A 72,089-nucleotide genomic window follows, 5' to 3' on the forward strand; every position below is an offset into this window, starting at 1 on the left:
TGGGCCCCTAGTAAGTTGTGCTTATATGCACCGTCTTTCATGCATATTTGGAAGTGAACTTGAAATAGTTAGAATTGCATTTGTCATGTTTGAAATCAATTTAAAACACACATTTAATCATTAAAAAATATTTAAATGTTTAATTTTATATTTGAAACACATATTTTATGTTGAAAAAACAGCTTGTAACCCTAGGGGTATTTTAGTAATTGTGTGTACCCTAGGGCTTCCCAGTAGTCTATTTATTTGGCCTATTCTCTTGTACTTTGTGTATTAGAATCAATAATAAAAATCAGTGTCTATCGTGGTTTTTCTCTCTGTCCTAGAGTTTTCCACGTAACTGTATTGTTATTATCTTCCCCACTCTTTTATTTTTAACATGGTATCAGAGACAAGTTACGAAACCCTAACCGTCATCGATGGAGCTCCGAGCGTTGACATGAAGGCAGCCATTCAGGCGGCTGTGAAGAAGTATCTCCAAGCCACCCTACCACAGCTAATCTCAACCACCACCCACGTCCAGCCACCGCCGGTAGAGGAGAGATTTAACCCTGCTGAGATGTTCCAGCCGCTACGTGAGGGAGGAACGCCCGGTTTTTTCCAGATTGAAGCTGCCTTCGACGATTAGAAACGCTCAATCGCTCCGTCCACATCGTTCCAGACCGAAACAACCTTCGTCAATCAGAGACGCTCAATCGGGGCGAGCCACGCCGGTGGGTTGCTATCGAGCCCTTCGTTCACGCCGATCGCGTCGCTCGTGCCGATCGTTTAAGCTCCTACCCAACAAATTTCGTGCACCGAGCCACTTCTATCTGTGAGTTATCGAGCTGATTCCGTGCGCTGACTGATCGTTCAAACTGTTTTTCGTGCACTAAGCCGAGCAGCAGAGCAGCCTCCGTCTATGAGTTACCCAGTCGGGGGATTGAGTCCAGCTTTCACGGCTGCTTCTGACTCTGTCCAGCAGTCCGTAGGAGCTTCTTTTCCAGTCGCGCCCAATCATGGTGGCTCGACACAATACCCAGATGAAAACTCGGTAAATTCTTTCCCTATTTTACCCACTACAAATATCCTGCATGGTTTTTCCTCAATTGACAGTACAACCAGCCTGAGTACAGTTGAAATCAGTACTATCACCCAGTCAGGAAATATATAGTCTTTTGGTCTTGTTAGTGTGAACGGTAAAAAACCTTGGATTGTTGACTCAGGGGCGACGGATTATCTTACTGGTACCTCTGATCAGTTTCTCTCATATTATTTAAGTGCTAGTAACGAACGAATTAAGATTGCAGATGGGTCGTTCGCACCTGTTGCAGGAAAAAGGGGATTTATCTCCGTTTGAGGGCTTGGTTTTGCGGGACGTTTTGCATGTTCCTAAAATTTCATATAATTTGTTATCCATCAGTAAGATTACAAGAGATCTGAATTGTTAGGCAGTTTTTCACCCGACTTTGTTTTATTTCAGGATCTACGCTCGGGGACAACAATTGGCACTGCCTGGCACGATGGGGGACTCTACTTCCTAACTGATGATGCTTCCTCTAGGAATGATTATAGGACTAGCCTTGTCTCCTTAAATTTTTCTACCTCTGAGAATGATTTTCTGTTATGGCATTACCGCTTATGGCATCCGAACTTTTAGTACATGAAATACTTATTTTTGCATTTATTTCACAATATTAATGTGTATTCTTTAAAGTGTGAAGTGTGTATCCGTGCCAAACAGAGTCGTGTCTCCTTCCACTCCTAGCCCTATAAACCATCCAAACCCTTCACCTTAGTCCACAGTGATGTTGGGGTCCCTCACCAACCACAACCTTCACAGGGAAATGCTGGTTTGTCACTTTTATAGACGACCACACTCGCTTACTTGGGTTTTTCTTCTCACTGATAAGTCCGAGGTGTTATCCGTATTTCAACAATTTTATGCCAAAGTGGAAATCCAATTTAATGTCAGGATTGGTATTTTGAGAAGTGACGATGGGTGGAAATTCTTTAACGCTTCCTTCTAGGAGTTTCTTGCATCCAAAGGGATTATCCACCAGAGTTTGTGTGCCTACACTCCCCAACAAAATGGGATAGTAGAGAGGAAACATCGTCATTTGGTGGAAGTTGCTAGGTCCTTAATGCTATCCATATCATTCCCGTCTTACATATGGGGTGATGCCATCCTTACTGCTGCTCACATAATCAACCGAATGCCTTCCCGAGTCCTCAATTTTCAAAATCCCTTAGACTGTTTAAAATATTCCTATCTGCGACTCGTTTAGTCTCCGATGTACCACTTCGAGTTTTTGGTTGTGTTGCCTCTGTTCACTCCCATGGTCCAAACCGCACGAAATTTACCCCCGTGCTAAAAAAATGTGTCTTTGTTGGGTATCCACTCCATCAGTACGGGTATAAATGTTACCACCCATCCTCTAAAAAATATTTTGTTTCCATGGATATCACCTTCCTTGAGGATCAGCCCTTCTTCCCTGTTAACCATCTTCAGAGGGAGACCTCTAGTGAATAGACTAACTGGTCCACATATATAGTTCCCTTGGAGTCTGCCCCTATTCCTGAACATGTTGGTCTTATCCTTCCTACCAATCAAGTCCCATGATAACATACTATAGGAAGAATCTCAGAAAGGAAGCAGCATCACCTGTTGCATCTCCGGCTCTGGTCCATGAGTCAAACCTGACATCAGGTACGTGTATTCCTGAAATTAATGAGATTGATACTTGTACTAACGAGTGCAAAGAGGAAAAAGGAGGAAAAGGTGTTGACAACACCACTATAGCAGATGGGAAAACGACATTGAATGACGAGTCAGACACGGCTCTAGAAAATGTGAGTGATACTAAAGATAATGGTGAAAAATGTGTGATTTCTGAAGACGAGAAACAGGACGAGGAGACGTGATCACAATGGAAATTCTGACAGTTTGAAGGAATATGATGCTTCTCTTGATCTTCCAATAGCCCTAAAAAAAGGTATTTGGTCATGTACAAGATACCCTATGCATAGTTACATGACTCACAGTAACCTGTCATCTGAATTTAGGGCCTTTACCACTAGTTTAGATGCAGGAGTGATACCAAGTAACATACAGGAAGCAATGGGAACTGAAGTTTGGAAGGCTGCTGTTATGGAGGAGATGAGAGCTCTGGAGAAAAATGGAACGTGGGACCAGATGATCCTACCTAAAGGGCACAAGACAGTTAGGTGCAAATGGGTTTTCACTACAAAGTACAAGTTAGATGGGACTGTTGATTGGTACAAGGCCAGGTTAATTATCAAAGGGTTTACTCAAACCTTTGGGGTAGATTACTCCGAGACATTCTCTCCCGTAGCTAAACTCAATACTATCCGAGTATTGCTATCAGTTGCAGTTAACAGAGATTGGCCTCTGCATCAACTGGATGTAAAGAATGCCTTTCTCAATGGAGAACTTGAGGAGGAAGTCTATATGATTCCTCCTCCCAGATTTGAAGATCAGTTCAAACAGCAAGTCTACCGGCTGAGAAAGTCGCTATATAGGTTGATAGTCTTCGAGAGCCTGGTTTGATAGATTTGCCACATTTGTCAAAGGAAAAGGGTATACCCAAGGGCACTCGGATCATACACTTTTTACAAAGAAGTCAACTTCAGGGAAGATAGTAGTTCTCATTGTGTACGTTGACGATATTGTGCTCTCCGGTGATAATGATGTTGAAATTGTGAAACTCAAAGCAAAGGTGGCCAAAGAGTTTGAAATTAAAGACCTTGGGAAGTTAAGATACTTTCTCGAAATGGAAGTAGCCTGGTATAGGGACGGAATCTCAGTGTCCCAACAGAAATACACAATTGATCTTCTAACGGGAACAAGAATGACTGGGTGCAAACCTGCTGACACTCCAGTTGAATATAATTCAAAGCTCAGCAATACTAGTAACAGTGTTCCGATCAATAAAGAAAGGTATCAACGGTTAGTTGGGAAATTCATATACTTATCTCACACGAGACCTGATATTTCATATGCAGTGAGTGTCGTCAGTCAGTTTATGCAGGCTCCTTGTGAAGAACACATGATAGTAGTTGAACGCATCCTTCGATATCTAAAAGGTACACCAGGTAAAAGGTTAATGTTCAAGAAGTCTGATAAACGTTTCATTGAAGCCTACACTGATTCTGATTGGGCAGGGTCTGTTGTTGATAGAAACTCAACATCAGAGTATTGCACATTTGTTTGGGGTAATCTTGTGACCTGAAGGAGCAAGAAACAATGAGTTGTGGCCAGAAGTAGTGCATAAGTTGAGTATCGGGCCACGAGTTTAGGGATATGTGAAAAATTTGGTTGATGAAAGTGTTGTCATATCTTCATCAAGACAATGAGCTCCCAATGAAACTGTTTTGTGACAATAAGGCAGTAATAAGTATTGCAAATAATCCTGTTCAGCATGACAAAACAAAACACGTTGAGATCGACCGATACTTCATCAAGGAAAGACTTGACAACGAAAGTATATGCATTCCTTATGTTCCCTCAAATTAGCAAATTGCAGATGTGCTCACAAAAGGATTATTGAGACAAAGCTTTGATTACTGTGTCAACAAGTTGGGTCTTATTGATATTTATGCCCCAACTTGAGGGGGAGTGTAAAAAAAAAAACAACTTGTAACCCTAGTGGAATTTTAGTAATTGTGTGTACCCTAGGGCTTCCCACTAGTTTATTTATTTGACATATTCTCTTGTACTTTGTGTATTAGAATCAATAATAAAAATCAGTGTCTATCGTGATTTTTCTCCTTATACTAGGGTTTCAACGTAACTGTATTGTTATTCTCTTCCCCACTCTTTTATTTTTAACATTTTATAGTATTAAACTCGATGTTGAATAAATTAAAATAATTTTCGGAGTGATTCTTAAAATGATAAAAGTGGTTTTAGATGTCTTAAAATCATATTATTAAATTTTCGTCAACATGTCAATATTTCTACATTTTGGTTTGACCTCGACATGATAAGTGAATCAATATTTCTATATGGAACATGAAAAATAAGCAACAAAATGTCATTAATACAAATATAATATGAATAATATAGATATATTAACTTGTTTAAAAATATCATAAATAGTTAGGATTATTTTCAAATATAGAAAAATGAATAAACTTATTTGCAAATATAGCAAAATTTCACTGTCAGTATAGTAGATAGTGATAGACACTTGTAAACATCTATTAATATAGTGTTAGTGTCTATCACTGACACTAATAAATATCTATCAGCATTTATCACTGTTTAAAATATTTTTCGCAGTTTTTTCATTTAAAACAATAACCCAAATATTTATTTACTAATTTAAGTTTTTTTAAAAGTTTTTTTTTGAATTTTTACATTAATATCCATCAAAACCGATAATTTATCAATATTCCATGAATTTTTTTCTAAACCTTACTTAAAATTATTGTAATAGTATGAATTGCTCTGAGGGAAAAAAATTTGTTGGGTATTTCGTAGACTATATTTTGTATGTAATAAATGTTTAAGACAAATAATTGAGAGGGGATGGTCTATTCCACCTGCCCTGCATGTGCATTGTCTTTTCGAAATATGTAATAACAATATCTATATATAAATAGATAGAAAACCCATAGATTTGTTTGACTGGAATCAACTACCATATGGAAATGTTTTTTAATTAAAATGAAAAGAAAAAGCTATACAATACATCTTTAAATAAATAAATAAATATAATCAATAAATTCGTTTGTTTGGGTTCAACTACCATATGAAAATGTTTTTTAATTAAAAAAAAAAAAGCTAGAACGTACCGTACATCTTGTTCTTAAACTCAATTAAACTAAATCACATCTAAAAAGTATAAGAATATATATATATATATACACACACTAGAGTAAAGTATTTTTATAGCCAAATTCAAAAGTTAAATCTCTAACCTCGCTCATGAGCTCTTTTTTTTGTTCGGAGTCCATGCAAATTCAATGTTAGATTTATCTAACTAGAATTTGCAAGTAATTATTAAAATCTAACTTTTAAAATTATTATATATTTGTCGAGCATGAATCAATTGACAAAAAGGTATGTATTGACAACTAAAAGGTACGTGGTTTGAATTTCTATGTTTTTTATTGTATTTTAAAGAGTTATGTAATGTTGATGTCAAAATTTGGATGAGTTAAATATGGATTCAACCTTTTCGTAGCAACAACTATAAATTTGTAATCCAGGAAGAACACGACAACCGATCCCTTGGGTTGCGACATGTATGAGTCATGCCTTTAACCGTTTTGTGAGGATCTGCCTCACCTCGGCCAAGGCTGAGCATACAGGTTTGGGCCAATGCCTAACTGACTCCATTTTTTCTAGGCCAATTTTGATAATAAGTTACCACTTTCGTCACAATCACGTTATCTTTTTTACATCTTTGTTTCTATTTTTTGCTACGTGTTGATTATGTCATTTGATCTTAAAACACCCATTATAAGGATGTCTAGATCCACGTTACAAATCAAATAATAATAGTAGGTTATAGGACCTATGGTTTTCCTTTCAAGGGAAAAAAAAGAAGGAAAAGGACTTTTCAGTTTATTATGAATATTATAATAATAAATAGACGCACATTGCTTAGTGTCCCAAAAATCATATGTCACCTTTCATGTTGTCCACGTGCCTTGTAATTTATTCATGCTTGGTGTTCATGTAAGTCCACATTCTATTTGTCACTTTGCCTATAAATAGCGTCATTTGGTGGATCTTAAAAATACACATACATTGGTGAGAATTCCACTTCCACTAATTTTCATATTATCAAATTTTATAATTTTAGTTATTTTATGTTTTTAGTTATTTTATATTATATTATATTATATATATTTAATATTATTATATATTTTTTCTCTATATCTGTATTCCCGTTGTGCTTCTCAAATGCACAGTACGTTATCAGCACGAGCTCTTGTCATTTTTTTTTATATTAACGACAATAATTATTTGTCATGAGTACTTGATGCTGAAATCCACTTGGATGCTATGAATCTTGGGGAGACTATTAAAGAAGAAAATACCACATCCAATCAGGACAAAGCAAAAGCTATGATTTTCCTTCGTCATCATTTTCACGAGAGATTGAAAATGAAGTATCTTACAATAAAAGATCATCGTATCTTGTGAAAAAATTTAAAAGAGAAGTATGATCATAAAAAAAAACAGTTATTCTTCCTAAAGCTCGTTATAAATGGATGCACTTGAGGTTACAAGATTTCAAATCAGTAAGTGATTACAACTTCACATTATTTAAAATCAGTTCAAAATTGTTATTATACGGAGAGAAAAATACTGATGCCGATATGTTAGAGAAGACATTTTACATTTTATGTCTCGAATATGCTCCTACAGCAACAATATCAAGAGAAGTTTTTTAACAGTATTCTGAATTAATTTTATGTATTCTCGTGGCCAAACAAAATAATGAGTTATTGATGAAAAATCATGAATCTCGACCAACCGGAATGACATCATTCCCTAAAGTAAATGTTGTGAATTTTAATAATAAACGTGGTCGAGATCATGGTCGCAGTTAAGGTTGTGACCGTGGCAGATGAAGAAATAATTTATTATTTTCTTGGTGGTCGTTTTAATCATTCAAATTTCAAAAGAACCACAAAAAATAATGATCACAAAGAAAAATTCCACAATATAAGAGTTCAAAAAGTATTGAAAATGAATGTTTCCAATGCGGAATGACTAGACATTGGTCACCTACCTATCTACGTTAAAACACTTAGTTGACTTCTATCAAGCCTCCCTGAAGGAAAAAAAGGAAAATGTGGAAACAAATTTTGCATACCAGTATAATGACATATTTAACCCATCCCATATGACAAAATTTGGATGTGGCGGACTTCTTTGAATCTCTTAAGGAGAAGATTAGCGCAGTTGATAGAACATCAAGTGTTTATTTTGATTTTGAGAATATTTAGACTTAATGTTATTGTTTTCTTTTATCTATCTTCATGTTTTTTTTTAGTAGCTACTGTATATTTTAAGTGTTGTTTTTTTTATTGTAATTATTTTCTTTTAATGAAGCAACATGAATCATTTCCATATATTGGGTGTTTAAAAAATAAGCAAAGAAAATCTATGTTTAGCAGATAGTGCAACTACATACACAATACTTGCAAATAAAAAATAATTTTTTAAATTGACAATGCTGAGAGCAAAAGTAAATATAATATCAAGTTTTGCATACTTGATCAAAGATTTTGGAAAATAAAATATTATTTTACCTAGAGGAACAAAATTTACAATTGACAATGCATTATTCTCTAGTCAATCAAAGAGAAATTTTATAAGTTTTAAAGATATAAGTTGCAATGGCTATCATATTGAGACTGGTAGTAAAAATATCGTGGAATATCTATATATCAAACCCACTGTTTCGAATGAAAAACGTATATTGGAGGAGTTGTCTATTTTATCTTCTGGATTGTATTATACTCATATACGAGTAATTGAAACATATGTATCAATGAACCTGAAGTTCATGAATTCAAACATATTTACAATTTGACATGATCGATTGGGTCATCCAGGATCTATAATGACAAGGAGAATTATTTAAAATTTAAATGGACATCCATTGAAGCACCAGAAGATTCTTCAATCTAATGAATGATCATGTGATGTTTGCTCTCAAGAAAAATTGATAATTAGACCATCACAAGCTAAAATGAGGACTGAATCACCTGCATTTTTAGAACGAATTCATGATGATATATATAGACCCATTAACCCACTAAGTAGACCATTTAGATATTTTATGGTATTAATAAATGATGGTCACACGTGTGCTTATTATCAAGTCGAAATCTTGCATTTGCAAGATTACTTGCTCAAATAATTAAGTTAAGAGCACAATTTCTTGATTATGCAATTAAAACCATTCGTTTTGATAATGCTGGTGAATTTACATCTCAAGCTTTTGATAATTATTGTATGTCAATTGAGATAAATGTTGAACATATTGTAGCTCATGTTCATACATAAAATGGTTTAGCAGAACCATTTATAAAACAATTGCAATTAATTACAAGACCATTATTTATGAGACCTAAGCTTCATCTGTATGGGGACATGTTATTTTGTTGTTGGGATTGGTGTCCTAAATCTCTTTGTAATCTCGTAGTTTGTAAACTTTGTATAAATATATTGTTGTTAATATAAGTGTTATTTTATAAACATATACTCAATCTAATAAACTAAGATCCGAGGTTATTTCATGTAATTTAAATAAATATGTAGAGACATACAAGTGGATCTAATTTAAATAATAACCTAAACGATATGTAGTAGATGGATAAGGATGGGTACCTTATCCTAGTGACACTACGAATACAACCCGTTTTATAGGTGTTACAAGTGTTGTAAAGTGCTACAAATAATCTGATCCTTATAATTCATGTAGAGACATGTGAGCGGGGTATTCTATACAAAGAGTTTGTATAAGATCGAACTACGAAATGATTAGTCTCTTTATATAACGTCGTTAATAATAGAAACTTACATTTCATTAGGATGACCATATGTGACATGACCTGAATCCTCAGTGAGTTATGAACTCCTGCTCATAAAGGCGGTCATTGATTTGTATGGGTGAGAGTGGTCAGATTGCCAACTTAATAAGCCTATCATTTTGAGGATTCGTCTAACTGGAGAGCCGGGAACACAACTACACGAGACGAAATTCACTCCTTCCTAGATGCAGGGGCAAGTAGATAAATTGCTCCCTTAAGGGCTGATTCCAGGTCTTGAACAATGTGGTCACACCTTCTCCTGACCCGAGAAGGACTTGGTCATAGTTAAACTATGACTTATTGTTCATTAGAGAGGTCAGTGGTACTTAAGGAGTTGGATGTAACTACAGGGAAAAACAGTATTTTTGGCCTAGCTTTACGAGCAATTTGTGAAGGGTCATTGCACTTTTGATTGGTTATATGCAATGAACACAAAAATTTATTTGTAGTGCAAAGAGTTGTCAGTCTTTAGTGGAATGACTGACAGTTAACGGATATTGAGTAATTTAATTAAAAAGTTTAATTAATTGTCTAAGTACCATTGGAGCTTCAATCTACAAGTCCATAAGGTTCCCTTTATAGCTCAACAAGGATTTAATTGAAAATTATTATTGAATTAATTTGAAGTGTTCAAATTAATTAGGGGAATTAATTATATATGAGATATAATTAATATATTGTATTTGATACATTATAAGATAAGGTAATATGAGAGGAATTTGAATATGATTAAAAAAAAACTAATTATATGAATGAGTATTCATGTAATTAAATTTAATATAAATATGATTTATATTGAGAGGAATTAAATATTTTGATATGATCCAAATATCAATTATATGAATGAGATTTATATAAGTGAATTTAATATAAATGTGATTTATATTAAATGTCATGTATGGTTGAGAGAAAATACATCTATAGGTTATATTGTATTTGATAAAATATATAACTATAGATTATGTGTTATATGATATATAACATATAGTTTATATACATATAATAAGGTTGTTATTATATGTATAATTATTATTAATTTAATCTTATTAAATTAATATTAATTTATTAAAGAGAGGGGTTTACAACTCCCTCCCCATAATTTATCTCAGCCAAGTACGTGGGGTGTTGAAAAAGGTTGTGGTTAGAGATTCATCTTCTTCCTTAGATCTCTCTGAAAAAATTTGCAGAGAAGAAAAGTTATTCTCTTCCCTCTCCTCCTCTCCATCTCTTTCCCTCTTCCAAGGATTCAAGCAAAGCCCACAATTCTTGTTTGAATCATTTGTCCTAAGAGAATACAGTGGGTTAGAGATTTGTGACTTGTCCGAGGGATTCTTGAAGAAACTGTTCTTCAAAGGTAAGGGTTTTTGAAACCTTAACTTTTCCTTTATTTAAAGCATGCTATAATTTATGTAAATGCACATCTTGTTCTTGTTTTACTGTAAAACTTAAATTCAATGAAAAATGGAAATTAGGTCGATCTTGCTTCCACTCAAGGATCTCTCAATTGCATGTAGTGTCACTTGTACGCATTAGGCCAATAGCTTATCATAAATACTCGCCATTACAGTTAGCTTATGGTCATGAGCCAAATAATTTCCATATGAGAATTTTTGGACGTACAACATATGTTCCAATTGTTCCATCACAATGTACTAAGATGGGTCCTCAAATTAGTTTAGGAATATATGTTGGATATGATTCCCATCAATTATTAAATATCTTGAGCCCCTGACGAGTGATGTATTTATTGCACGATTTGTTTATTGTCATTTTAATGAGACAAATTTTCCAATATTAGGGGGAGGAATTAAGAAGTTGGAAAAAGAAATTACATGGAATGCATCGTTATTGTCTCATTTAGATCCCCGTACAGATCAATGTGAACTTGAAGTTCAAAAAATAATTCTTTTGCAAAATATAGCAAATCAATTACCAGATGCATTTATAGATGCAAAGAAAGCAATTAAGTCACATATATCAGCTGCAAATGTTCCATAAAAAATTAATATCCCAACACAACAAGTTGTTATTAATGAGTATGGAATACGCCAGAAGCGTGGTAGACTAGTGGGTTCCAAAAATAAAAATTATCGAAAATAAAAAATAATTAATAGTGAAAAAGACTTGGTTGAGGATGTAAATACCCATAAAGAAATCCTCGACATGACTAGTGAGGAAGGTGAAATACCTAAAGATAATAATGAGATTTCAATAAATTATGTCATGACAGGAAAAAGATGGAATCGAACTAATGTAATTATTGACAACATTTTTGTGTATAATGTTGCTCTTGATATTATATCTGAAAATGAGGATTCTGAACCAAAATCTGTTGAAGAATGTCGACATAGAAAAGATTGGCTTCAGTGGAAAGAAGCAATCGCGGCTGGATTAAACTTACTTTCAAAACGTCAGGTTTTTGGACCAATAGTCCGTACACCTAAGGTATTGAGCCTGTGAGATACAAATGGGTATTTGTGAGGAAAAGAAATGAAAATAATGAGGTCACAAGATATAAAGCAAGACTAGTTGCACAAAGTTTTTCACAAAGACCTAATATTGATTTTGAGGAGACGTATTCTTCGGTGGTGGATGCAATTACATTAAGATATTTAATTGACTTTATTGTATATAAAAGTCTGAATATGCATCTTATGGATGCAGCCACAACATATTTATATGGATATCTTGATAATGATATTTATATGAGAATCCTAGAAGGATTTAAGTTACCTGAAACATATACATCAAATTTTCGGGAATGATATTTAATAAGGTTACAGATATCACTATATGGATTGAAACAATTAGGATGGATGTGGTACAATTGTCTGAGTGGATATTTATTGAAAGAAGGATATCAAAATGATCCAATATGTTCATGTGTTTTTATAAAGAAATCACAATAAGGATTTACTATTATAACTGTGTATATTGATGACTTGAATATAATCGGAACTCCTGAAGAGCTTTCAAAGGCAATAAATATCTTAAGAAAGAATTTGAGAAGAAATATCTCGAAAAAATAAAATTTTGCCTTGGTTTGCAAATCGAGCATTTAGCATATGAGATATTTATTCATCAATCACCTTATATAAGAAAACTTTTGAAAACTTTTTATATGGACAAAACATATCCATTAAATATTCTAATGGAAGTCTGTTCATTGATATAAAGAAAGATATATTTCGACCTAAAAAAGATAATGAATAACTTCTTGGTCATAAAGTACCATATTTTAGTGCAATTGGTGCACTTATGTATCTTGCTAATAATACAATACCAGATATTGCATTTTTAGTAAATTTATTATCTAGATATAGTTGTTCTCCTACAAAAAGACATTGGAACGAAATTAAGCATGGACTCCGTTATCTCCAAGGAACAATTGATATGAGTTTGTTTTATTCAAACAAAACAAATTTTGATCTAGTTGGTTATGCAAATTCTGGATATTTATTTGATCCACATAAAACTAGATCTCAAACAAGTTCTCTGTTCACATGTGGAGGAACTGTTATATTTTGACGATTAGTGAAACAGACTATAACGGTCACTTCCTCAAATCACGCTGAAATTCTTGCAATTCACGAGGCTAGTCGAAAATGTGTATGACTAGGGTCAATGACTCATCACATTCGTGAGACGTGTGATTGTCTTCTAATAAAAATCTTCCAACAATATTATATGAAGATGACACAGCTTGCATAGCCAAAATCAAAGGAGGATATATTAAAGGAAATAGAACAAAACATATTTCACCAAAACTTTTTTACACTCATGATCTTGAAGAACATAACGACATCATTAAATTTGTTCGAAGGATAACCTGGCAGATTTATTTACAAATATATTACCAACTGCAACTTTTGAAAAACTAGTGCACAATATTGGATTGCGGCGACTCATAGATCTTAAGTGATGTTTTCATGAGGGGAGTAAATATATTGTATTATTTTATGAGTATATATTATATGAAATATGTACTCTTTTTCCTTCGTAGAGTTATATATGGGCATTTAAGGGGTAGTATTGTGAATATTATAATAATAAATAGATGCACATGGCTTTTGGGACATGCACATTGCTTAGTGTCCCAAAAGCCATGTGTCACCCTATATGTTACCCATATGCCTTGTAATTAATCATGCTTGGTGTCCATGTAAGTCCACATCCTATTTGTCACTTTGCATATAAATAGTGACATTTGGTGGATCTTAAAAACATACATACATTGGTAAGAATTCCACTTCCACTAATTTTCATATTATCCAATTTTATAATTTTATGTTTGTAGTTATTTTATTTTATATATTTAATATTATTATATTATATTTACTCTATATCCTCGTTCCCGTTGTCTTCCTCAAATTCACAACACAGTTTAATATTTTATTGTTTAATGATTATGCCTTTGAATACTAGGATAGATAGCGCTAAATGCGAAGAAAATGACAACAATATAACATTTATTTTTAGATAATGATAATACAACAAATCATAGGTATGAAAGAGAGTTTCACAACCATTAGAAAAAGTCATAGAACTAGTCATACATATATAATTTTGAGATTTGTCTTATTTTTGGATGATTGAATTATGTTTTCTTTTTTTGGTCTTAACCCTTCTAAATATTAATTGCATTTTTTATTTTTTAAGATCATACCCATTTTGATCCATTTACTTTTGAATATCTATTTTTAATCCATGAATTTTCACTAAGTAATAGTTTATATTAGATATGTTCGAATGATCCGACAAACTCGACCAACTTAGACTACCCGACTTAAATTGTAAGAATTGAATTGGGTTAGTTTTAATTTTGGGTTGAGTTGGGTTAAAATAACCCAACAACCCAACCAAATATGAATTTCCTGAATTTTAAGGGTTAGGTTGGAGACCCGACCAAAATTATAAAGTACTCTCGGAATTTTTTGCTATAAAATATAAATATTTTTAAGATTTTTCTTTTTATAATAATTTCTCTAATTTTTTATCATTTAGAAATTCATAAATAAGACAAATATTTTGTACTAAAAAGAGAGATAAATATTTTATTTTAAGGTTGAAGTAGAATAAACCTAGAAATTTAGGTGAAAAAGGGGGACAGTGGAGCTCCAGCAGGGATGGGCCCCACGCACGTGGCAAGTTGAATTTTGCCGCTTGGATTCTTGTAAACGATATTCTTACTTTACTATCCTGTACGACAGATCGAATGAAAGCCAGAGGCGAATTCAATGACGTCCATTAGCGGCATACGACGTGTCGTCGATTTGGACCAAAACTCGATTGATTTGGGCCGAACCTAGAAGTACCAGTAGGAGGTTAATGGGCTGAAGGGTTCTGTTTTTTTGTCTTTTTTTTCCCATAATTATTTTTAATTAACTAATTGATTAATCGATTACTTTCTTTCTTTCTTTTTCTTTTGGAACAGATTACGAGATTAATGCTATGTTGGTTTTGGCCCTATGTTTAATTTGTAGTCTATAATTTTGTCGTGTTAACTTTCAAGGACATTGAAAAGAGTTTTTATGTTAGACCCGTGACATCCTGGGAGAGGGGTGAATAAGGTTTAATCAATTTTTTTTTTAAATACGCTTGATTTAAACTAATTAGATAATTTTTAAATTAAATTAACAAAACCCTAATTGATACTAAATAACAATTTTGATAAAAAAAAAGTATTTGATAATCTATTCAATAAATATTAAACAACAAGGGCAGACAATTAAAATTAAGTGAAAAAATAACTAGGAAAGAGTTAGAAAAGAAGGCAACATGATTTTTATAGTGGTTCAGTCAAATACGACCTACATCCACCTTCCCAAGCGCCTCTTGGGTCTTCGATTAAAAGGTCTTCTTTGGCTATTTCCACAGATGAGAGTCGAACCGCTACCTTGCTCCTTTTATGAGTTCAAGAGTAAACCCGATCCTTTCCACGGGTTAAGATCCAACTGTTACATCTTAAGTTTTAAATCACACAATAAAACTTTCTAAAACGAGTGAGTGTACAAGTTTGAGCTCACACACTTTAATCCTCACAGTACAATAGAAATTTCTCTAAAAAATAAGATGAAAAGAAAGAAAATTTGAAGCTTATAGAGAGAGTAACAATGGTGGTTTTTTTTTCTTTGTTAATTTTGAGGAACGAAAATGTGAAAAGTTGAAATAATTTTGGAGAAAATGAAGTATAAAAAGAGAGGGAAGTAGGGTAAAAAGTGAATTTAATTTGAGCCATTGGATTGTTCAAAAAGTTAAATTGAATGGTGAAGATTTAAACTCAACTAGCCGTTAGACACAAACAAAATATAATATAATAATATATATATTTTAAAATCATTTCTTTTAAAACCTAATAAAAAAACAAAAGTCAACAATTTGTCATAAACTAGCCACTAGATGTAAACATAAAATAATATTAAATTCACTTTTTTAATTCTTTTTTTTTCCCAAACAATCCAAAAACAAAAAACTCACCATGTGTCACTCTTCCATTCCTTCAACTGTCCTTTTCTAATTGGTCCACTTTAATGATTTGGCCACCACGTCACTATCTCAGGTATTTTTCCGCTTCTTTTTGCTATATCTTCTTCATCCGAACTTTGATTTGGGTGATTCAAGACGTGTCAGAATCATTGTTTCAAACTCTACGCTATAAATTATTCAAAATAATAAAATTATTATTAAAGAAAATCAAGTTTATTATTATCAAAATATTAATTAATTTGAGATTAAGAGTAAAAAAGCCAACAATCTCCCCTTTTTTTATAATGACAAATCATAGAAGAAAAATAACTTAAAATGCACATAACCATAGCAACACATGTGATTAACAAGTAATTTCAATATCCCCGCCCCCGTCCTTGCCATTTGAAGGCGGGGATTCTCCGTCAGGGGAAACGGGTCCCTATAGGGACCATTCCCCATCTTCCCTTTTGTTTTTCTATGGGGACTTTTTTTAAAATTTTTTTTCCTAAAATTCTATTTGGTTTGGGCTTAGACACTTTAGTTGGGTTTAAGTATACATATCACCACAAAAATCATGCTTGAAATTCATTCAAAATAATTTACTTCTTCCTTTTAATTAATTCTCTTCCTAAATAATACATCAAATAGAAACAATCATTTGACACAATCATAACACATTTTTCTTCTTCCTCTCTGGAATCATAAAAAAGAAAAATAAACATATAAGTGCTCCCCCTAAAAATACGAACACATTCAAAATTTTCGAATTCTTCCCCTATCGATATGCATTATATAATAATATCAAGTAAGATAGGAAATTAAGATGCATCACAACGGATGATACCAAGCTCAAGCCTATTTTTGCAAAACTCTCTTCATTCAAAGACTTGGTAAAAATATCCGCTAATTGATTATTAGAGCTTACAAATTCGAGAGTAATATTACCATTTTGCACATGTTCTCTAACAAATGATGCATAATATCAATATGATTAGTCCTAGAATGATGGATAGGATTTTTAGTCAAATTAATAGCACTAGTATTATCACAAAATATGGGCACACTATCAAACTTTAATCCAAAATCACAAAGAGTTTGTTTCATCCAAATAATTTGTGCACAACAACTAACAACCACAATATATTTTGCTTCAGTAGTGGATAAAGCAACTGAATTTTACTTTTACCATACCAAGATACTAAGGAACTACCAAGAAACTGGCAAGTTCCATTAGTACTCTTACGGTCAAGTAAACTACCGGCAAAATATGCATCGGAATATCCAACCAAATTAAATTTAACATTTCTAAAGTACCACAACCCTACATCAATAGTTCCAAGAAAATATTTAAATATTCTTTTAACGACATGCAAATGTGATTCCTTAGAACAAGATTGAAATGTGGCACATAAACATACACTAAACATGATATCGGGTCTACTAGCGGTCAAATAAAGTAAAGATCTTATCATACCTCGATAAGTCTTTATGTCCATACGTTTCTTTTTTCATATTTGTCAAGCTTAGTGGTAGTGTTCATATGAGTTTTTGCGATTTTACCTTCATTGAATTTGAACCTCTTAAGCAAATCCCTTGTGTATTTTTCTTGACTTATGAAGATACCATCTTTGAGTTGTTTGATTTGGAGTCCAAGGAAGAAACTAAGTTTTTCCATCGCACTCATCTCAAACTTACCATGCATACCTTTAGAAAATTTTTCACACAAAGATGGATTGGTAGAACAAAATATAATATCATCCACATATATTTGCATTATAAGCATATCAATATCCTTAACCTTAATAAAGAGAATAGTATCAATTTTTCCCATTTTAAAGCCATTATCAAATAAAAAGTTGCTAAGCCTATCATACCAAGCTCTTGGAACTTGTTTTAAGCCATAAAGAACCTTTCTAAACTAATAAACATGATTAGGCAAATCAAAACTTACAAAATCCAGAAGTTGTTCAATATAAACTTCCTTCACAATATAACCATTTAAAAAGGCACTATTCACATCCATTTGACACAAAATGAAATTCTTATAAGAGACAAAAGCAAGCAACATTCTAATAGCTTCTAATCTAGCAACCAGTGCAAAAGTTTCTTTATAATCTATATCTTCTTCTTGACAATAACCTTGAGCTATAAGTTTAGCTTTATTTCTAATGATATTTCCATTTTCATCCCTTTATTTCTAAATACCCATTTAGTTCCAATTATAGATGCATTAGAAGGCTCGGGGACTAATTTTCAAACTACGTTCCTTTCAAAATGATTTAACTCTTCTTGCATAGTTAAAACCCAAAACTCATCACATTTGGCATCTTTAAAACTTTTAGGTTCAATTTGAGAAACATGAGCAAGATTACTAAATAAACTAAGAGAAGAACGAGTTTTCACACCTTGTTTAGGATCACCAAGAATCAAATCCTTGGGATGGGATGGAGCATATCTCCACTCTTTAGGCACAGATGAAGAATCGTCTTCCTTATTTTCATTGATGCTCACTTCTTCCATACTTGAGACAATTTCTTTGCCTTTGTCACTAACAAGTAAATCATCAAGATATTTTTCTAAATCATCACTATGAATAGATTAATTAGAAAAATTATTACATGATTCATCAAACAGAATATGCATAGATTCCTCAATAACTAAATTTCTCTTATTGAAAAGTCTATAAGTTTTACTAGTAGAGAAATATCCTAGGAAAATACCAACATCCATCTTAGAATCAAAATTTCCAAGCTTTTTTTTTTTGTTATTCAAAATAAAACATTTGCATCCAAAAATTTTGAAATACCTAATATTTGGAATTTTTTCGTGCCAAAGCTCATAAGGAGTTTTATTTAAAGATGGTCTAATTAAAACTCTATTTAAAACATAGCAAGCGGTATTAACGACTTCTGCTAAAAAATATTTAGGTAGACCATACTCATTCAACATTGACTTGGAAAATTCTTGCAAAGTACGGTTTTTCCTTTCAACCACACCATTTTGTATAAGAGTTCTTGGAGACGAGAAATTATAAGAAAAACTATTTTCTTCACATTTTTTTTTTAAAAAACATCATTATCAAATTCTCCTCCATGATCACTCCTAATTTTAGAAATACAAAATCCATTTTCATTTTGAACTATTTTAGTAAACCTAATAAAAAATTTCAAAGCATCTTCCTTATGTTTCATCATCAAAACCTAAGTAAATCTAGAAAAATCATCAACTATCACAAATGCATAATAATTTCCTCCATAGCTAGTTGAAGGATCCCTTTGAAGAGAAATGCAGCGGAAGTGGGATTGTCTTGATTTTTCAAAAATTTCAGAACACATAATTTTACAGAGAACAATACAAAAAATATGATGAAAAAAGTTGTGTGCCAGACGTTTTAGCGAACGGAGCTCATTTGGAGCCCTAAATAGCTATCAGGCCCGGCGAGGCTGCCTCGGGGCCAAATTTTTGTGCGCGAACTTTCTGACGGACGAAAACGCGAAAATGGACTCAAGGGTTAAGAACAATGAAAAAAAGCTATGTGCCAGATGGTTTTGCGAACGGAACTCATCTGGTGCCCCAAATAGCTATTGGGCCCGACGGGGCTGCCTCGGCTCCCAAATTTTGGGCGCGAACTTTCCGGCGGGCGAAAACGCAAAAACAGACTCAGGGGTTAAGAACGATGAAAAAAGTGTGCGCCAGACAGTTTTACGAACGGAGCATATTTGGTATCTCAAATGGCTATCGGGCCCGGTGGGGTTGCCCCGGGGCCCAACTTTTGTGTGTGAACTTTCCGGTGGGCAAAAATGTGAAAATGGACCCAGGGGTTAAGAACGATGAAAAAAAGCTGTGCTCCAGACGGTTTTGGGAGTGGAGTTCAATTGGTGCACCAAATGGCTATCGGGCTCGGAAGGGCTGCCTCGGGGCCCAATTTTTGTGCGAAAATTTTTCGGCAGGCGAAAACGCCAAAACGGACTTAGGGGTTAAGAACGATGAACAAAACCTGAACGCCAGACGGTTTTGTGAACGAACCTCATTTGGTGCCCCAAATGGCTATCGGGCCCGTCGGGGATGCCCCAAGGCCTAATTTTTGCGCGCGAACTTTCCGGCAGGCGAAAACGGACCCAGGGGTTAAGAACGATGAAAAAAAGTTGTACGTTAGAGGTTTTGCGAACGAAGCTCATTTGGTGCGCCAAATGGCTATCGGGACTGGCGGGGTTACCTTGGAGCCCAATTTTTGTGCGTGAACTTTCTGGCTGGAGAAAACGTGAAAACGGACCCAAGGGTTAAGAATGATGAAAAAAACCTTTGCGCCAGACGGTTTTGCGAACGGAGCTCATTTGGTGCCCTAAATGGCTATCGGGCTCGAAGAGGCTGCCCCGGGTCCCAATTTTTGTGCGAGAACTTTCCGGCGGGCGAAAATGCAGAAACGGACCCAAAGGTTAAGAACGATGAAAAAGAGCTGTGCACCAGACGGTTTTGTGAACGAAGCTCATTTGGTGCCTCAAATGGCTATCGGGCCCGGCGCGGCTGCCATGGGCTCAATTTTTGTGTGCGAACTTTCCAGCGCACTAAAACGGACCCAGAGGTTAAGAACGATGAAAAAAAGCTGTGCCCCAGAAGGTTTTGCGAACGAAGCTAATTTGGTGCCCTAAATAGCTATCGCGCCCGGCGGGGATGCCCTGGGACCCAATTTTTGTGCGCGAACATTTTGGTAGGTGAAAACGCGAAAAAGGACCCAGGGGTTGAGAACGATGAAAAAAAGCCATGCGCGCAGATGGTTTTACGAACGGAGCTCATTTGGTGTCCCAAATGGCTATCGGGCCCGACGGGGCTGCTCTGGGACCCAATTTTTGTGCGTGAACTTTCCGACGGGCGAAAACATGTAAACAGACTCAGGGGTTAAGAATGATGAAAAAAAAGCTGTGCGCACAGACGGTTTTGCGAACGGAGATCATTTATCCCCCAAATGGCTATCGGGCCCGGCTGGGCTGCCCCGGGGCCCAATATTTGTGCGTGAACTTTCCGGCGGGCGAAAATTCGAAAACGAACCTAGAGGTTAAGAACGATAAAAAAAAAAGTCATGCGCGCAGATGATATTGCGAACAGAGCTCATTTGGTGCCCCAAATAGCTATCGGGCCCGACGGGGCTACTTTGGGACCAAATTTTTGTGCGCGAACTTTCCGGTGGACGAAAACGCGAAAACGGACCCAGGGGTTAAGAACGACGAAAAAAATTCATGCGCGTTGACGGTTTTGCGAACGAAGCTCATTTGCTGCCCCAAATGGATATCGGGCCCGACAGGGATTCCCCGAGACCCAATGTTTGTGCGCGAACTTTCCGGCGGGTGAAAATACGAAAACGAACCCAGTGGTTCAGAACGATAAAAAAAAGCCATGTGCGCAGACGCTTTTGCGAACGGAACTCATTTGGTGTCCCGAATGGTTATCAGGCTCGGTGGGGCTGCCCCAGTGCCCAATTTTTGTGCGCAACCATTTCGGTGGGCGAAAACGCAAAAATGGACCTAGGGGTTAGGAATGATGAAAAAATGACATGCGCACGGACGGTTTTGCAACAAAGTTCATTTAGTGCCCCAAATGGCTATCGGTCCTGGCGGGTCTGCCATGGGGCCCAATTTTTGTGCGCAAACATTCCGGTGGGCGAAAACGAGAAAACAGACCCAGGGGTTAAGAACGATGAAAAAAAGTCGTGCGTAAACGGTTTTGCGAACGAAGCTCATTTGGTGCCCCAATTGGCTATCGGGCCCGACAGGCTTTCCCGAGGGCCCAATTTTTGTGCGCGAACTTTCCGGCGGGCAAAAACGCAAAAACGGACCCAAGGTTTAAGAACGAGGAAAAAAGCCGTGCGCGTAGACGATTTTGCGAACGGAGCCCATTTGGTGCCTCAAATGGCTATCGGGCCCCGTGGGCTGCTCCGGGATTCAATTTTTATGCTTGAACTTTCCAGCGGGCGAAAACGGACCCAAGGGTTAAGAACGATGAAAATAAGCCGTTGCGCGTAGGCGATGTAACGAACGGAGCTCATTTAGTGCCTGAAATGGCAATTGGGCCTGGCGGGGTTGCCTTAAGGCCCAATATTTGTGCGTGAACTTTCCGGCGGGCGAAAGCGCAAAAACGGACCAAGGGTTTAAGAACGATTAAAAGAAGCCGTGCGCTGAGACAGTTTTGCGAACGAATCTCATTTGGTGTCCCAAATGTCTATCGGGCTCGACGGGGCTGCACAGGGTCCAATTTTTATGCGCGAACTTTTCGTCGTGCGAAAACGTGAAAACATACCCAAGGGTTAAGAAGATGAAAAAAAAAGTCGTGCGTGCAGACGGTTTCGCGAACGGAGTTCATTTGGTGCCCCAAATGGCTATCGGGCCTGGCGGGGCTGCCTCAGGGCCCAATTTTTGTGCGCGAACTTTTCGGCAGGCGAAAATGCGAAAACCGACCCAGGGGATAAGAATGATGAAAAAAATCCATTTGCGGAGACGGTTTTGCGAAAGGATCTCATTTGGTGCCCCAAATGGCTATTGGGCCGGGCGGGGCTGCCTCTGGACCCAATTTTTGTTCGCGAACTTTTCGGCGGGCGAAAACACGAAAACGGACCCAGGGGTTAAGAACGATGAAAATAAGCCGTGCGCGCAAACGATTTTTTTAACGAAGCTCATTTGGTGCCCCAAATGGCTATCGGTCCCAGTGGGGCTCCCCTTAGGCCCAATTTTGTTCGCAAACTTTTTGGTGGGTGAAAACGCGAAAACGGACCCAGGGGTTAAGAACGATGAAAAAATGCCGTACGCGCAGACGGTTTTGCGGACGGAGCTCATTTGGTGCACCAATGGCTATCGGGCCTGGCGGGGCTTCCCTTGGGCCTAATTTTTGTCCCCGAACTTTCTGGCAGGGGAAAACGCGAAAAAGGACCCAGGGATTAAGAATGATGAGTAAAAACCGTGCGCGAGCCGGTTTTGTGAACGGAGCTCATTTGATGCCCCAAATGGCTATTGGGCCCGGAGGGGCTGCCCTGAGGACCAATTTTTTTGCGTGAATTTTCCGGCGGGCGAAAACACGAAAATGGACCCAGGAGTTAAGAACAATGAAAAAAAGCCGTGTGCGCAGACGGTTTTGCGAACGGAGCTCATTTGGTGCCACAACTGGCTATCGGGCCCGACAGAGTTAACCCGTGGCCCAATTTTTGTGCGCAAACTTTCTGGCGGGCGAAAACGCAAAAACGGACCAAAGGTTTAAGAACGATTAAAAAAAGCCATGCGCAGACGATTTTGCGAATGAAGCTCATTTTGTGCCCGCTATCAGGCCCGGCGGGGTTGCCCCTTGGTTCAATTTTTGTGTTCGAACTTTCCGGCGGGCGCGAGAACGGATCCAGGGGTTAAGAACGATGAAAAAAAGCCGTGCGCGGAGATGGTTTTTTGAACGAAGCTCATTTGGTGCCCCAAGTGGGTATCGGTCCCCGCGGAGCTGCCCCGGGGCCCAATTTTTGTTCCCGAACTTTCCGAAAAATGCGAAAACGAACCCAGTGGTTAAGAACGATGAAAAATTTCATACGCATAGACGGTTTTGCAAACGGAGCTTATTTGCTGCCCCAAATGTCTTTTGAACGAAGCTCATTTGGTGCCCCAAGTGGGTATCGGTCCCCGCGGAGCTGCCCCGGGGCCCAATTTTTGTTCCCGAACTTTCCGGCGGGCGAAAATGCGAAAACGAACCCAGTGGTTAAGAACGATGAAAAATTTCATACGCATAGACGGTTTTGCAAACGGAGCTTATTTGCTGCCCCAAATGTCTAACGGGCGCGACGAGGCTGCCTAGGGGTCCAATTTTTGTGCGCGAACTTTCCGTCATGCGAAAACGTGAAAACATACGCAGGGGTTAAAAACAAAAAAAAATCGTGCGCGCAGAGCGGTTTTGTGAACGCGAACTTTCCGTCATGCGAAAACGTGAAAACATTGGTGCCCCAAAAGGCTATCGAGCCCCGCGAAAATTCCCGAACTTTCCGGCGGGCGAAAACACGAAAACGGACCCAGGGATTAAGAACGATGAGTAAAAGCCGTGCGCGAAGATGGTTTTTTGAACGGAGCTCATTTGGTGCCCCAAGTGGGTATCGGTCCCCGCGGAGCTGCCCCGGGGCCCAATTTTTGTGCACGAACTTTCCGGCGGGTGAAATTCGAAAACGAACCCAGGGGTTAAGAACGATAAAAAAAAGTCGTGCGCATAGATGGTTTTGCGAATGGAGCTTATTTGCTGCCCCAAATGTCTAATGGGCGCGACGAGGCTGCCTAGGGGTCCAATTTTTGTGCGCGAACTTTCCGTCATGCGAAAACGTGAAAACATATGCAGGGGTTAAGAACAATGGAAAAAAGTCGTGCGCTTGGACGGTTTTGCGAACGGAGTTCATTTGGTGCCCCAAATGGCTATCGAGCTCGGCGGGGCTGCCTTTGGGCCCAATTTTCGTTCGTGAACTTTCCGGCGGGCGAAAACACGAAAACGGACCCAGGGATTAAGAACGATGAGTAAAAGCCGTGCGCGAAGCCGGTTTTGCGAACGGAGCTCATTTGGTGCCCCAAATGGTTATCAGGCCCGGAGGGGCTGCCCTGGGGACCAAATTTTTTTGCGTGAACTTTCCGGCGGGTGAAAATGCAAAAATGGACCCAGAGGTTAAGAACGATGAAAAAAAGCCGTGTGCGCAGACAGTTTTGCGAACAGAGCTCATTTGATGCCCCAACTGACAATCGGGCCCAACGGGGTTACCCCGTGGCCCAATTTTTGTGCATAAACTTTCTGGCGAGCGAAAACGCAAAATCAGACCCAAGGTTTAAGAATGATTAAAAAAAGCTGTGCGCAGACGGTTTTGCGAATGGAGCTCATTTGGTGCCCCAAATGGCTATCAGGCTTGGCGGGGTTGCCCCTTGGTTCAATTTTTGTGCTCGAACTTTCCGGCGGGCGAAAATGCGAAAACGGATCCAGGGGTTAAGAACGATAAAAAAAAGCCGTGTGCGGAGATGGTTTTGTGAACGGAGCTCATTTGGTGCCCCAAGTGGCTATCGGGCCCCGCGGAGTTGTCCCGGGGCCCAATTTTTGTGCGCAAACTTTCCTGTGGGCGAAAATGCGAAAACGGACCCAGTGGTTAAGAATGATGAAAATTTTCATGGGCACAAACGGTTTTGCAAACGTAGCTCATTTGGTGCCCTAAATGGCTATCGGGCCCGGCGGGGCTGCCCCGGGGTCCAATTTTTGTGCACGAACTTTCCGACGGGCGAAAATTTGAAAACGGACTCAGGGGTTAAGAACGATGAAAAAAAGTCGTGCGCATAGACGGTTTTACGAATGGAGCTTATTTGCTGCCTCAAATGTCTATCGGGCCCGACGAGGCTGCCTAAGAGTCCAATTTTTGTGCGCGAACTTTCCGTCGTGCGAAAACGTGAAAACATACCCAGGGGTTAAGAACAATGGAAAAAAGTCATGCGCATAGACGGTTTCGCGAACGGAGTTCATTTTGTGCCCTAAGTGGCTATCGAGCCCGGCGGGGTTGCCTCGGGGCCTAATTTTTGCGCGCGAACTTTTCGGCAGGCGAAAACGCAAAAACCGACCCAGGGGATAACAACGATGAAAAAAAGCCATGCGCGGAGACGGTTTTGCAAATGGATCATCTTTGGTGCCCCAAATGGCTATCAAGCCTGGCGGGGTTGCCCCTGGACCCAATTTTTGTTCGCGAATTTTCCGGCAGGCAAAAATGCGAAAACGGATCCAGGGGTTAAGAACGATGAAAAAAGCCGTGCGCGCAAACGGTTTTGCGAACGGAGCTCATTTGGTGCTTCAAATGGCTATCGGGCCCAGCGGGGCTGCCCCTGGGCCGAATTTTTGTTCGCAAACGTTCCGGCGGGCGAAAACGCGAAAACGGACCCAGAGGTTAAGAACGATGGAAAAAAGCCATTCGCGCAGACGGTTTTGCGGATGGAGCTCATTTGATGCACCAAAAGGCTATTGGGCCCGACGGGGCTTCCCTTGGGCCCAATTTTTGTCCGTGAACTTTCCGGTAGGTGAAAACACGAAAACGGACCCAGGGGTTAAGAACGATGAAAAAAGTCGTGTGCGTAGACGGTTTTGCGAACGGAGCTCATTTGGTGCCCCAAATGGCTATCGGGGCCGGCGAGGCTGTCCCGGGATCCAATTTTTATGCGTGAACTTTCCAGTGGGCGAAGAAAACGAACCCAGGTGTTAATAACGATGACAAAAAGTCGTGTGCCCATACGGTTTTGAAAACAGAGCTCATTTGGTGCCCTAAATGCTATCGGGCCCAACGGGGCTACCCCGGGGCCTAATTTTTGTGCGCGAACTTTCCAGCGGGTGAAAACACGAAAACGGACCCAGAGATTAAGAACGATGAGTAAAAGTCGTGCGCGAAGACAATTTTGCGAACGGAGCTAATTTGGTGCCCCAAATGGCTATCGGGCCCGGAGGGGCTGCCTTGGGGACCAATTTTTTTGTGTGAACTTTCCAGCGGTCGAAAACGCGAAAACGGACTCTGGGGTTAAAAACGATGAAAAAAAGCCGTGTGCGCAGACGGTTTTGCGAATGAAGCTCATTTGGTAATCCAACTGACTATCGGGCCCGGTGGGGTTACCTCGTGGCCCAATTTTTGTGCGCAAACTTTCCGGCGGGCGAAAACGTGAAAATGGACCCAGGGATTAAGAACGATGAAAAAAAGCCGTGCGTGCAGACGGTTTTGCGGACGAAGCTCATTTATTGCACCAAATGGCTATCGGGCCCGACGGGGCTTCCCGGGACCCAATTTTTTTGCACGAACTTTCCAGTTGGCGAAGAAAACGGACCCAGGTGTTAAGAACGATGAGAAAAAGTTGTGCGCCCAGACGGTTTTATGAACGGAGCTCATTTGGTGCCCCAAATGACTATCGAGCCCAACGGGGTTGCGCCGGGGCCCAATTTTTGTGCGCGAATTTTCCGGCAGGCAAAAACACAAAAACGGACCCAAGGATTAAGAACGATGAGTAAAACCCGTGCGCAAAGATCGTTTTGCGAACGGAGCTCATTTAGTGCCCCAAATGGCTATCGGGCCCGGAGGGGCTGTCTTGGGGACCAATTTTTTTGCGTAAACTTTCCGGCGGGTGAAAACGCGAAAACGGACCCAGGGGTTAAGAGTGATGGGAAAGCGCCGTGTGCGTAGACGGTTTTGCGAACGGAGCTCATTTGGTGTCCCAACTGACTGTCGGACCTGGCGGGGTTACCCCGTGGCCTAATTTTTGTGCGCAAACTTTCTGGCGGGCGAAAACGCAAAAACGGACCCAAGGTTTAAGAACGATTAAAAAAAGCCTTGCGCAGACGGTTTTGCGAATGGAGCTCATTCGGTGCCCCAAATGGATATCAGGCCCGGCGAGGCTGCCCCTTGGTTCAATTTTTGTGCTCGAACTTTTCGGTGGGCGAAAACGAGAAAACGGATCCGGGGGTTAAGAACGATGAAAAAAGCCATGCGCGGAGACGGTTTTTCGAACAGAGCTTCTTTGGTGCCCCAAATGGCTATCGAGCCCGGCGGGGCTACCCCGGGGCCATATTTTTGTGCGTGAACTTTTCGGCTTGCTAAAGCACGAAAACGGACCCAAGGTTTAAGAACAATTAAAAAAAGTCATGCGCGTAGATAGTTTTGCGAATAGAGTTCATTAGTGCCCCAAATAGCTATCGGGCCCGACGAGCGACAACTTAAAAACGAAACCAGGGGTTAAGAACGATGAAAAACAGCCGTGCGCCAAGCCGGTTTTGCGAACGGAGCTCATTTGGTGCCCTAAATGGCTATCGGGCCCCGCGGTTCTACCTCGGGGCCCAATTTTTGTGCGCGAACTTTCCGGTGGGCGAAAATGTGAAAACGGACCCAGGGGTTCAGAACGATGAGAAAAAGTCATGCGCGGAGACGGTTTTGTGAACGAAGTTCATTTGGTGCGCGAAATGGAAATCAGGCCCTGCTGGGCTGCCCCGGGGCCCAATTTTTGTGCGCGAACTTTCTGGCGGGCGAAAATATGAAAACGGACCCAGGGGTTCAGAACGATGAAAAAAAATCGTGCGCACAGACGGTTTTGCGAACGGAACTCATTTGGTGCCTCGAATTTCTATCGTGTCTGGCGAGGCTGCCTCAGGGCCCAATTTTTGTGTGCGAACTTTCCGGTGGGTGAATACGCGAAAACGGACCCAGGGGTTAAGAACGACGAAAAAAAGTCGTGTGCGCAGACGGTTTTGCAAATGGAGCTCCATTGTTGCCTCCAAATGGCTATCGGGCCAGACGAGGCTGCCTTGGGGTCTAATTGTTGTGCGTGAACTTTTCGGCGGGCGAAAATGTGAAAACAAACCCGTGGGTCCAGAACGATGAAGAAAAGCCGTGCACAGAGATGGTTTTGTCCCAGGGGAGCTGCCCCGAGGCTCAATTTTTGTGCCCGAACTTTTCGGCGGGCGAAAACGTGAAAACCCAGGGTTAAGAACGATGAAAAAAAGCCGTGTGCGTAGACGATTTTGCGAACGGAGCTCATTTAGTAATCCAACTGACTATCGGGCCCGTCGGAGTTACCCCGTGGCCCAATTATTGTGTGCAAACTTTCCGGAGGGTGAAGAAAATGGACATAGGTGTTAAGAACGATGAAAAAAAATCGTGCACGCAGACGGTTTTTTAAACGAAGCGCATTTTGTGCCCCAAATGGCTATAGGTTCCGGTGGGGCTGCCCCAGAGCCCAATTTTTGTGTGCGAACTTTCAGGCAGGCGAAAACACGAATATGGACCCAGGGGTTAAGAATGATGAAAATAAGCCGTGTGTGCAGACGGTTTTGCGAATGGAGTTCATTTGGTGCCCCAACTGGCTATCGGGCCTCGCGGGGTTGCCTCGGGGCCCAATTTTTGTGCGCGAACTTTCCGGCGAGTGAAAATGCAAAAACGGACCCAAGGTTTAAGAACGATGAAAAAAATCCGTGCGCGTAGACGATTTTTCGAACAAAGCTCATTTGGTGCCCCAAGTGGCTATCGGGCCTGGAGGGGCTGCCCTAGGGCCCAATTTTTGTGCGCGAACTTTCTGCTAGACGAAAACGCGAAAACGAAGCCAGGGGTTAAGATCAATTAAAAAAAGACGTGAGCGCAGACGATTTCTTGAATGGAGCTCATTTGGTGCCCCAACTGGCTATAGGGTCCGGCGGGGTTGCATCGGGGCCATATTTTTGTGTGCGAACTTTTTGGCGGGCAAAACCGCAAAAACAAACCATAGGTTTAAGAACGATGATAAAAAGTCGTGCACATATATGATGATAAAATGGCTATCGGGCCCGGCGGGGCTGCCCTAGGGCCCAATTTTAGTGCGCGAACTTTCCGGCCGGCGAAAACTCCAAAATGGAACAAGGGTTTAAGAACGATGGAAAAAGACCGTGCGCGAAAACGGTTTTGCAAACGGAGCTCATTTGGTGCACTAAATGGCTATCGGGCCTGACGGGATTGCCTCGAGGCCCAATTTTTGTGCATGAAGTTTCCGCGCAGGCGAAAACGTGAAAACAAACCTAGGGGTTCAGAACGATAAGAAAAATCTGTGCGCGCAGACGGTTTTGTGAACGAAGCTCATTTGGTGCCCCAAATGACTATTGGGCCCCGCGGGGCTGCCCCGGTGCGCAAATTTTATGAGCGAACTTTCCAGCGGGCGAAAATGCAAAAACGGACTCAAGGGTTAAGAACGATAAAAAAAGCCGTGCGCATATATGGTTTTGCGAACGGAGCCCATTTGGTGATCCAAATGGCTATCGGGCTATCGGGCTCTTCGGGGATGCCTTAGGGCCCAATTTTTTGCACGAACTTTCCGAGGGGGAAGAAAAAGGACCTAGGTGTTAAGAACGATGAAAAAAATTCGTGCGTGCAGACGATTTTGCGAACGGAGTGCATTTTGTTCCCCAAATGGCCATCGGTTCCGGTGGGGCTGCCCCAGGGCCCAATTTTTGTGCACGAACTTTCCGACGGGCGAAAACACGAAAACGAAGTTAGGGGTTAAGAACGATGAAAAAAGCCGTGTGCACAGACGGTTTTGCGAATCAAGCTCATTTGGTGTCCCAACTGGCTATCGGGCCCCGTGGGGTTACCTCGGGGCCTAATTTTTGTGCGCGAACTTTCCGGCGGGTAAAAACGCAAAAATGGACCCAACGTTAAAGAAAGATGAAAAAAAGCCGTGCGCGTAGATGGTTTTGCGAACGAAGCCTCAAATGGCTATCGGGCCCGACGGGGCTGCCACTGGGCCCAATTTTTATATGTGAACTTTCCGGCGGGCGAAGAAAACGGACCCAGGTTTAAGAACGATGAAAAAAAGTCGTGCGCACAGACGGTTTTTCGAACGGAGCTCATTTGGTGCCCCAAATGGCTATCGAGCCCGAGGGCTGCCATGAGGCCCAATTTTTGAGTGCGAACTTTCTGGCTGGCGAAAACACGAAAACGGATCCAGGGGTGAAAAACGATGAGAAAAAGCCATGCGTGGAGACGATTTTGCTCACGGAGCTCATTTGGTGCCCCAAATGGCTATCGGGCCCAGACGGGCTGCCCTGGGCCCAATTTTTGTGCACGAACTTTTTGGCGGGAAAAATCGCAAAAATGGACCCAAGGTTTAAGAACGATGAAAAAAAGCCGTGCGCAGACAGTTTTACGAATGGAGCTTATTTGGTGCCCTAAATAGCTATCGGGCCCGGCGGGGCTGCCCTGGGGTTCAATTCTTATGCTTGAACTTTTCGGTGGGCGAAAACGCAAAAATAGACCTAGGGGTTAAGAACGATGAAAAAAGTCGTGCGCGCAGACGGTTTTTCGAACGAAGCTCATTTGGAGCCTCAAATGGCTACCCAGGGCCCAATTTTTGTGCGTGAACTTTTCGGCGGGCAAAAAGCCCGAAAATAGAGCCAAGGTTTAAGAACGATTCAAAAAAGTCGTGCATGTAGATGGTTTTGCGAACGAAGCTCATTTGGTGCCGGAAATAGCTATCAGGCCCGTCGGGGCTACCCCGGGGCCCAATTTTTGTGCGTGAACTTTCCGGCGGGCGAAAACTCGAAAACAGAACAAGGGGTTAAGAATGATAAAAAAAGGCCGTGCCAAAAACGATTTTGCGAACAGAGCACATTTGATGCACTAAATGGCTATCGGGCGCCGCGGGATTGCCTCGGGGCCCAATTTTTGTCCGTGAAGTTTCTGGCGGGCGAAAACGTAAAAACGGACCCAGGGGTTCAGAACGATGAGAAAAAGTCGTGCGTGCAGACGATTTTTCAAACGGAGCTCATTTGATGCCCCAAATGGCTATTGAGCCGGTGGAGCTGCCTCGGGGCCCAATTTTTGTGTGTGAACTTTCCGGCGGGCGAAAACGCGAAAACGAACCCAGTGGTTAAGAACGATGAGAAAAAGTTGTGCGCGCAGACGGTTTGTCGATCGGAGCTCATTTGGTACCCCAAATGGTTATCGAGCCCGGCGAGGCTGCCGTGGGGCTCAATTTTTGTGCGCGAATTTTCTGTCGGGTGAAAACTCGAAAATGGGCCCAGGGGTTCAGAACGATGAGTAAAAACTGTGTGCGTAGATGGTTTTGCGAACGGAGCTCATTTGGTTCCCCAAATGACTATCGGGCCCAGCGGAGCTGCCCTGGGGCCCAATTTTTGTGCACGAACTTTCCGGCGGGCGAAAATGCGAAAACCGACCCAGGGGTTAAGAACGATGAAAAAAGCCATGCGCGCAGACAGTTTTTCGAACGGAACTCATTTGGTGCTCCAGATGGCTGTTGGGCCCGGCGGGGCTGCGCCGCGGCCCAATATTTGTGCGCGAACTTTCCGCCACGTGAAAATGCTAAAAGGACCCAGGGGTTAAGAACGACGAAAAAAAGCCGTGTGCGAACACAATTTTTCGAACGGAGCTCATTTGTTGCCCCAAATGACTATTGGGCTCGACGGGGCCGCCTCGGGGCCAAATTTTTATGCACGAACTTTCCTGCGGGTGAAAACAGACACATGGGTTCAGAACGATGAGAAAAAGTTGTGTGCGCAGATGGTTTTGCAAACGAAGCTCATTTAGTGCCCCAAATAGCTATCGGGTCTGTCAGGGCTACCCTGAGTCCCAATTTTTGTGCGTGAACTTTCCGGCGGGCGAAAACAAGAAAATTGACCCAGGGGTTAAGAACGATGAGAAAAATCCGTCCGCACAGACGGTTTTGCGAACGGAGCTCATTTGGTACCCCAAATGGCTATCGAGCCCGACGGGGCTGCCTCGAGGCCCAATATTTGTGCGCGAACTTTCCGGCGGGCGGAAATGCAAAAACAGACCCAGGGGTTTAGAATGATGAAAAAATTCCATGCCCGTAAACAGTTTTACGAACGGAGCTCATTTGGTTCCTCAAATGGCTATTGGGCCTGGCGGGGCTGCTCGACGCCCAATTTTTGTGCGCGTTCTTTCCGGTGGGAGAACACGCGAAGACGGACCTAGGGGTTAAGAACGATGGAAAAAGGTCGTGCGTGCAATCGGTTTTGCGAACAGAGCTCATTTGGTACCTCAAATGACTATCGTGCCTGATGGGGCTACCCCGGGGCCCAATTTTTGTGTGCGAAATTTCCGGCGAGCGAAAACGGACCCAGGGCTTAAGAACGATGAAAAAAAGCCGTACGCGCAGACGGTTTTGTGAACAGAGCTCATTTGGTGCCCTAAATGGCTATTGGTCCCGACGGGGCTGGCTTGTGGCCGAATTTTTGTGCGCGAACTTTCCGGCGGGCGAAAACTCGAAAACGGACCTAGGGGTTAAGACCGATGAGAAAAAGGTGTTCGCACATACGGTTTTGCGAACGGAGCTCATTTGATGCCCTAAATGGCTATCGGGACTGGTGGGGCTTCCCCGGGGCCCAATTTTTGTGCGCGAAAACGGACCTAAGGGTTAAGAACGATGAAAAAAATCCGTGTGCGCAGACGGTTTTGCGAACGGAGCTCATTTGGTACCCCAAATGGCTATCAGAACCATCTGGGCTACCCCGACGCACAATTTTTGTGTACGAACTTTTTGGCGGGCGAAAACGCGAAAATGGACCCATGGGTTAAGAACGATGATAAAAAGTTGTGCGTGCAGACGGTTTTGCGAATGGAGCTCATTTGGTGCCCCAAATGGTTATCGGGCCCGACGTGGCTACCCCGAGGCCCAAGTTTTGTGCGCAAATTTTCCGGTAGGCGAAAACGCAAAAACGGACCCAAGGATTAAGAACGATGAAAAAAATCCGTTTGCGCAGACGATTTTGTGAACGGAGCACATTTGGTGCCCTAAATGGCTATCAGGCCCGACAGGGCTACCGCGAGGTCCAATTTTTGTGCGTAAACTTTCCGACGGACGAAAACGCAAAAACGGACCCAGGGGTTAAGAACGAGAAAAACAAGTCGTGCGCGTAGACAGTTTTGCGAACGGAGCTCATTTGGTGTCCCAAATGGCCCCGAAGCCTAATTTTGATGCGTGAACTTGGCAAAAACGCGAAAACGGACCCAGGGGTTAAGAATGATGAAAAAAAGTCGTGCGCGGAGAAGGTTTTGCGAATGGAGCTCATTTGGTTCCTCAAATGGCTATTGGGCCCATCGGGGCTGCCTAGGGGCCCAATTTTTGTGCGCGAACTCTCCGGCGGGCGAAAACACGAAAAACGGGCCCAGGGGTTAAGAACGATGAGAAAAAGCCGTTCACGCAGACTATTTTGTGAATGGAGCTCATTTGGTGCCCCAAATGGCTATCAGGCCCGCAGGGCTGCCCCGAGGCCCAATTTTTGTGCGCGAACTTTCCGGCAGGCGAAAACACGAAAACAGACGCAGGGGTTAAGAACAATTAGAAAAAGCTGTGCACGCAGACGATTTTGCGAACGGAGCTCATTTGGTGCCCCAAATGGCTATCAGGCCCGCGGGGCTGCCCCGGGGCCCAATTTTTCTGTGCGAACTTTCTGGCAGGCGAATACGCGAAAATGGACTCAGGGGTTAAGAACGATGAAAAAAAGTCGTGTGCGAAGACGGTTTTATGAACGGAGCTCATTTGGTGCCCCAAATGGCTATCGGGCCCCGCGAGGCTGCCACGGGGCCCAATTTTTGTGCGCGAACTTTCTGGCGAGCGAAAACGCGACAACAAACCCATGGTTTAGAACGATAAAAAAAAAGCCGTGCGCGCAGACGGTTTAGCGAACAGAGCTCATTTGGTGCCCGACGGGGCATCCTCGGGGCCCAATTTTTGTGTGCGAAGTTTCCGGCGGGCGAAAACGCGAAAACGGACCCAGAGGTTAAGAACGATGAGAAAAAGACGTGTGCGCAGACGATTTTGTGAACGGAGCTCATTTGGTTCCCCAAATGGCTATCGGGCCTGGTGGGGCTGCCCTGGGCCCAATTTTTTGTGCGAGAACTTTTCGGCGGGCGAAAACGCGAAAACGGACCCAGGGGTTAAGAACGATGAAAAAAAACCGTGCACCCAAACGGTTTACTGAACAGAGTTGATTTGGTGCCCCAAGTGGTTATCGAGCCCGAAGGGGCTACCCCGGAGCCCAATTTTTTTGCGTGAACTTTCCGGCGGGTGAAAACACAAAAATGGACCCAGGGGTTAAGAATGATGAAAAAAAGCCGTGCGCGCAGATTGTTTTACGAATGGAGCTCATTAGGTGTCCCAAATGGCTATCGGGCACGACGGGGTTGCCCCGGGGCCCAATTTTTGTGCGCGAACTTTCAGGCAGACGAAAATGCAAAAATGGACCCAGGGGTTAAGAACAATGAAAAAAAGTTGTGCGCGCACACTGTTTTGCGAATGGAGCTCATTTGATGTACCAAATGGCTATTGGGCCCAATGAGGCTTCCTCGGGGTCCAATTTTTGTACGCGAACTTTTGGCAGGCGAAAACGCGAAAACGAACCTAGGGGTTAAGAACGATGAATAAAATTTGTTTAGGGTTTGGGAACGGAGCTCGTTTGGTGCCCCATATGGCTATCGGGACCAGCAGGGCTAACCCGAGGCCCAATTTTTATGCACGGACTTTCCGGCGAGCGAAAATGCAAAAACGGACCCAGAGGTTAAATGATAAAAAAAAGTCGTGCGTATAGACGGTTTTGCGAACGAAGCTTATTTGTTGTCCTAAATGGCTATTGTGCCCGGCAGGGCTGCCCCGGAACCCAATTTTTGTGCGCGAACTTTCCGGCGAGGGAAAACGCAAAAACTGACCCAGGGGTTAAGAACGATGAAAAAAGCTATGTGCGTAGACGATTTTGCGAATGGAGATCATTTGGTGTCCCAAATAGCTATCGGGTCTAGTGGGGCTTCCTCGGGGCCCAATTATTGTGCGCGAGCTTTCTGGCGGGCAAAAACGCAAAAACGGACTTAGGGGTTAAGAACGACAAAAAAGCCGTGCGCGTAGACGGTTTTGCGAACAGAGCTCATTTCAGGCCCCAAATGGCTATCGGTCCCGGCGAGGCTGCCATGGGGCCCAATTTTTGTGCTCGAACTTTTCGGCAAGGGGAAACGCGAAAACAACCCAGGGGTTAAGAACACAAACGTTCGTACAAATTGTTTACAAACTATAGGACACGAGACTTTAGGGCATTAACCTCAACAATTTTGAGCTAAGTTTTTCTATGTAATTTTACATACTTTCAAAAGCTTCAAACAATTCATGATAAGAAGGAGGTTCTAAAGTTACCTCATCATCAAGTTCATCATTTTTGTTACTATGAGCCATAAGACCAAGGTGTACCCATTCATAACCATCACTTCCCCTTTCACTTTCACTACTATCATCCTAAGTCATTGCCTTCTTCTTGGATTTCTTAGATGATTTGAGAAATGGACAATCCGTTCTTATATGACCTGACTTTTTGTATTCATAGCAAATCATCTCATTCTTTTTGCTCTTCTCACTTTTTGACTCTCTTTGGATTGATAGGTGTTTCTTGAATTGCTTTTTTTGTTGGGTTGTATGTCCTAAACTCGTAGTTTGTAGACATTAAACATACTCTATTTTTGCAATAAAGATGTTATTGAGGTATATTCAGTCACTAATACAAAACTCGACTTTAATGTCGGTTAAACTGACATTATAAGAATATAATGCCCGTTGAAAATCGACATCGAAGATCATGTTATAAAAGGTATTTGATATCGGTTATATTTAATGTCAGCTTTAAACTGACATTATAGATGACCAAGATTTCAATGTCAGTTTTCGACCGATATTGAATACTGTTTTCAATATCGATTTTCAACCGAATTCAACATTATCTTCAATGTCGATTTTTCACCTACTTTTTGTTAGTAATTGTCCAATATTAAATGTTTGTCATCATTTTGTCAATGAAAGAACGATATATATATATATCTGTTGCTTATGCATGTGCAAAACAATAATATTTATCTTTTACAAAATCCCTAATAATAAGTCACAAAAGCGGAATTGAATGATAATTTAACTCTAAAACCAAGGTAATCAACAAATAAAACTTTATAAATATACCTTTCCTCCAACCCCCGACCCTCCCCCTCTCCCCCCCAAATGCACACACACTTGTGTTAGAGTGTACCAGCAAGCAACAGAAGCAACAAGGATCAATAAGCACTCCAATTCATTAATTTTGGCAATAACTAAAGCATGCTTATACAGTAACAAGTGGGTTGCAAGTCATACCTTTGTAAAACTTCTTCAAATCTTGTTGTAGACCACCTCAAGATCTTCCCCACTATTCACTTTATGCTTAGATTGAGTTGTGGGACTCAAAATAAGCTTGAATGAAGGGAACTTGGAGAAGAACTCACAGCAGCAACCCACTTGAAGAACACCTTCTTCAACACGAATTTTTCAGCAAAAATTCTATAAATTGCATGCCTTAATTTCACTCCAATCTTCTCAATATATTGCAGACTATCACGCAGAGAAAATGGTTGTATGAGATGCAGCTCATGCTTGGAGTTATTGAAGCCAAAATGAAGTGGGTTTTGTGTGAGCTACTTTGAAGGTGTAATGGAAAATCCCATAAATCTATTTTGGGTTTTTCTATCTTTTTTCAATTTTTCAATTGATTTCAAAAATTGAAAATATTATTAATTTTACAAAATTAATTTCATAAATTAAGTTAATAAATAATTATTTAAACATAAATAATTCTAATTAATTTAATATCAAATATTAAATTAATTTTACACAAATCCACTTTCATATATTTAAATCATATTTAAATATTAATCCTCTAATTCCACTTAATTCTTAAAATTAAACGTGTAATTATATCTTATATAATTACTAATTTCTTTAATTCTAATTTGAACGTTTCAAATTAACTTATCACGCTACTCTAAAGCTAATCTATTTACGAGCTAGTAGGGGGACCTCGCGGACCTACAGATTATGGGCTCCAACGATTCGAGATTAATTGGCTAAACTCATTACACCAAATTAACCCCTATTCGTTAACTAATGGGTCACTACACTAAAGCCCATAGTTGAACTCCCCTCACTGTAAATATATAATGTCCACTCGATATGACCATGATTAGTAAGTTAACCCTTCACAGGTTGTTCGTAATAACGGTTGGGTTAAATGTCTGTTTTACCCTTGAGATTACCTCTTGTTTCTTAAGTCCCACTGATCTTCTAATGAACAATTGATTTGTGATCCAATCAACAAACTGAGTCCCTCTCAAGCCAATGAGAGAGTGAGACTCCTTGTTCAAGACCCAGAATCAGCACTTATGGGAACAACCTCTCTATTATCCCTAAAAGTGGGTAGGAGTGAATTTCTTCTTGCACCTTATGTCCTCAGCTATCTACCCAGTCTTACCCCTGAAATGGAGATTTATCGAGTCGACGCTGTTGAGCCAACCCTCACCTATGCAAATCTAAGGATAATCCCAAATAAACAGGAGTTCATAATCAGCTCAGGATTAAGGTCAAGTTACCTAGGTCATTGCTTTGAAATAGTCAGTCTTAGACAATAAACAACGTTATAAAGTAAGAGTGACTGATTTCGTGGTCTGATCTTGTAAAAACCCATTTGCACAGGACACCCCCTTCTCATATCATAACATGTACGAATTAGGATCACTTTATTTGTAGCACTTTACAACTCTTTGTAACAACTACAGAGTAGGCCGCATCCAATAGTGTTACTAGAATAAGGCACTCAACCTTATTCATATATTATAGATCATTTTGACTATTTACTCGAATTTGATCCACTTTTATGTCTCCACATAAAGTTCAAGTACTTTGTAATAGTCAAGGGTCTTTTAGATTTATTGGATTTCTAGAGCAATACATATATTCAATATCAACTTATTGAATTTTCATAATACGTTTTATTGTTTACAAACCACGAGTTTTAAGACATAAAACCCAATAACTTGTTGCCATTATATAGCGTTTTCCAAACATAGACTTTCAATTGCTCCTTTATTATGTTCTCCCACAAATTTGATCCAAATCCAAAGCAGAACTTCCTGCAAGCAGAGAAAAATGGGCAAAGGAGTTCAAATAAGAATTCAACTATCCCAACAAGAGAATTATTAAATTTAAGCTAGGAGCGAAATTAACCAAGCGAGAAAAAAAAAAAAACACAATGTTACCTCAGGAAGTACCATGCCAAAACTAACAAGCTTAAACTAATAAAGATTTTAAACAATAAATTTAGCAGAGGAGTTCTTTTCCCATTTTAGAATTCTTAGGCAATCGGACTAATCATACTAATTAAACAAGTTTAAGATGAAACTAGATCAGGTGCAAGTGTAAATGCTAAGGAGAAAATCGTTCATACCAAATTGCTGAAAAGGCACCTACAACAGGTATGGGAAAGCAAAGTTGATCATGTTGTTGATCCAAGAAATTTCAGGAGAAACGTCTGCCCCGAATTAAGTCATAACAAACAAAGAGGCAAGAAGCAAAATATTTCTTCTTTCCCTGCACAGAGACCATTTATGAAAAGATTAAAAATAAATTCCTTATGCCAGCTTTCGAGTAACAACAAAAAATGATACATACATAACAGAGACAAGAAGCAAGCAATCATATACTGGAACGTTTCATTATTTTTTTTAAATAGGAAAGCATGTCATGAACACTTTCCGAAGGCACTAGGACAACCAGATGAAACAAAAATTTCATTAATCACCATGAGATGCATTTGTTTGAATCTTGGGTCAAGAAACTTGTTCTTTGTTTCAAGAGCTTTGATTTTAAGGCAATATGTTTCTAACTCAATCCTTAGGGTTGAAAGCGAATTGACTTGGAGGTTCTAGTGATTGAGAATTAGGGTTCTCATACGAAAAGGGTTTCAAATTCAAATTCACTATAGTATTCATATCAGATCAAATTTCATCACATTAGATAGTAAGCAATGAGAGAATATCCAAGTAGTACTTCAATCATTCTTGATAGTTTCTTTTTAATCTTTGGACCAATTGTTAGTAAAAGAAAGAAAATCCAGATACAACATTAAGGATTTTAGTCAACATATTAAATATTCACCTTCAATGCATTTAGATGCTACATTTATATGATGCATAGACTTGATCTAAATGCATCGACTGATAGAAATTTCATATTTGAATATTTGGAATGTTAAAGTGTAAGGATTCCAAAATTTCATACAACGTTAAGGAGTGAAAAATCTGGATTAATCTAGACAAATAGTGAAATTGGATTCATGTAGAAAAATAATGCATAAACATAAACAAAAAAAAAAAAAACTTATAAATTGAAGGAACTTTTATTCAAGAGTACCTACAAGCGGAAGCGGATCTTTCCAATTCATTGTGACAGAATTAACGCATATACATTCAAACATATTTTCATAATGCTAAAGGGATCAAGAAATCATACCAGATGAAGATTTCTTCTTCACAGCGAGTCTGAAGCCTAACCGTTTATCTCGAACAATCACCACTCGGGCAGAAGAAAACGGAGAAGACAACACCACTCAGACGATCGCGTAGGAAAAACTAAGCAATCGTCTACACGATCGTTTAGTAAATATCAGGAGCTAAACGATCATGTAGTAAAAGTAAGCGATTGTCTACACAGTGTAATTGGTATGCGATCGCTTAGCAATATCGTATATGTTAGCAATCGTGCAGTCACTATCGTATAGGCACTGATTTTCTAAACGATAACACTATCTTTTTCATAATATTCGTGCATACCGAGATCAACACGCCGTCTGTATTTATAATGCACTCATCCGTTATTTAAAACGAAGAGGCACCTTCCCATTTCCTTTATAATCGTCCAATGAATATGATCTTATCACATTCATAACTTATAATTTAATATCATATATTAATTATAATATTTTTCCTCTACTAAATATAAATCATATTTATATCTAATTTCCTTCAAATTAATGTATCTCATACATAAAATTAATTATATCATATTTAATTAACTCGTTTAATTATATTATATATAATCGAACTCCCTCTTGTCAATTTGAACATTTCAAATTGACCCAAAAACTGACTCTCAACTTGTATCCAAGCTACCAAGGGGACCTTATGAACCTATGGCACGAAGCTCCAATAATACGTGAATAGCTGACTAAACTCTTTGGTCACGATATCCACCATCCGTTAACTGTCAGGCATTCCACTAAAGACCGATAGTTGAACTCTTCTTGCCATATATATATTTCTATGTCCATTGGATATAACCAATCATCAGTACGATGACCCTTCACAGATGCTCGTAATTACAGTAGGCCAATTTACCGTTTTGCCCCTGTAATTACATCCTCTTTAAGTACCACTAATCTCTCTAATGAACAATACAACATCATGTGTGAACACCTCTCGGACCATGAGAAGGTGTGTGGCGCCACATCGTTCAAGCCCTGGGATCAGCCCCTAAGGGAGCTATCTATCTACTTACCCCTGCCTCGGAGAAGGAGTGAATTCCATCTTGTGTAGCTGAGTTCCCAGCTCCCAAATCAGACGAATCCCTAAAATAGTAAGTTTGAGTCGGCATTTTGGCCACTCGCACCCATGCAAATCAAAGGATTGCCCTCAATGGCAGGAGTTCCCAACTCACTCAGGATTGAGATTATGTTACCTTTGGTCATCCTAGTGAAGTGGAGTCTCAGTTATGAACGGTGTTATATAATGAGATGTTAACACTTCGTGGTTAGATCTTATACAAACTCTTTGTATAGGACGTCCCCGCTCGCATGTCCCCTACACGAATAATCAGGATCAGAGCATCTGTGACAAGTCATAACACTTGTGACAATTCCACAAAGCGGGCTGCATCCGTAGCATTACCAAGATAAGGTTTTCCTCCTATATCCATATACTACAGACCATTTTGGTTATCACTCAAGACATGATCCACTTGTATGTCACCACATACATGCTTAAGTTACATATAGATAACCAGGGATATTAAGTTTATTGGTTTATGGTAAAATCTAAATGTGCAAAGTCAAGTAGTAAAGTAAATATCATTTATATTATACATCACAAATGTTCGTACAAAGTTGTTTACAAACTACTGGACATGAGACTTTAGGGCACAAACCGCAATATAAACAACTAAACTTACAAAAAGAAAAAAAAATGAACAAGGTAATAAAAACAAAGCTCCATACAAAAATAAAATAAAAGAGCACATGATACACCAACAACATTATAGAAAGTAACCAAAACTCCAAACAAAAATACACTAACATAGTCAATAAAACAGAAAAATATGTATGCCAGTTATATTTCTTTAAAGTCTATTCTATAGCCGAAGGATGTCTAAGAAGTCCCACTACCATAAACCACTTAATGGAAACTATAAACAACTAAGCTATGACTACCATAACTGCGGGGTAGTCATAGCAATCTAACACTTAATCTAATCCAAACCTTTAGATATTCAACGCAACAGTAAAAGACACGACTCCAACATTCACGTTTTTAGAGATTTGTACTATATTTTTAAAGCTCACAACAATAAAAGACATGGCTCCAACATTCAACAGTAATAAGAGTAAGAGTATTGGAGCTTTGTAACATTAGCAACAATAGCTAAAAGATATGGTTCAATAGTAATCGACAAATCATAAACAACTTATCAACCCAAGTGCAACAAATACTTATCAAAGCGAAGAAAAAAAATTAATACAATTGAATACATTAGACAAAATACATAAACTCAAACAATAAAGTACAAACTTCCAAACTTCCAAACACAAATATCTAAACAAGTTTATCAAACTCAATAAACTAAAACTAAATAGTTAAAAGAAAACTTATGAAATTAAGAACTGTATTGAAACCAGTTCAAATAGAAATCATAAACAATAATTAATCAAGCTATGACTACCATAACTGCAGGATAGTCATAGCTAATGAAAAATAATCTGTGGGTAACTATTAACTAATAATAGCTAATGAAAGTGAAAAATTATCCAATTCAAAGAAAGTGACTCCAATTGATCACACAAAACAAAGTAAAAGAGATCTAGATATAATAAAATTCAATGCCTATTCCACCATCACCATAGATATGCCTAATCAAACATTACCACTATTCTAAACATTAATATAGTCCAAATAAGAGTATTGGAATAATCAAATAACAAATTAGGTATTGATTAAAGTTTTAAATTCTACATACCTGCAAGGAGAATGTGACTAATACCAATTGCTACAAACTACCACATCATTTTGCATTATTGTTTAATCAACCATATACATAAAAAAAAAAATTAAATTTGAGAGTGGGAGAAAGATAGAGAAATATAGAAAGAAACCTTCACAACTTGAAGTACGAGGAAAGAAATCCAAACAACTAATAGAATGAAGGTCCTTTTCCACCTAAGATTGAAGCACATTAATTTCTAAAACAAAAAATTGGTCAAAATAGAGTAGGCCGCATCCAATAGTGTTACTAGAATAAGACACCCAATCTTATTATTATACTATAGACCATTTTGGCTATTTACTCGAATTTGATCCATCTTTATGTCTCTACATAAAGTTCAAGTATTCATGTAGTAGTCATGGATTTTAGTTTATTGGATTTAGATTTTACAAATGCAATTTATAGACTCAATAACAACTTTATTGAAGAAATGTTGAATAACATCTTTATTGATAATGGAAAATGTTTAATTTTACAAACTGCGAGTTTTATGACATATAACCCAACATCCAATTACACTTAATTTGAGAACAAAGCATGCTAAAAAAAAATTTTTAACAACAAGAGGGTTTCATCATGTACCTTTGAAGATTCACTTAATCCTTGCTATATCCACAAAATTGGATCTCCAAATCTCTAATAGACCACCAAGCGAATCTCCTCTACTATTCTTAGCATTGGATTGAGTGGTGGAAACTCAGAATTGAGAGGGATTGAGTGAGTTTGAGAAAGCTTGAAATCAAAAACTGTTTTTGCTGAGAAATTCTCAAAATTCAGAATGCATCAACCTTCAATATAAGATAATTAAAGCTTTTATTAAACTCTAGTATGTAAGCACTCAACATTCAATAATTTGACACTTCAAATTGAACTTAGTGAGTGGCCTAGTATTGAAATGTTGATTAATCCACTCAAATTTTCATTTTGGGATAAATCCATTATAAATGTCAAAATTTCAAATTTAAATTAATTAATTATATTTAGTTTAAAATTAAATTAAATATAACTTAAATTCAATTTCAAAAAATTGATTTTTCTTTTTAAATTTGAAATTAATTTTAATTTGATTAATGAAACAAATTTAATTAATTAAATAATAATTTCATATAAAATATTAAATTAATAAAACACCCAATTCACACATGAATCCTTATTCATGTAATCAAAATTTAAATCATTATTTAAATATTTAGAACTCTCCAATTACATTTAATTACAACAAAATTAAATGTTTAATTATATCGAATATAATTATCCGAACCCTAAAAACTGAATTTGAACATTTCAATTGGCAAACTCTAATTTTGAATTTGAACACTTCAAAGTTGCTCAATATTCTAATCCAAGGTTTAATATTTTACGAGCTAGTAAAGGGACCTTATGAACTTACAGATCATGAGCTCCAACAATTTGAGATTAATCGGTTAAACTTTTTTATTCGAATTAATCAATTTTCGTTAACTACCGAGACACACCACTATAGCTCGATGGTTGCACTCTCCTCACTATAGATATATTTCTATCCACTTGATTTAACCATAATCAGTAAATCAACTCTTCACTGGTTGTTCGTAATAACGGTTGGGTCTAATGTTGTTTTACCTTTGAAATTACATCTTGCTCTTTAAGTCCCATTGATCCTCTAATGAACAATTGGTTTGTGATTCAATCACCAAACCAAGTCCCTCTCGAGCCAATGAGAGGGTGGGGCCCCTTGTTCAAAACCTAGAATCAGTACTTAAGAGAACAATCTCTCTTCTATTCCTAGAGATAGGTAAGAGTGAATTCTGTCTTGCACCTTATGTCCTCAACTATCTATCCGGTCTTACCCCTGAAATGGGAGGCTTATTGAGCCGACGCTGGTGAGCCAACCCTCACCTATGAAAATCTAAGGATAATCCCGAATAAACAGGAGTTCATAGTTAGCTTAGGATTAAGGTCGAGTTACCTAGGTCATCGATTTGAAACAGTCAGTCTTAAATAATAAACCACGTTATAAAGTAAAAGTGACTTATTTCTTGGTTTTGGTCTTATACAAACTTTTTGCATAGGATGTCTCCACTCGCATATCTCCATATGAACAATTCAGAATTACATCGTTTGTACTAGATACAAAGTGGGTCGTATCCAATAGTGTTATTAGAATAAGGTACACAACCTTATTCATATACTATAAATCGTTTTGGCTATTTACTCGAACTCGATTCATCTTTATGTCTCCACATAAAGTCCAAGTATTCAGTAATAGCCATAGATCTTAGTTTATTGGATTTAGTCATTACAAGTCCAATTTATAGACTCAACAACAAATTTTATTTAATAAATATCAATAACATTCTTTGTTGATAATAGAATATGTTTAATATTACAAACTGCGAGTTTTAGGACATACAACCCAATATTACAAAGCATGACTCGTGGCAAAAGGGTTTACCCAAAGAGTGGGGGTGGACTATGAAGAAGTCTCCTTTCCGGTTGCCATGATTAAGTCAATTAGAATACTCTTGTCCATTGCTGCCTTTTATGATTATGAAATATGGAAAATGGATGTCAAGATAGTCTTTTTGAATCTTGAAGAGAGTATCTATATGTCTCAGCCAAAGGGATTCATTGAATAAGGTCAAGAATAAAAGGTTTGCAAGCTCAAACGATCCATTTATGATTGAAACAAGCATCTCGATCCTGGAATATAAGATTTGACACTGCGATCAAATCTTTTTGCTTTGAATAGAACAACGAACCTTGTGTTTACAAGAAAATTGTCAACAAGACTGTAGCCTTTCTGATATTATATGTTGATGATATCATACTCATTGGGAATGAAGTAGGATTTCTTGCTGACATTAAAAGATGGCTATTATCATAATTTCAAATGAAATATTTGGGAGATGTTCAATATTTTATTGGAATCCAAATAGTTTGGAATCGCAAGAATAAAACGCTGGCCTTATCTCGGGCATCTTATATAGACAAGATATTGTCTAGATATAAGATGCAAAATTTCAAGAGAAGCCTGTTACCTTTCAGACACGAAATTCATTTGTCTAAAGAATAGTGTCCTAAGGCACCTAAAGAAGTTGAGAATGAAACAAATTCTTTATGCATTGGGAGTTTGATGTATGTCATATTGTGTACATGCCCAAAAAATGAATCCCTTTTTTTTCCTGTGTTAACTTTCATGGAAATTTAGATGAGTCTTTTATGTTGGACCGGTATGAAAACCCTAGAGGAGGGGTGAATAGGGTTTAATTAAAATTTTCCTAAATATGCTCAATTTAAACCAATTATATCATTTTTAAATTAAATTAACAAAACCTAATTAATACTAAAAGAATATGTAATAATCTATTCAATCAATATCAACCAACAAAAGCAAACAATTAAAATTAAGTGCAAAAATAACTAGGAAAGAGTTAGAGAAGAAGACACCATGATTTTTATAGTAGTTCGGTCAAATACGATCTACATCCACTTTTCCAAGCGCCTTTTGGGACTTCGATTAAAAATTCTTCTTTGACTCTTTCTACGGTTGAGAGTTGAACCGTTACCTTGCTCCTTTTATGGGTTCAATGGATTATAATCCAACCGTTACAATGTTTTTTAAGCTTTAAATCAATAATAAAACTCTCTAAGAGTGGGTATACAAGTTTGAGTCACACACTTTAATCCTCACAATATAATAGAAATTTCTTTCAAGAATAAGATGAAAAGAAAGAAAATTGAAAGCTTGTAAAGAAAGTAACAATGATGATTTTTTTTTTTTGCTAATTTTGAGGATTATAAAATATGAAAAGTTGAAATAGTTTTGGAGAAGATGAAGTATAAAAAGAGAGGGATGTGAGGTAAAAAGTGGATTATAATTTGGGTCATTGGATTGTTAAAAAAGTTAAATTGAATGGTGGAGATTTAACTCAACTATCCGTTAGACACAAATAAAATAAAATATAATAATATATATTTTTTAAAATCATTTCTTTTTTAAAACCCAACAAAAAAACAAGAGTCCACCATTGGTCGCCGTTAGATACAAACATAAAATAATATTAAATTTATTTTTTAAAAATTCATTTTTTCCCTAAACAATCCAAAAATAAAAGATCCACCATGTGTCACTCCTTCATTGCTCCAAGTGACTTTTTTTCATTGGTCCAATTTGATGATTTGGTCATCACATCACCATCTCGGGTATTTTTTCATTACGCTTCTTTTTGCTATATCTTCTTTATCCGAACTCTAATTTTGGTGATTCAAGATGCATCAGAATCGTTGTTTCGAGCTCTACATTATAAACTATTCAAAATAATAAAATTATCTGTAAGAAAATCAGGTTTGTTATTATCAAAACATTAATTAATTTAAGATTAAGGGCAAAAAAAAAAAAAAAAAAAGTTGACATTTTACTTTTTCTAATATCAATATAAAAAGTTAACTTTCTAGTTTTTTTTTAAAAAGATAATGTGTGTTGTTTGGAGGTCTAAGAAAAGGTTTAAAGGATTTATGATTATTTTTATTCTTTTAAAAGTTGAAATGACATCTTGAATTCAAAATAATAATTAAAAAATTATTCAGTCTCTCTCCTCCTTAATATTCTTTGATTATTGTTTTGTAATGTTCGTACTAAATGTACTCATGGGTAAAAATTTAAGGACTATAAATATAATTTTTCATCTTATAAATTTTTTTAAAATTATTTAATTAAATAGTCATTTTTTCAGTCAAAGGATTTAAATGTGTAAATGACTAGAGATATGTGGTTCAAATCCTCACATCTCTATTGTACTAAAATGTGTCATTTAAGAACAAAATATGTAGAAAAGAGAATGACCCTATAACCTATGCACATATGATAAAAGAAATGATTAATCATATTATTGTAAGAGAGCTTATATTAGGTAAATAAGATTGTCAATTTTTATTCATATGTTACGGCAAAAAAAAAAAAAAATTATCAAATAACATTTATTTTAAAAAAACTAAAAACAAAAATTGAAAGGAAAAAAAAAACAAACACGAAAATTCAGATGTACACGAAACAGACTTCTAGATTTTTTTTTTATCCAAAAAGTAAGTAAAATTCAAACCACATCTCTCTTTATTATTAATACAAATATAATAGAGTTATGCTTGTTTTGGCCCTCTATTTAATTACTTGTCTTTATAATTTGTTTTTGTAAAGATGTAATACTAAATTTAATATTTATTAAAAATATACAAACTAAATTTTAGACAGTTAAAAGTATAATAAGTAAAATTAAATAAATTTTAAAATATTGAGACCAAAATGAATTTTAAGACTAAACATATTTGTTGCTAAAATTTTCATTCATATGGTAAAAAAAAAAAAAAAAAAAAAATCATATAATGGTTATCGTGGACCTTGCTTTTCTTTTTCTTTTTTTTTTTAAAGAAAAATTTGAAGGGGAAAAAACAACAAACAAACAAAACAACTTCTCTCTGGATCTCATAGGATAATATTTCATTTTAAATTTTTGTTTGTTTTCTTTCAAATTTCTTGTGATGATTTTCATTTCTTTTATTTGATAACCATTTGGTTTTTTATTTTTTCATAAATTGTATTTGTTATATTTGAATTCTAAGTGAAATCTAAAAAACAAAAGAACTTTTTAAACATGCTTGTATTTTGTAGTTCTTATTTATTTATTTATTTATTTTAACTTCATTTGTAGTTTTCAAAACACATATTTGATTTTGAGAACACATTTGTATTTAGGAAAATTGCATTGGGTATGAAATTAATATTATATTTTAACATCCATATCATCAACTTTTAAAATATTGCAGTTATGGTAATATCTTAAAAATACCTAAATTCACGTCATTGTTTAGATTGGGTTTGTTATATTTTGATTTTTTAATTCTAAAACTACCCTCATAATTAAAATCACGTTAAAAGAAATTGGATCTTCTCCCGTGTTTCCTTCTTCGACCCTAAAATCACGTTCAAGATTTTGTTTGATTCACAATTTCTCTAATTCACGTTTGCGCACGTTATGAATTTTATTTTCGGAATCAATATTTTGTTGGTTTTGATTTTTCAGCTGGAGGTTTCTTTAAGCCGATTACTCTGTTTTACTATTTATGTTCGATTTATCGCTTGAAATTCGTCCTCACCTCCTCTCATTCAAGATTGCACTCACGACAACAATTTTGTTTTGGAAATCAGCCATTTAACTGGTTCCGATTTCGTTAGTTGGAGATTTTTATTGAAGCCAATTTCTCTGTTTTCAACGGTAGAGTTCGATTTTTTGCTTGAATTTCGTCCTTGCCTGAAGATTCTTTGTAGATCATTGATTTTTCTTGTTTCCTTTATCGGTTTTGTGTTTAAGTTTGTGTTTGATTTAAGGAAGTCATATAACAAGATTGTTGCTCGAAGTCAAACATGTTTAAGGTTGAGTTTTGGTTTAAGTTTGTGTTCGTCCTTGCCTGAAAACATGTATGAAGATTGTAGAAGTCATATAATAAACACTCTTATAACAACCAAATCTACGTTACGTTCTAATTGTTGGGGTTGATGTCCTAAAATATCGTGTCCTGTAGTCTGTAACATTTTGTACGAACACTTGTATTGTATAATATATGATATTTATTTCACATATTTATTTTGCTCAATTGTATTCAATTGTATGTTTTATTTGCTTTACCATAAACTAATCAACATAAAATCCCTTGTTATCTGTATATAACTTAAGCATGTATGTGGTGACATACAAGTGGATCATGTCTTAAGTGATAACCAAAATGATTTGTAGTAGGTGGATGTAGGAGGGAAACCTTATCTGGTAACGCTACGGATACAACCCGTTTTGTAGAATGGTTACAAATTTTGTGACTTGTCACAGATGGTCTGATCCCGATCATTCGTGTAGGGGACATGTGAACGGGGTGTCCTACACAAAGAGTTTGTATAAGACCTGACCATGAAGTGTTAACGTCTCGTTATATAACACCGTTCATGACAGAGACTTCACTTGCATGACCATAGGTAATATGACCTCAATCCTCAGTGAGTTGGGAACTCCTGCTATTGAGGACGGTCCTTGGTGCGAGTGGCCAGGTCGCCGATTCAAACCTACTATTTTGGGATTTTTCTGATTTGGGAGTTGGGAACATGGAATTCACTCCTTCCCGATGTAGGGGCATGGAATTCACTCCTTCCCGATGTAGGGGCAAGTAGATAGATAACTCTTTTAAGGGCTGATTCTAGAGCTTGAACAATGTGGCACCCCACACATTGGCCGGAGAGATGTTCACACTTAGTTAGACCATGTTGTATTGTTCATTAGAGAAGTCAGTGGTACTTAAAGAGTGAGATGTAACTATAGGGGTAAAACGATAAATTGGCCCAACTGTACTTACAAGCATCTGTGAAGGGTCATCGTACTCATGATTGATTATATCCGATGGACACAGAAATATATCTGTGGTAAGAAGAGTTCAGCTGTTGGTCTTTAGTGGAATGCCTGGTAGTTAACGGATAGTAGATCTCGTGGCTAAAGAGTTTAGTCAACTATTCACATACCGTTAGAGCATCGAGCCACAGGTCCATAAGGTCCCCTAGGTAACTTGGATAAAGTCGAGAATCAGTTTTTAGGTCAACTTGAAATGTTCAAATTGACAAGAGGGAGTTCGATTATATATGATATAATTGAATCGGTTAATTATATATATGATATAATTGGCTAAATGTATGAGATACATTATTTTGGAGGAAATTAGATATAAATATTATTTATATCAAGTAGAGGAAAAATTACTATAGTAATATATGATATCAAACTATAAGGTAAGAATATAATATGATTATATTCATTTATAATTAAATTGGTTAATTATATGATAATTGGCTGGAATCATCTCCTCGATCGTGCGTTAGTGGGAATTCAGTATTCGGTTATTGTAACCGAAGAATAAAATGAAAATTTGTTTCATTTTGCAAGGAGTTCGTAAAAATTCGCAATCAGTATGAAAACGTCTTGATTGCTTAGCTGAGAGCCTATACGATAAAGCTTCATCGCTTAAACAATCGTACACTCGCGTCTAAACGATCGCACCCCTTTCTCTAAACGATTGCTTAGCTTTCCTAAACGATCGCCTAGCGTTCCGTGTTTTCTAAACAATCGTTTACCTATTACTAGACGATCGCTTAGTAAAACCTACACGATCGTGTAGCTTTATCTAAACGATAAGCATCCCCACTATACGATAGCTTTCTCTCCCACTTGCTTATCATCTACACGATCAGCATGTTCCTTCGACCTCTACCAAATTCACCAAAGACCACACTTTGTATTCTCACTTTGAGAATACAAAGGGCTCTAAGTGGTGGTGTCGTCCCCGCTTCTGCTTGCTCGTGCTTGTTCGTGTTACTTCCGTTCGTGCTGCCGTAGCCGACTTTTTTGCTGGGCGATAGAGAATGTAGAGGTTTTTCCGCTACGTTGAGTTCGAAATTGAAGATAGTCTTCAACTGGTATGTGAACTCAATCCCTTGTATTTTATTTATTAAAGCATGCTGTTAATTAGTGTGAACTTGCATAACTGTTGATTAGAATGTGTATATGGTATTTCGATCACAATGAAATTGAAAAGATCCGAATGCGCTCATGGATGCTCTTCGTTAGGAGATCCTTCAATTGGTATCAGAGCCAGGTTCTGATATTCAAATTTCGTTTGTTGCAATGAATTGCATATATATTCTTGGTGGGTGCATATCTGCTCTGTTTGATCGTTAAATTGTTATGAATATGCGGATTAATGGAGTTTTCTGGGATGTTGGCCTCAGTTTGATTTAATTCTTTTACATTTTCGGTTGATTATAAAGGCCCCTGCATTTTTGGGCATTATTAATCATTATCGAGTATGTAATTCAAAGTCAGTTTGAGTCTTAAGTCGTTCATGAAGATGATCAAAGCAAAGGTTGTTGTTCTTCTAGGAAGAAGACGATCAAGGGTTGATCTGGTCGTGTTGATGACGGGATTCTCGTGTATCGTTTAACGCACATGCGCACTAGACGACCGTTTAGCTCAATAAGCTCCATCGCTTAGTAACTGACTAAACGATCGCCTAGCAACGCACGATAAATCGTTTACCTTTCGTCGCGTTAAGCGATTGCCTAGACGATCAGGCTTCGCAGCCTCGTTGTCGTCTAAGCGATCGTTTAGCTTTTGCACCTATCGTCTAGTGTGCGTTGGGCGATCTTTTACCTTCGGCGTTTACTAAACGATGGAGTTCTCCTGGCGGTTCAAGACCCAGTTCGCTTGTGAACCAGTTTGCTCGATGGAAAATGTAATAGATAGGGTTATTTCATTTCATTTTTTTGTAAAGGCTCATCCCGGTCCATTAATCCTTAGTTTATTACATGCGATGTATGGTTTTTATATGTCATATGGTATGCACATATAGTAAATCCCACCTTAGATTATGCATTGGTCATGCATAATCTCTTTAATGTAAATGTTATAATTTAGAGAAGCATGAATTAATTATGTAAGAGCATGCTCATGCATCATATAATATAAGAGTTATATTTATGCATGCACAAAAAGCATTGATATGCATCATCTTTATATTATAATTGTTATAATATAAAGGTGAATGGAAAGCATGTTTGCTTGGTTATTACGCGTATATAAAAGTTATGTGTAGTAATGATCGGACATTGCATGAAGCATGATACATAGGTTACTTTATAAGTGTTATAAACATTTAGTTGTGCGCGATGGTTTTTTTTTTAGTTGTTTCTTTTTAAAGGTTAAAGAGAAATTAGAACTAAAAGCAATAAGAAAGACATGCATGCTCACTTAGGTTTAATTCATGTTTTAAAATGTTTAAAACTTGGATCACATAAACCTAAGATCATGGTTCTAATATGATTAGCAATCCTTTGGCGTGTCCCCCTAACAGATGGTGTTTGGGTAAGTCAATATGAGGGTGGATGGAGAGAGTGTTCATAGTAAGTGGTAGCGGGAATTGCGAAAGCATATCCCTCGGTCTCCCTCGTTGGGTTGAATAAAGTTACTGCACATCGCCTCGAGGCACCCTGGGAGTGTCCCCCCTAAAGGATGACAGTTTGCGCGTTTCTTTATTTGATCTCCTGTAAGAGGATAAGGTAACTTAGTCTCTTGTCCTAATCTGCTTCTTCCCTACGGTGGGCTCATTAGGGTGGGACTCTGGCACCGAAAGCGAGGGGTCACACTTACGCGGAATTGTTAAAGGTTAACAGTTCTAGATCGAATAAATGGTGGTTGTTAGGTTCAGTTCCAAGAGTTGGTTTTGCCTAATGGTTGAGAATGTCTCATCCCAGAGAAGGGGCATCTGATCACTCTACCAGTGACGTTTGTCCTACCTCACTGGGGCATCATTGCAAAATAGAAGTCTTTCACTTAGGGTACTTGAAACTGTTTTGCAAAACTAATTGGTTAAACGTGGTTTAGCAAAATCTAATAAAGTTTTGTTCGTATTTTTCAGCAACAAGTTTTCAAAATGGCCACAACCACATTAGCTTTGGTTAGTGCAGAAAAATTAACTGGCGATAACTTTTCGACATGGAAACACATGATCATGACGATTCTTATCATCGAGAATCTCATGTTCACCCTTACGGAGGCTTGTCCTCCTATTCCAGTTCCAAATGCCGCTCGAACTGTTCGGGAGGTATATGAGCGATGGACACGGACGAATGAGAAGGCTCGAGCCTACATCTTGGCAAGTCTTTCTGAAGTCTTGGGCAAGAAACATGAGCCCATGGTCTCAGCGCGTGAGATCATGGAGTCCCTGCAGAGATGTTTGGACAACCGTCTGAACAACTCATGCATGGGGCTCTTAAGTATATATTCAACTCCAAAATGGAAGAAGGCACCTATTTCTTGAACATGTGCTTAACATGATGGTCCACTTCAATGTGGCAGAGTTGAATGGGTCTACCATTGATAAGGGTAGCTAGGTTAGCATAATTCTGCATTCTTTGTTGGAGAGCTTCCTGCACTTTGTTAGCAATGCGATTCTTAACAAAGTGAAATATAACCTTACAACTCTCCTCAACGAGTTGCAGACCTACCAAGCTTTACTGAAAAGTAAGGAGAGGAAGAAGGGTGAGGCAAATGTTGCTTCATCCTCCAAGACATTCCATAGAGGTTCGACCTTAGGAACGAAGTCTGCACCTTTTACTTCTAACTGTACTAAGGGAAAGAAGAAGAAGGGCGGTAAGGAAAAAGGGAAGGCGCCTGCTAACTCGCCGCCTGTCGCCCCAAGAAGACGTCCACCATCGGTTGAAAAGGGAAAGTGATTCCACTACAACCAAGATGGACACTGGAAAAAGAACTGTCCTCGTTGGCTGAAAGAAAGGAAGGCCGCCAAGGCAGATAAAGGTAAATATGATTTACTTTTACTTGAAACTTGTTTAGTTGAGAATGATGATTCTGCCTGGATAATTGATTCGGGCACCATTAATCACGTTTGTTCTTCTTTTCAGGGGATTAGATCCTGGTGACAACTGAAGGTTGGTGAGATGACGATGCAAATAAGCACCGGACACGTCGTCTCAGCTGTGACAGTGGGAGGGCTCCAGTTAACTTTACAGAATAGGTCTCTATTTTGAATGATGTATATATTGTTCCCGAACTTAAGAGGAACCTCATTTCTGTAAACTGCTTGTTACAATGTAAATAAATTGTTTCTTTCAATGTGGATACAACATCTATTCATAAAGATGGTGTTACTATTTGTACAGCACATCTGGAAAGTAATTTATATGTGCTAAGTTGTAAGCCATTAATTCCCTTCATAACACATAATTGTTTAAAACTGTCGTAACTCAATCAAAACGTCGATGTATTTCTCCAAAAGAAAATGTCCATCTTTGGCATCTATGTATAGGGCACATCAATCTTAATAGGATTGAGAGATTGGTGAAGAATGGACTCCTAAGTGAGTTAGAAGAAAATTCTTTACTGATGTGCAAGTCTTTCCTTGAAGGTAAGATGACTAAACGACCTTTTATTAGAAAAGGTTATAGAGCCAAAGAGCCTCTTGAATTAGTACATTCTGACCTTTATGGTCCTATGAATGTGTGAGCCCGAGGTGGCTATGAGTATTTTATCAGTTTTACTGATGATTACTCTAGGTATGGGTATGTTTATCTTATGCAATGGAAGTCTGAATCCTTTGAAAATTTCAAAGAGTTCAAGGCAGAAGTTGAAAACGCATTGGATAGACGGATTAAAACACTTCGATCGGATTAAGGTGGAGAGTTTTTGGACTCGGGATTCCAGGACTATTTGATAGAACATGGAATCGTTTTCCAACTCTCAGTGCCAGGTACACCTTAGCAGAATGGTGTAGCAGAGAGAATAAATAGAACCTTGTTGGATATGGTTCGTTTGATGATGAGTTACGCTTCCTTACTGGACTCGTTTTGGGATTTTGCAGTGGAGACGATGATATACATACTCAACTGTGTTCCTTCAAGAGTGTTGCGAGAACACCTTTGGAGTTGTGGAATGGGCGTAAAGCTAGTTTACGTCACTTCCGCAAAAGGTACATGAGGAGGTTATTTTTATGATCTGTCGGAAAATAGGGTGTTCGTTTCAACGAACGCTACTTTCTTGAAGGAGGATCATATAAGGGAACACAGTCCACGAAGTAAAGTCGTGCTGCGTGAACTTTCCAATGAAACTACTGAAACTTCAACAATAGTTGTTAAAGAGCCTGCTACATCAGCAAGAGTTGTTGATGGGAGTTTATCTAATATGTCGGTTCCATCTCAAGAGTTGAGGGAACCTCGACGTAGTGGGAGGGTTGCGAACCTGCTCGTTCTCTATCTAGGTTTCATGAAAATCCTTGCTATGGTAGCAGATGGCGATGTTGAGGATTCATTGTCTTATCAGAAGGCAATGAAGGATGTAGATCGGGATGAATGGGTCAAGGCCATGGATCTCGAGATGGAGTCAGTGTACTTCAACTCAGTATGGGACCTTGTAGATCAGCCTGATGGGGTAAGACCTATAGGTTATAAATGGATCTACAAGCGCAAATAGGGTGCTGATGGGAAGGTACAGACGTTCAAGACTCTACTTGTGGCAAAGGGTTATACCTAGGTAGAGGGAGTCGACTATGAGGAGACTTTCTCGCCTGTTGCCATGTTAAAGTCGATCCACATCCTCCTGTCCATTGCAACTTATTATAATTATGAGATCTGGCAAATGGACGTCAAAATGACCTTTCTGAATGACAATCTTGAGGAGACCATTTATATGGTGCAACCCCAGGGATTCATAGCCCAAGGTCAAAAGAAAAAGGTTTGCAAGCTGAATCGGTGCATTTACGGGCTGAAACAGGCGTCTTGATCTTGGAACATAGGGTTTGATACAATGATCAAGTCGTATGGCTTTGACCAAAACGTTGATGAACCTTGTGTCTACAAGAAGATCATCAACGCTTCAGTAGTCTTCTTAGTGTTGTATGTAGATGATATACTACTGATGTGGGTCTACTGACTGAAGTTAAGAACTGGCTAGTGAATCAATTCCAAATGAAAGATTTGGGAGAGGCTCAGTTTGTTCTAGGTATATAGATCTTTTGAGATCGTAAGAACAAAGTGCTAGAACTGTCTCGGACATCATACATTAACAAGATGTTGCTCAAGTACTTGATGCAAGATTCCAAGCGGGCCTACTGCCATTCAGGCGTGGAGTCACTTTGTCTAAGGACATGTGCCCTAAGATGCCTCAAGAGGTTGAGAAGATGAGACGGGTCCCATATGCATCTGCCGTTGGCAGTTTGATGTATGCGATGCTCTGTACTCGTCCAGATATCTGCTACATTGTGGGCATAGTCAGTAGGTATCAATCTAATCCAGGCCAGGATCACTGGACCGCAGAGAAGAACATCCCCAAGTATCTTCGAAGAACGAGGGACTATATGTCCGTGTATGGATCTAGGGATTTGATCCTTACTGAATACACTGATTCTGACTTTCAGACTGATAAGGACTCTCGTAAGTCCACATCAGGGTTAGTCTTTACTCTTAACGGAGGAGCTGTAGTGTGGTGAAGCACTAAGTAGGGGTGTATCGACGATTCCACTATGGAGGCGGAGTACATAGCGGCTTGCGAAGCTGCTAAGGAAGTCTTCTAGCTCAAGAAGTTCTTGACAGAATTGGAAATTGTTCCATATATGTCTAGGCCCATTACCCTCTATTATGATAATAGTGGGGCAATGGCAAACTCCAAGGAGCCGAGGAGTCACAGGTGCGACAAACACATAGAGCGGAGTATTATCTGATCCACGAGATAGCGCATCGAGGAGACGTGATCATCACGAAGATCGCTTCGAAGCACAATGTTGTTGACCTGTTTACGAAGGCTCTCACGGCTACAGTGTTTGAGGGTCACCTTCAGAGCATGGGTCTATAGGATCGCCCGCGGCTGGACTAGGGCAAGTGGGAGATTTTATTGTACTGGACTTTTATGCCCTAGTTTATTGTTTTGTACTATTTTTATGTACACCTCACTTCGCTTTAGGACAAGTGGGAGATTTTTGAGGTTGATGCCCTAAAGTCTCGTGTCCTATAGTTTGTAAACAGTTTATACAAACACTTGTGTTGTATAATATATGATATTTACTTCACATCTTGATTTTGCTCAGTTGTATGTTTTATTTGCTTTACCATAAACCAATCAACATAAAATCCCTTGTTATTTGTATATAACTTAAGCATGTATGTGGTGACATACAAGTGGATCATGTCTTAAGTGATAACCAAAATGATTTGTAGTATGTGGATATAGGAGGGAAACCTTCTCCTGGTAACGCTACGGATGCGACCCGCTTTGTATAATGGTTACAAATTTTGTGACTTGTCACAGATGGTCTGATCCCGATCATTCGTGTAGGGGACATGCGAGTGGGGGTGTCCTACACAAAGGGTTTGTATAAGACCTGACCACGAAGTGTTAACGTCTCGTTATATAACATTGTTCATGACAGAGACTTCACTTCACTAGGATGACCATAGATAACATGACCTCAATCCTGAGTGAGTTGGGAACTCTTGCCATTGAGGGCGGTCCTTTGATTTGTATGGGTGCGAGTGGCCAGGTCGTCGATTCAAACCTACCATTTTAGGGATTTGTCTGATTTGGGAGTTGGGAACTCAACTACAGTGGAATTCACTCCTTCCTCGAGGCAGGGGCAAGTAGATAGATAATTTTTTTAAGGGCTGATTCCAAGACTTGAACGATGTGGTACCACACATCTTCTCTTGACCCGAGAGGTGTCCACACTTAGTTGGACCATGTTGTATTGTTCATTAGAGTAGTCAGTGGTACTTAAGAAGTGAGATGTAACTATAGAGGCAAAACGGTAAATTGGCCCAGCTGTACTTACAAGCATATGTGAAGGGTCATCGTACTCATTATTGGTTATATCTGATGGACACAGAAATATATCTGTAGTAAGAAGAGTTCAGCTGTTGGTCTTTAGTGGAATACTTGACAGTTAACAGATGGTGGATCTCGTGGCTAAAGAGTTTAGTCAGCTATTCACATACCATTGGAGCTTCGAGCCACAGGTTCATAAGGTCCCCTAGGTAGCTTGGATAAAGTTGAGAATCAGTTTTTAGGTCAACTTGAAATGTTCAAATTGACAAGAGAAAGTTCGATTATATATGATATAATTGAACTGGTTAATTATATATGATTTATATCAAGTAGAGGAAAAAATACTATAGTAGATATATGATATCAAACTATAGGGTAAGAATATAATATGATTATATTCATTTATTAATTAAATTGGTTAATTATATGATAATTGACCGAAATCCTCTCCTCAATCCTGCGTTAGTGGGAATTCAGTATTCGGTTATTGTAACCAAAGAATAAAATGAAATTTGTTTCATTTTGCAAAGAGTTCGTAAAAATTCGCAATCGGTGTGAAAACGTCTTGATCGCTTCACTGAGAGCCTATACAATAGAGCTTCATCGCTTAAACGATCACACACCCACGTCTAAACGATCATACACCTTTCTCTAAACGATCGCACGCCTTTCTCTAAACGATCGCTTAGCTTTCCTAAACAATCACCTAGCGTGCCGTGTTTTTTAAATGGTCGTTTACCTATTACTGGATGATCACTTAGTAAAACCTGCATGATCGTGTAGCTTTATCTAAACGATAAGCATCCCCGCTATACGATAGCTTTCTCTCCTACTTGCTTATCGTCTACATGATCAACCCGTTCCTCCGACCTCTACTAAATTCACCAAAGACCACACTTTGGATTCTCACTCCGAGAATACAAAGAGCTCTAAGTGGTGGTGTCGTCCCCACTTCTGCTTGATCGTGCTTGTTCATGTTGCTGCCGTTCGTGTAGACGATCGTGCTGTTATAGTCGATTGTTTTGCTGGGCGATAGAGGACGTAAAGGTTTTTCCACTGCGTTGAGTTTTAAATTGAAGAGGGTCTTCAACTGGTATGTGAACTCAATCCCTTATATTTTATTTATTAAAGTATGTCGTTAATTAGTGTTAATTTACATAACTATTGATTAGAATGTGTGTGTGGTATTTTGGTCACAATGAAATCGAAAAGATCCGAACGCGCTCATGGATGCTCTTCATTATGAGATCCTTCACTAACTAATTGTTCTTTGTTAAATTTTTACATTAATGTTTTTTCCAAAAGAATAATATTATCTCAAAATAATGATTGTGCATTCCTTTTCTACTCCAATGAAGTTATTTTGTTGGGATTTGAAGAGGTTGTATAATGTAGATTCATCTATAGGGGTTTTGATTTTGTTGGGATTTGAAGAGGCTGAAAATTGAGTATATCTAATTTATATTTTATTATCATATTTGGTATTATATACTTATATATAAATGTGAGTTATATCAATGTGATTGCTATCTAATTTTTATATAATTTCCCTTGTAGAGGTATTTTAGAGGTGAATGACATTATATTGCCTCTGAATTTTAAACGTCAAGCAAGCAGACCTCAAAAGCAAAGGATTCCTGATATTGTTGAATTAGCAAAACACACGAAGTGTGGCCGTTAAAAGCATGTTGTGATGGAATAAAAAAGCAAAAAATGGGAACTAACAGAACCAATAAGCACACTTATTATATTTAGTTTGAGTTTAAAAGCATGCATAAAATTTTTTTATAGAAAGAGGGTTTCATAAGATGTATATCTTTATAGAAACTCTTCTAGTCCTTGCTGAAATCCACGTATTTGACCTTCAAATCAATAATAGACTTCCAAGAGAGTCTTCTCTACTATTGTTAGCCTTAGATTGAATGGTGGAAAGTCTTAAATGAGAGGGATTTAAAGGGAAGGAGAGAGAGATTGAAAGCCAAAGATGTTTTCTGCTTTAAAAATCAGAAATTTAGTTTGCATGCCTTCAAAATTCTGAATTAAGAAGCATTTAACAAGCTTAAACATGTAAGCACTCATACATTTAGTCAATTGACACCTCAATTAGCACTAAGTGAGTGAATAAGATGAAAACAATTGGAAAAACCAACTACCAATTTCAAAGTTGGATTTTTCCACTTCAAAATTCAATTTTCAAATTAAATTAAATTAAAATTCATTTTTCTAAAAAATGAATTTCCTTAAATTTGAATTTTTATTTAATTTACAAAATTAATTAAACGAAATTAATTAATTAATTAATTAATAATTTAATAACAAATATTAAATTAATGAAACACCTAATTCAATCATGAATATTATTCATGTGTTCAATATTTAAATAAATATTTCAATATTATAAACTCTTCGATTTACATTTAATTTTAATAAATTAAAATGTTTAATTATATCGAATATAATTATGCAAACCCTAAAATTGAATTTGAACATTTCAAATTCAAAACCCTAAATTCAAACTTTGAACACTTCAAACACTCTCAATTTTCTAATCCAAGGTGTTAATGTTTTACGAGCTAGTAGAGGGACCTTATGAACCTATAGATCATGAGCTCCAACGATTTGAGATTAATCGGTTAAACTATTTAACCCGAGTCAATCAATATTCGTTAACCACCAAGACATATCACTATAGCTCGATGGTTGCACTCTTCTCACTGTAGATATATTTCTGTCCACTTGATATAAACATAATTAGTAAGTCGATCCTTCACAAGTCGTTCGTATTTACAACTGGGTCAAAATTACCGTTTATCCCTGTAAATATATCTTGCTCTTTAAGCTTCCATTGATCATCTCTTAAACAATTGGTTTATAGTCCAACTAATAAACCATGTCCCTTTCGACCATGAGAGGGTAGGGCCACTTTTTTCAAGACTAGGAATCAACACTTAAGGGAACAACCTATCTTCTAACCCTAAGACGGGTAGGAGTGAGTTCTATCTGCAGAACTATGTCCCCAACTATCTATCCGATCTTATCCCCAAAATGGGAGGCTTGTTGAGCAGTGCTGTTGAACTACTCTCACCTATGCAGATCAAAGGATAATCCTGAATAAACATGAGTTCATAGTTAGCTCAGGATTAAGATCGAGTTACCCTAGGTCATCAAATTGAAATAGTCAGTTTTAACAGTAAACGGTCCTTATAAAGAAAAAGTGACTATTTCGTGGTCCAGTCTTATGCAAAACTCTTTTGCATAGGATGCCTTACTCTCATGTCTCCACATGAACAATTTTAGGATCACGTCATTCGTATCATTATAGAAAGTAGGCCGCATCCATAGTGTCCCCAAGACGAGGTATCCAATCTCATCCATATACTTATAGACCTTTTTGGCTATATACTATAACTTGATCCTCTTTTATGTCTCTACATAAAGTTACAGTATTCATGCAATAGTCATGGATTTGTTTATTGGATTTACATAATGTAATTTCAATAACACTTTTGTTGAATAAATATAATATGTTTCCATGATTTATGAACTACGAGTTTTAGGACATTCCTGACATGTTGGTCCTGAAATACTTTGTGATTTCTGTTTGATTGTCATGCGATTGCTATTTAATTACTCTTTGATTGATATATTTGATTGTCATGTAATTTTCATTAGATATTAAGTACTTTATAACGTCTATTTGATTGCCATGTGATTACTATTTGATTTCCATGTAATTGCTATTTGATTGCCATGTGATTTTCATAGGTATTAGTACTTTGTGATTTTTGTCTGATGTCATGTTATTGCTATCATATCGATATATGATTTATATTTGACTACCATCATTGGAATGATATGCTTATATATGAATGTGTGTTATATCTTATTTTAGTTTTTATATATTTGAAGTATTTTGTAGTTATGGTTAAGCTTCCAATTACGTGACAAAGTATATAAGGTAAACATGTGACAATCAAAAGACAATCAAATGACAATATGAACAACTTGATGAAAAAAGATGACAATCAAAAGACAATGGGAAGATTAATAGAAATCTTACCAACCAACTGTTACCAAGTTACAACAAATATGTATTTTGTAGGTTTAAATTTAATGGTTGATATTATGATCTCCCCTCACAAATTATTAAGTATCAATGTAATAGATTGCTAAGTGATATCCAATAAGTGATTGCTAATAATATATCCAATAAATTATACACACAATGTTGATAGAATGCTAATATACCCAATTAGATGATCCAATGAGTTGTACCTTTTATAATAAGGTATAATGTAACAACTTGCTAAGTGATATACACAATATAAAATAAATAAATGTCAGAAATAGACTTGTGATATCGCAATGATAGATATGTAATACACAATTTTGGTAAAAACATTCGGTTCTTGGTGCTTTACAGTTTAATACATTATCAACAAAAAAAACTACGTGCTAATATGAATGTTATATTTAACATAAAGTATAAGATAAAAATTATGTACAACAATATTCAGTATGTTATAACAAAAAAACATAAAAGTCTTAACATCAAAATCTATAAATCTTCCCAAAGAAAAACATCTCATTTTTTGTTTTTATGCCATTTCCAAATCAACAGTCTTAGGTGTGTGTTTCAATTTTCTTTTTGGTTGTTCATTCTCCGCTTCAGACTTGTTTTATGGATATTTCCTTATTTTCATTCTATTCTCAACAACCTAAAAAGATAGACAACCAATTAGAAATAAGTATAAGATAGTAATAAGATAGAAATAGAATAACAATCATGTAATAATCAAATAACAATCATATGAAAATCAGATAGTAATCGTATGATTGGAAGTCAAAACTGAACAATGATACAAACAACTGTTCCTAAAATATAATGTTATCAAATGACCATCATAAAACAATATCAGAAACTACTAACCATGTGATAAAAAAAAGCTAACTACTAATTATAATGTACTCAAATAACAATCATATGACAATCAGATAGCAATCATGTGATTGGAAGTCAAAACTGAACAATGATACAAACAACTGTTCCTGAAATATAAGATAATCAGAAGGCAATCATAAGACAATAATCAAATGGCAATCATAAGGCAATACTAGAAATTACTAACTATGTGATAAATTTTTTTAAGATAATCATATGACAATTAGAAATTACTAACTATGTAACAAAAAATGAAAAGTAATCAGAGGGCAATGAAAAGGGAGGCAAACAGAAACTACAAACTATATGACATAAACATCGACAATCAGATGGAAAACATAAGGTAATCAAATGACAATCAACAGAAAGTAATAATAAACTGCATTTTTCAACAACAAAAAATTAAACAATGAGAAAAAATGAAAAAAAAAAAAATGAAGGAAGCATTGAAAAAATGGAGTGGATGATGAAAATGGTAAGAAGAAGAAACTAATTTATGCATATGAGTTGCAAGATACTAGCATCGACACTTACAATTTTAATGACTGTACTAAAAATATCAACACCAAAGTTGGGAAGGACAATATACAAGAATCTTTATCCCTATATGAATGGTTTACCATTTATGTAACATAATTCGAACTAACCTCAAATTGTTACAAGGAAAAATAAAGCCTCATTAGTTTCTTCAATATAATCAAACCAACCAACCACAAAAGCCACCACATATGTTCACATATATGAAGATTCCTCAAAATAAACGGTCTTAATATCCCCATTGAGCTTTTCATCCAAAACAGACATGTTGGTTAGTGGAGATTTCGCAATGAAAGAAGATTTTAGGAAGATGAAGAAGAGAGTTATTTTACGATGAAGGAATTATAGATAAATGAATGATCTTGCAAAGATGAAGAAACAAATCTTAAGATTTTGCGATGAAGGAATAGGGAGTAAAATGTAGAGTTAATCAAATACGTGGGGGTATTTTCGACTTTTTATATTCAATCCATCGGTGAAATTGGGTTGGACTTAAAGATTTTGGATTTTTGCAAAATCCTTAAACATGGGTTGTGAATTTTTTTTTTTTTTTTTCAAAAAAAAATTGACATTTTTGCAACTATCCCTTATATTTATGTTTGTTGTTTTTTAAAACTACAATAATTTTCAAAAGTTGGATTTGATTTTGAAAACACCTTTAAAAATAGGTGATAAAACAAACCATTGATGAAATGAGTGTCTATAAGCTTAGATCCCATTTGTTAACGTTTTTGTTTTTTGTATTTTTTTCTATTTCCTAATGAATAAAAAATACAAGTATGTTTGATATTGTTTTTATTTCTTATTTCTTGAAGAAAAAAAACAAGCAAAATATTGTTTGATAACTCTTTATTGTTTATTGTTTCTTTTAATTTTGTGTTAGATTTTTTCTTGTTTTATAATTTAAATATAATTTAGTTATATAAAATAATAAAATAATATATATACACACGTACACACTATTATAAAAGGTGCAACGAGGAAAGAATCTTTCTCTCCATTTCGCCCTAATTTTTTTAAAAACCTCTCCATTTTACCTTTTTATGTGAGACAACTCTTCGAGAGTAGTTGTCTCTTAAATTTAATGGGTGTATTGTTGCTGACGAGATGATACTCTTCAAAATGGGACATAATTCTTCGAATGTATGTGTCTGTTTAGTCCAATAAATATAATGTTGCTAGCAATGGGTTGTGACTGTTTAGGTGAAATGGTGGTTACATATCGAACTGGTGCATTATTTTACTTACGAGTGAGATGCATTTATAATAATAATAAAAAACCCTTTTTTTACAAAGTTAAAATAAGATTTCATAATTCAAGTTTAGAGAAAAAAAGGGGTACACATATTTTGTAGACAAGGTTTAAAAGAGGAGATTTTGGAGAGGATACAGAATTTGAATGATTTGAGAGAGGAAAAATATAGGTTATTGATGAAAAACTTTTTGACAAAAACGATTTTAAAAATAGAAAAAGAAGTAGAGAAATTCAAAGTGAGAGATAAAAATACATGGAAGAGAATTTTCAAAAATAGAAAAATAAGAGAAATTAACAAAATTTAAACTTCTTTTGTGGAGGTTGATAGAAGTCTATCAATATCTATGAGTGATAGAAACTGATAGCAGTATATCATTGATAGACGCTAATAGAAAACTATCAGTATTTATCGATATTTTTTTTTAATTTCTGTAAATAGACATTTTTTCTATCTGTGAAATTTTTCTTAAAATAAATTTATTTTTTATGATATCAAATATTATTTCACATTAATTATGAGTATATTTGAAATTTAGAATGATAATAGTTATAACATAAGTTATTTAATTTATGAGACCCTTTTTGTTTTGTTTCATTGTACTTTTAGAAGATAACATTTATATATGTTATATCATATATTTAAATTTAAATTGTTCCTTTAGATGATTATATACTATTTTAGAACTTTAAATTAAAATTTTGGTATTTTCACATGCGTCGCATGTGTTCATTACTAGTAATTATAAAAACATTACATGACAAATACAAATAAGTGTTGATGCAAAATTAATAACAATGTTACAGTTGTTATTTTTAATCTTTCAAACGTTGCTCATGTTTGATCTTCAATATTCTTTTTCACTCATTTTTCTAATTAAATGATATCGACCCAACAACTCTATTATATTCTTATGATTTTAATATTTTTTTTATTTTTCTTTCCATTCTTTCTTAATTTTGACATATTTATAAATTAGTTTTTTTCTTTTTCTTTTCTTTTTTTTTTTTTTTAATTTTGAGTTGTTTTTTCATATATAGAAAAATAAGTGAAGTTATTTATAAATATAATATGTTACTGTCTATTAGTGATAAATAGTGATAAACACTGATAAACATCTACCAGTGTTTACCACTAACAAACAGTAACATTTTGCTATATTTGAAAATATTTTTTAGCAGCACTATCATTTAAAACGGTTACCTTTTTATTTTGGTATTATGTATATATTTATAAAGAGGTTACATTAAACAGGGACTCAATAGACTTGACTAAGACTGGTTCATCTCGAACACTGAAAGATTGAAGCTGAGGAAGAGAAGACCAATTGTGTGGTGTTAATCCATTGGTTGGGATGAGAGTGGATGAGTCATTTACTATTGGGTTCGAAATTTTCATGGACACCATCCCTTGTTCCCTTGTTGTACCATCCTAGGTAAACATGAGTTGAAGTTGGTATTCTTCCTCAATCTCTGAATCAATAACCTTCCTTTCTTCTTTCTTTTTTGAATACCAGGTCAAGATCCCTGGTTCTTTTCACTGGTCGATCATTTTTGCTTTCCCCTCATCAAGCTTCCAGGTTACTTTATCTGTAAAGAATATTTATTTAGAATCTCGATATGTGGTTCTCCCTAGCATCGATCTAGGGCTCCGAAAAATCGAAAAAGGGAAAGTTATATCTTTCTTTGACTAATCGCCCATTCAGAGCCTGAAGTAAAAGCTTTTTTACAAGACTCTTATTCTTCTTTTTCTTCTTCTTGTCTTCCATATCTAGTCCATTTCTCACTCGATGGGAATGATTGTTTAAGGCACTTGCAATAGATGTCGACCTCGATCTTGGAAAGGTATAGTGAGCAAATAATCTATCATGGCGGATCACTCCTTCTAATTGAATAGATGTGTACTCCACTTGTTGGGCTCATGATAACTTGTAGAAATACAAGTTATTGTGGCTCAAAAGTTGGAACAATTAGGGTCTTTAATGATAAAATCTCATCATTTTTAGAAGAAACGCATGAAATTACTCGAACACTATCAAACTCATGCAAAAGAATATTTATTGCTAAAATACTACAGCACTAACACATGATATTGCAAGATCTCAACAAGAGGCTAATGCATGATTAAGAAAAGTGTCGCAGGTAAAGTCTAACACATGGGGCATGCGTCGGAAGGATTTAACGCAAGGAAGATTCATTGATTCAGGCAGTTTGTGTCAAATCAACACTTGCAAGCATGGGCACTTACAATGGGCGGTGTCTGAAAAGCATCTGAGTTTCAGGCGGCTGACTAGGGTATGGAATTTAATGCTGCCCATCATCAAGTTGGAGAAGACCGATGTTTATAAATAGAAGAAATCCCACCGGATGAAAGAGTTCGAAGTTTGAAGTTCTCAACTCTTAGTTTTTAGCTCAGTTTTAGCTTAGTCTTAGTTTTAGATCTTTAGAGCTGTGTTGTGGTACCGAGAAGAACAAGGAAGAGAACCACCATCATCATCGATCAAGGAGCGGAGGAAGCCAAGCTTGAGAGAGACACTTCTTCCAATTCTTCCACAAGTGGTTGTACACAACTAGAATTGAGCTAAAGAGGACAAGAGATTGTACTCTGTGGCTTGACTCATTTCATTTCATCTTACTTATCGCCTTCATCTTTTCATCTGATTAAGTATTGGTTTTGTAAAGACAATCAGTTTCTTTATAAATTCACATATTTGATCTATCATATTTTTCCATTGTTTATTTCTTGTTTATGTTGGATGCATCTATACTTCATGCAAAATTTCATTTCGAACGCTAAGCCAACTAAATCAATTAGTAAAAGCATCTTTAGCTTAAACTATTCGAGAGAATAAGTAAGCCAACATCAAGTTAGAACACCTAGTACATCTAGAGATAGACGCACTGGTGTTTTATTGCATCCTGTGTTTGACGTATACATCTTAGAGATAGGTATTGTATGATATTCGCATTGAGAAGTGTCGAATAGAGTCTAACACATAAGCGGAGATAAACAAGTCATCTCATTCGCATCATATTCTTGTTCGTGTACATCTAACTTAGATCGACGCATATCACTTGCATCAAACGCTATTTTCTCACGTCCTATCCTTCTCTACTCGACCCTTTTGTATCTTCTTGCACACACACACAACACCTTAGTTTAAATAACTCATTTCTCCATACACTCAGGATATCTCTATAATAATTGCAACGCAAGGTCTGTGTTAGCTTTAATCTGAATCCTTGAGTTCGACCCTGGACTTACCAGGAACCTAAGTTGGATTTATACTTGGATCTGATTTAGGAAAACTTGAACGTCAATAGAGGAGTGTTATGCATTCTGTTGCACATCACTAATGCATCAATGCTTTATCAACGTATCAACGTATCAACGCATCAATGCATCAACACATCATTCATATTTATACTTATTTTTCCAATTATTTTATACAATACACTTCTAAGCTCGAATCACGAAATCAACAAACAAGTTTTTGGCGCCGTTGCCGGGGATTCAATAATAAAATTAACCAGAAATTTTTCTTGTATCTTTTGTAGGAACATTTCAGCTGAGGGAGTATTACGAGCTAAGTCGAAGCTTGTAAACGTTTATGAGCAGAGAGAGCACTCCTGAACTTGTATACGACCCCGAAGTTGAAAGGACCTTCCGATGAAGAAATCGATCTAATCGTCATCGTAGGTTAAGGCAACAATTTCTTAGACAACAAGCTAAGTAACAACAAATGGCGGATGAACAAGCAAATCAAAACTTAGCTTAACAGCTAGCCCACGCTACGCAAAATCCTATCATAATGGCAAACAGTAGTACGCGTCCCATGAGAGAGTATGCGTCTCCTGGGTTGTATGATTTCTCACCCGAGATCATATATCCAATGCCAGATGGGACAAGATTTAAGATGAAATCTATGATGTTACAAATGTTTCAAACAGCTGGACAATTTAAGGGTGCTCGGGGAGAAAACCCCCACGCCATAAAATGTTTCCTAGAAACGTGCAACTCATTTGTGATTCCTTGAATCACCCCAGAAGCTATCAAGCTATCTTTATTCCCATATTTTCTGCGTGACGACGCAAAGCAAAGGGTAAGTTCTTTGTTGCTTGTTAAGATCACAACCTGGGAAAATTTGGTGGAGAAATTCATGCAGAAATACTTCCCACCCACCACTAACGCAAGGAGGCGGAGAGAGATCATGAACTTTGAGCAGGAAGAAGCTGAAACCTTGAGTAGGAAGAAGCGTTTTAAGGGATTAGTCAAGAATTGCCCCAATCATGGATTACCGTTAATTATCCAGATGGAGACTTTCTATGGCAAATTAAACAGAGCATCTCAAATGGCAGCCGACGCAGTTGCAGCTGGTGGTATCATGGAAAAATCTTATATTAAAGCTAAGGAAATATTGGACCGCATTGCCAAGCATAATATGGAATGGGTGGATGACACTTACGATGCAAGAGCAAAAAGGAAGAGGCGATCTCATAATGTGAATTCTATTGACTTTAACGCAGTAGCCACGCTCTCTACACAAGTGGCTACTATGACAAACCTTTTGCAGAATATGTCACTAGGGAATGCATCAAACCAACAAAAGGTAAATCAGGTAGAAACATTCACACAGCCTATGGTTAGCTGTGTGGGCTGTGGAGATCCCCATTCTTACTCTAATTGCCCACAAAATTCGCAATCAGTATGCTTTATTAAAAATAACCCATTCTGAAACACATATAATCCTGGATGGAGGAACCATCCAAATTTCTCTTGGGCAGGTAATCAATAGAAGCCACACCACCCAGGGGTGAACCAGCAGCAAAGGCAAGGACCGCCGCCTGCATTCCAGCCAATGCAGCAGCCGCACCAACAATCCTTTAATAGAGAAGGTCATGCGTCGAGTTCAGCATCTCCGCTTGAAAACTTTTTAAAGGAGTATATCGCCCATAACGACGCATTGCTAAAAAGCCAGGCGTCGTCCATAAAAAACTTGGAGATACAGGTGGGGTAGATTATGAGTGAGTTGAAGAATCGGCAGCTTGGAGTCTTGTCTTGTAACACGGAAACCCCGGGGAACAACAATGAAAAAGAGCAATGTCATGCAGTGACATTGCGAAGTGGCAAAGCTCTTGAAGAAAGAACCATGAACCCAAGAGCCAATAATCCTTCAAAAGAATTCAACACACGCCCAATGGCATTAGAAGATCAAGAAGAAAGGATGCCTGAATCCACAAGCCATTCGGAGCCAAGCACGTCTAATGCAGGAAAACCTGCGGTGTAGCTAAATGCACCATTCCCTAGACACTTGATGAAGAAGAATGATGAACAGCAATTTAAGCGTTTTCTTGAACTCTTGAGGCAACTGCACATCAATATTCCACTTATAGAAGCCTTGGAACAAATGCCAAAATATGTCAATTTTTTAAAGGATATTTTCACAAAGAAAAGAAGAATCAGCAAGACGGAAGTAATTGCGCTAATACAGGAGTGCAATGCATTAGTCAGCAACAGACTACCCAAGAAACAGAAGGACCCGGGAAGCTTCACAGTCCGGTGCTCAATCGGAGGGTTGGACGTGGACATGCATTGTGTGATCTGGGAGCAAGCATTAACCTCATGCCACTCTCAATCTTCAAGAAATTGGGAATTGGTGAAGCACAACCCACTTCTGTAACTCTTCAACTCACTGACAAGATGATCAAGTACCCTGAAGGAAAGATTGAAGATGTTCTGGTAAAAGTTGACAACTTCATATTCCCTGTGGATTTCATCATCCTAGATTATGAAGCAGATAGGGATGTACTAATTATTCTTGGACGACCCTTTCTAGCCATTGGGAAAGTATTAATAGACGTGCATAAGGGAGAATTGACCATGCACATAGACAATCAGGAAGTGAGGTTTAATGTGTTAAACGCATTAAAGTTCCCGGATAGTGAAGAATGTCAACTGAACAGAATAGAGTTGTCTAAAGAGGAAGCGACCCAAGTTTGCGAGGTCCTCACATTGGAAGAAAACATGAAAGAACCCGAGGCGCCAAGTCTGAGTGAGCGGCGGACGGAACCAACACATCCATCATTAGAGGAACCACCAGATTTAGAGCTGAAACCATTACCTAATCACCTTAAATTTGCTTTCCTTAGAACAAACAAAACCTTACCTGTAATTATTTCTGCAAATCTTACCGAGCCTAACGAACATTCTCTTTTGCAGATGTTGCAAAAGCACATGCGTGCAATAGGCTGGACGCTAGCTGACCTCTGTGGCATCAGCCCATCTTACTGCATGCATAAAATCAGGTTGGAAGAAGAGAAAACTAGATCGATTGAGCCTCAACATAGGCTGAATCCCATAATGAAGGAAGTGGTCAAGAAATAAATCTTAAAGTGGTTGGACGCAAGAGTAATCTACCCTATATCCGATAGCAGTTGGTTAAGCCCAGTTCAATGCATCCCCAAGAAAGGGGGAACAACAGTGATAGTCAATAGTAACAATGAGCTTATCCCTTCAAGGACTATCACGGGTTGGCATATCTGCATGGACTATAGGAAACTCAACGTGGCAACCAAGAAGGACCACTTCCCTTTCCCCTTCATTGACCAAATGCTTGACAGACTGGCTGGAAAAGAATTTTATTGTTTCCTTGATGGATACTCTGGCTATAACCAGATTTTAATTGACCCAGAAGATCAGGAAAAGACAACATTCACTTGCCCCTTTGGAACGTTCGAGTTCAGATGCATGTCTTTTGGACTATGCAACGCACCTGGAACATTCCGCGATGGCAATTTCCTCTGACTTTTTGGAAAAGACCGTTGAAGTTTTCATGGATGATTTTTCAGTCTTTGGAGACCCATTTCAATCATGCTTAGATAATTAGAGGTCGTCCTTGCTCGATGCAAGGAAACAAATCTTGTGTTGAATTGGGAAAAATGTCACTTTATGGTGACTGAAGGCATTGTTTTGGGCCACAAGGTATCTAAAGCTGGGTTGGAAGTTGACGAGGCCAAAATAGATGTCATAGCTAAACTTCCTCCACCATCAAATGTAAAATCTCTACGAAATTTTCTAGGACATATTGGCTTCTACCGAAGGTTCGTTAAAGGATTTTCTCAAATTGCGCGACCTCTGAGCGCATTATTAGAAGCAAACCGGCCCTACGAATTCAATGACGACTGTTGCGACGCATTTGAAACACTGAAATATGCGTTGACTATAGCTTCGATACTAATAGTACCGGATTGGACGCAACGTTTCATTCTAATGTGTG

This window comes from Benincasa hispida, chromosome 4, assembly GCF_027475165.1.
Source record: "Benincasa hispida cultivar pf3 chromosome 4, pf3_genome.v1.1, whole genome shotgun sequence".
Taxonomy (NCBI): Eukaryota; Viridiplantae; Streptophyta; class Magnoliopsida; order Cucurbitales; family Cucurbitaceae; genus Benincasa; species Benincasa hispida.